We start from the raw sequence: 71,165 nt of genomic DNA, 5'->3' as shown, positions 1-71,165 counted from the left end.
ATCCGGGGGAGTGGGAAACAGTCCTTCGGGCATGCTTTGTTGAGGTCCGTGAAGTCGATGCAGGTCCTCCAGGTCCCGTTAGGTTTCGGCACCAAGACCGGGTTGGCCAGCCATACGGGGTATACGGCTTCGCGGATGAAGTTAATAGAAGACAGCTTCTCTACCTCCAGTTTGAGGGCCTCGGCCCTTTCCGGCCCCAAAGGTCTGCGCTTCTGGCGGACCGAAGTCGCGTTTGGGTCAATACTTAACGCGTGACATATGATATTGCGGTCGATCCCGGTCATATCTGTAATGCCCCGGATTCCCTATTATGGTTTATGGCCGGATTAGTAGGCTGGGAGGGCAATAACTGTTTAATTATGCCATTAAATGTGTTTATGCATGTTTATGAGAATTATATTATCATATGATGTTAAATGCATGCATGTGAGTCCACATTTGTTTACAGGGGTATTATGGTAATTTGGCCCGTTGAGGGTATAATGGAATACTTGTTTGTCTGATAATGATATATTGTGAGACCACATTATAATGTGGATTGGTTCGAGAATTTCGACATGAGACGATCCTTAAACATGATTTATCGGTTTGGTCATAACAGGTTTAAGCCCGGGGCTCGGGGTGAGTCTCGGGGAGATATTAAAGGTTATAGCGTTACCAGGGGTTTCAGGGTAACAGGTTATGAAATATTGGTGTTTGAGGATATTGAGATTAGCGGGAATTGGGAAGCGGTAATTATGATTAACGGGTTAAGCTAGAAGTACCAATTTTGCCCTTGGGGTGGCTTTAGAGGCTTAAGATGACATAAGGGGTATTTTGGTCTTTTTTGGAAGGATATATGTGACTAAGTGACTTAGAAGGCTGTAGAACAAAACAGAACAAAACAGAGACTTGTATCTTTTCTCTTCCCGTACAAATTCCTCCATTTCCTTCTTTGGTGTTTTGAGCTCTAGTTGTGGATTCAACCAAGGGAAAAACTTAGGGCTGGATTGGAGACTTGTGTTAGCTTGTGTGGAAGGCTCAAGACAAGTTTCAAGGTGAGTTTTGGCCATTAAATTCAGCTGGTGCTCTGTTTTGCTTATAGTTTTAGTTCATGGATTTTGATGTGGGGAGTGAGGATTAAATGGAGTTTTTGGTGTTAGTTGATTGGGGTTTAATGTGAGTGAGCTAAGGTAGTTATTTGGGGGTTCAATTACATGTTTGGAGGAGGTTTTATGGTGGTTTGAGAGGCTGGTTTGAGAGAAAAACGCACAGAGGGAAAATCTGGTTTGTGCGTGGGCTTGTTGCTGAACTGGGCTGGGTGCCGCGGCACAGCTTTTGTGTGCCGCGGCCCATGCGCGTCTGGCAGATGGGGCTTGGGGGCGTGCCGCGGCACGGCTTTTTGGGGTCGCGGCCCATAAGGCCAAATTTTGCTAAAAGTGGTTTTTAGCTTAGGGATTCAAACCATGGGCCTCGGGGTTGGACCTAGTACCCGGTTGGGTAGTATTTGAGGTCTCGGGGGCTGGCTTTTGGTTTGGGAACCCTCAGTTATCATTTTTATTGATGAATCCCATATCTTGGTTATGACCAGGTGACCGTCGAGGAATTTAAAGGTTGATCGTTCTCAGGGGTCGTTCATATAATTATTCTCACTCGAACCAGAGGTAAGAAAACAGTGTTTGAATACAGTTGCACCCTGTATAGGTATATGACATGCGTGGTTTGATACTTGAGACATGTTGGTTGATATATGTGGACATGGATTGCATAATAAATGTTGTTGAACGTTGTTTACCTGTTTGAGACACTGACTAGTCAGGAACCGACTCTAAAGTCGAGAATCATGCACTGAATAGCTCTATAGCATTAATGCCAGACCGACCCTAGGGTCGAGGAACTTATAAGCGCTTGCCTGACTTACAACCAGATGAATATAGCCAAGGTATATGACCCCGGTGACTATTTGTCACATGGCTAAGGGACGTTGTCCATAGTTTCGACTCCAGAGTCGTGGGGAAGGTTATGTTGGTGACTAATCACCATGCACCTGTCCTAAACGAACTTATAAATGACTCACTATTCGGTTAAGCCCTGGTGGCCCTATCGTCACACGGCTAGAAGGAGCGATGCTCATTATTGTGACTTTTGGCTATTGTCACCTATTTGTCGGACTGATAGTCCTGAATGGTTATTATGATCATTGTTGATATTATATCATGTTTTATTATGTTCTCTTGCTGGGCCTTGGCTCATGGGTGCTATGTGGTGCAGGTAAAGGGAAGGAAAAGCTTGGCCAACCCTGAGTGGAGAGCTTGGGCGATGTGATGTACATACAGGGCCGCTTGACTGCCACGGTCAAGGAGTTCTCAGAGGGACTAGGGGTTTACCCTATTTTTGCCGCTTAGGCCGGCGGGGATTGTATATTTGGAACTGTAGCAACTCTTTTGTAATATGAACTACTTGTAAACATTTTAAAAAGGCTCATGAGCAGTTTATTTACTTAATGAAAAGTGCCCTTTCCTTTTTACTGGTTTTACACCTTAACCTGTTAATGACACTTAGATCACGTTTTTAACCAAAGGACTCGGGTAGCGAGTCAAATTTCCGGTTCACCATTCACCGTAACTGTTCTGGGGTAGCCAGGGCGTTACAATATCGGAGTGTGACCATGCCAGGAGATCCTGGTTTTCCTTGACTTGGGCGATAATGGCAGCCCGAATGTCTCCCGGCAGGCTCTTTCCCACTTGGATGACCCTGGCGTGGTCGGAGTCGCTGATGCATACCTCTTCTACTTCGTCCATTGGCTCAAGGGCGCGCTCATCTCCCAATCGTGGGTCCAGATCGTCCTCGTCCTGGACAGCTTGCTCGGCCGGGCGGAGTTCCGGCCCGACGGGCTCATCCCGGACCATACAAACGGGACGAGAAGAGATATGGTAACACTTCCGCACGCTTTTCTGGTCTCCGCGGACCGTTCCTATCCCCCCGTTGCTGCACGGGAACTTCATACATAGATGGCGGATGGAGGTGATGGCCCCGAACTCGACCAGGGCGGGCCGGCCAAAGATGACGTTGTAAGCAGTCGGGCAATCCACCACCACAAAGGTGCAGAACTTGAACGAGTGCTGCAACTCGCCCCCCAGAGTTACGGGCAGCTGGACCTTTCCCATGGGGAGGATTGCATCCCCATTGAAGCCGTAGATTTGGGTCGGGCAGGACGCCAGATCAGCCTCCGTCAGGCCAATGGCGGCAAAGGCGGGTTTGAACAATAAGTTGACGGAGCTTCCGTCATCCACCAACACTCGGGACACCATCTTGTTGGCAATTTGAGCATCTATGACCAGTGGGTCGTGGTGCGGGAAATGGACGTTGCGGGCGTCGTCTTCCGTGAACGTGATGGGGAGGTTCATCAGTTTGGGGCGCTGAGCAAGGGCCTGGACGAGGGCGCAAACTTCTTGGTCATGGTCCAGCTCTCTCATATAGCGCTTTTGATCATTCTTCGAAGGTCCTCCTAGGTGGGGTCCACCTGATATGGTCGACACGTGCCCGTCCACTCGAGGGGGCGCTGCCCCGGAAGGGTAGGGCATTCCAGGACCGGGGCCTTGCGTGGCGACGGCCCCCTGAGGGGCCTGTGCCAGGGGCCCCGGCGCATACCCTCCCTAGGGCGGGTATGCACGAGTCGTTGCCGGCGCCGTAGACTGCTCGAGGTTTGCTGACATGACCGGGACGCCTACGGGCATTCTTACCCACTGATGGAGGTGTCCCAGCTTGATGAGGTTTTCAATTTCATCTTTGAGCTGCCGACACTCGTCGGTGGTGTGGCCCACATCTTTGTGATAGGCGCACCGTTTGCTGGTGTCTCTGGGGTTCCTCCCCCCCTAAACATGGGGCTAGGTTTCCGGTAGTGGACCGCTCTTTCTGTTGCCAGGTAGATGTTTTCCCGGGTGTCCACCAAGTTAGTGTATTCTGAATATTGGGGCTCATAGCCCCTTTTCCCTGTTTTGGCCAACTCTGGCCGGTTCTGGCCTTTGCCGGCCCGCTTACCCCGGGAGGGATTCACGCTTGCCTCGGTTACTCCGGTCTGCGATTGCTGGGCCACGACGGGGGCCATACTGTGCCCTGCTGGCGCGATACCATACCCGGAGAATTGCGTTGATTGAGCCGGGGCGTATCCGGAAGCGGCAGGACCGTACACCGTAGGCGTGTAATTAACGCCGGGCGCGACAACCGCCCCCGGGACGATGGGGGGCGTAGCGTAGGACTGCGCGGGGAAATGTCCCGCACCTCCTGGAATCGTCTGAGGGACTGGATGAGGAGCCGAGGGCCATCCAAAGGCCTGGATCTGAGCCTCCTCCCAGTTGATGAATCCTTGGGCCCTCCTGATAAATTCTTCTAGGGTGGCAGCTTTATTGCGCTGCATGTCGTCCCAGAGCGGGGACCCGGCCCGGATTCCAGACTGTAGTGCCACCAGGCGCTGCCCGTCATCAACCTTCGTCTTGGAGGCTTCCTCAGTGAAGCGCTGGATGTAGGCCCTCAACGTTTCCGCGGGCATTTGCTTAATATTGGCGAGGGCGCTGATCTGCATGTCCATCCTCATGGCGGCCATGAACTGCTTTCGGAAAGCCGACTGTAGCCCGGACCATGTTTGGATGGACCCCGGTTTAAGCCTTTTCCACCACTCTTCGGTGGGACCGCCCAACGTGATGGAAAAGCAGAGGCATTTGCCGTCGTCGCTGACGTGAGCCATGGTCATGAGTCGGTTGTACCGGGACAGATGATCCCTAGGATCCGGGCTTCCAGTGTAGGCGGCGAGGCTTGGCATCTTGAACCCCTTGGGCAATACGGCGTCCAGGATATGTCTCGCGCACGGCTCTTTGTCCTCTTCGTCAGAGTCAGTGTCCGCGCCTTCCTGCTTGCGGACCAAGCGGTCGGTGACCTTCTGTAATGCTGCCATTTGCTCCATGAGCTGCTTGGCCGCGCTATCCCCCAGGGGGATTCTCTCGTTCCGCCTGTCGTTTATGTCGTTCCTGAGGTCACCGTTTCGAGGAAGGATTTTTTGCCTGCGGGCCCGCTCTTTCTGGGCATTCAGTCCGTCACGTAAATCTATCCGGGAAGTGTCGTCCCCGGAGCTGAGAGCGTTACGATCCTCGCGGCGGGATCGTTCCCGATGATTCTTGTTGACCGAGGCACTCGGGTGCAAAGACTTTTCCCTCCCGTTCGCCCTTGGGGCGGGCCTGGGCTGACCGTCCCGCGGCCGTACTCCCTGCGGATCGATTGGGTGGCCTCGTCCTGGGACAGGGCGCACCTTCTCTTTCCTAGGTAACGGCCGCGAACGTGCCCCGGCTTTATTGACGGGGGTAGTCTTTTTCCGAGTCGTCCGTCGCTCCTTGTCCGGGACTTTCGGAGCCGTATCGGGGAGATGCTCTGGGGGACGGATCGGGCTGGCACCCCTGGGGCCCCCGGCTTGCGCTTGGGGAGCGGGTTGTTGCGTTTCTGGCGGCGGGCCAGCTGTGGGGTTGGCTGCCGGGCCCTGCGCGGCCATCAGTGCTTGCAGGGCTCGCAGAGACTCCTGCACCCAGCGATGCGCCTCCGCCTGTTCAGCCATCCTGGCTTCCTGATCCAGGATCTGCTGCCTCAGCCTAGTCACCTCTGAGTCTTGCTGATCATCGCGAGGGACCCCGGGGTCCGCGGCTTCATCGTGATACTCCCCCTCGTTCTCCTCCTCATAGTACTCTTCTTCGTTTTCTACTTCGTACTCTGCCTCACCTTCGTAATCTTGCGACTCGCCTTGGTGGGAGGTCTGAGGAGGCACGTCTTCAGGCAGGTCTTGAGGGATGTGCTGAGAAGGCAGCGGGTCTCCGTTGCCCTGTTCTGGGTTGGTAAGGTCGAAGGTGGTGTGACGCGTGTTCACCATCGTAGTAAAGGTCTGTCGTCGGCGCTAGCTTTCCTTCAGCTCTCAATGAAAGCACCAAACTGTTTACCGAGATTTTCGGCAACTATCTTAATGAAGGGTATTTACTGATAATAATAATGAAAATGGAAGATCGACGCAAGGGTTTTACGTGGTTGGGGCGTTAACTAGCCTTAGTCCACGAGTCCATGTATAAATCTGTATTAGAGCTAGGATAAGCGTTTACAATGGAGTTTTCTACTTATATTTGAACAGGGGTTCTGCCTTCTCTTCCCCTTTTACGTTGTATTACAACTTGTATTTATAGGACGAGGGGGACATCTGGTTTGGGCCGGATCCGACCCGGACCCATCTGAGGAATGTACACAAGGGACCTCCCTAGTGGAGGCCCCAGCTAAAAAGATATACAGCACACCAAACCCAAACCAGCTCAGGCCCAATTAGCTGCCCTGAGACGCAAGCATTCCCCCGACAAAACGACGCTTTAGCTCTGACCACTTCGAGTCACGAGGCCGATTTGGGAGACAAGACCGGTCAGAGTACTTGGCTGCCCAGTCTTGACACGCCAGCAGATAATCCCAAGGTGACCCTTTCTGCAGGTGAAAAGTGGGGGGACAAGGCTCACGCGAAATGAGGCGGTTTCAGTGTCCTGGACGCCTGGGGAAGAAGCGGTCTAGGTTCGTTTACCCCTGGCCCGCTACGTTTACTCCGAGCCCGGACCATTCCAGGGCCGGGACGGGGATGCGATGGCCGCGACAGTCCGGGCACTCCGGACATTGCCGGGACCGTTCAAACTGGAGACGAACCCGGAGGAACGTCCTGGACCCATATATGCAGGCCCAGCCCGGAGTCCTCAGGCAAGGCCCAAATACCGAGTTGGTCCCCTGACCGTGGGCCGGGGCGAAGGCCCAAAACCCTGACAGGAAATGAGGATAACATTATCAAAGAAATTAATAATAATCATTAATAAATTTATAATTAAATATTTATATATACATAAAACTTTATAATACATTCATAAAATTTGATAATATATATTCATAAAATAATAAAGTGGAAATCAATGACGTTGACGAAATTAGTGAAGATGATTTAGAAAGTACACATGATGATGTAGGGATTGACATTAATGAGGAATAATATTTTTTTATGCATATTCATATTTGTATGTTTAATGTGTACACTACTACAAAAAATGCTTTTTAGGATTAGCATTGCGAGTCCTCTATTTGAGAGCCTTAAAAACTAAAGTTGCGAGTCCTAAAAAATCCCATTAAGTGCCTTTAAGTAAGTGCGAGTCCTAAAAGAATGTTTTTAGGACTTGCATTGCGAGTCATAAAAGAATGGTTTTAGGACTCGCAATGTGAGTCCTAAAAAGTCTTATTTTTAATTTTTAAAAAATTAATTGATAGCCAAAGCTCCTGCCGGAGCTCCGACATTAACGGAGGCGCCACCACCCCACGGTGGTGGTTCGGGAAAATGATCAATCATTTAGTTGGTTTTGATTCCCAAAGTACAAGGAATGCATTGGTGGTGTTCGTTTGGGTCGGGGTGGCCCGAGGCGGTCGAAAAATACTCAGAAGAGTTTGGGAAAAATAGCACCACCGTGACTTCGAACGACTTTAGGCGGCGGAGGGCGGCGTGTGAGGGGCTGGGATCGCAAGGGTCGAAGGTCGCCGACCTTCTGCGTCCATTACGCCGACGCGTGTAGGAGATGGGTGGCTGGAGCGCCGCTGTCCATGGCTTGGTTGTGGAGTTCTTGAGAGAGAGATAGAGAGAGAAATGGGGGAAGAGAGCAAGGAGAGAGAGAGAGAGAGAGAGAATGGGCTGTTGTGTTTTATTTTTCTTTTTGAAGTAATAAATAGTAAAATTTTAGTTAAAAAAAATAGGAAGGAATTTGAAATTTTTTAAAATTCAAACTTTTAGGACACACATAAGTTTTGCGAGTCCTAAAAACATTATTGTAATTTTAGTTAAAAAAATTGGGAGGAATTTAAAATTTTTTAAAATTCAAATTTTTAGAACACACATAAGTTTTTAGGACTCGCAATGCGAGTCCTAAAAACTGTGACACCCTCACTTAGTTTAGTTAAAACCATATTTGAGGTGTTACGTTTTAAAACTATATCATAATTTATTACTGCGGAAGTCTGGACATTTTTTTTTTTTAAACTTGAAAACTTATTTCACATTATTTACATCAAACATAAAGTGTGTCTCAAACATATTATACATAAGTATTAAATAACTCAATTTATTTTCAAAACATAACTTCACACTTTATTACAAACATTACACTGATAACTGAAATAACCCACAAAAGGTCGATATGTTCATATGTACAAATCAGGGTCAGGACCATGCTTCAGTTCTCCTCATGTCATTCACACATTTCTTTCTCTACCTGCAACACAAGACAACTGTGAGCCTAAAGCTCAGTAAGCAAAGTAAAGCATGCAATGCTAATGATTACCCAATATCAATGGACATACACAACTTCTTTTTAAATTTTGGGCCCCTTAATATTGTGCACGCTGTTTGAATTGGTCAATGCCTGCAGGGCTTGTTACACATATAATATAAAATCTCATGGGTTCTCCTCCGGCTAGCCAACACCACAGTAGGGCACATTAAAAACATTATTCCATCGTTGCCCCGTCGGGCTCAAGAGTTAAGGCGCCCACACACTGTGGTGTCAATACATATAACAATAACTCATATGGAGGAGAAATAAAAACGGAAATATGGCAAACAATATAATTGGTTCACTAAAACCTAGCCCAAATTATTGGACAGCCACTATAAGCCTACTATAGGCCTCTGTTTACACTTATTAACACTTTCATTTGCCTTTTCAAAATAGTGGCACTGAACTTAAACTTTTTATTACAAATTTCTTTTATGTTGCACAAAACTTGCAAAGGCATCATATGATTAATCATCATAATATCATGCATGGTCTTATATCATATAATAATTTACCATATCACTATAATGCCATGCATACAAATTTATGATGAAGTGTCAATGTATGTTAATACCACTTACTCACAAAATATTCATATAATGCATACTTTCACATAACATGTAATTCTTGTGTTGCAGTTGAGTACTTTACTTATCTTCTGTCCAAAATATAATTCACCGTGTAACAAGTGGTGTCTTAGGTGTTGATGTGCTTATCCTGACAATGGCATGGATTTCTCATCATAATGATGGCAGTAATACATTGAGCTCTCATTTAAAAATACCCATAAAACATAATTTCAAATTTCATATCCAATTCTTGCCTAAAATGCCTTAAACCACCCAGATCGAGTGTTAAATTTATCTTAGACATTTGGAGAAATTTTGACAGAGTTTCCCCTTAGAATTTCTTCAAACCAGCCAAGAAATAGTTTTTGGTTTTCTTTTCTCTCTGTTTTTCAGAGTAATGGTCGTGCAAAGTGATAAGGTTGATGAAAATTCTTTATTTTCAATGATTTAGCCTTATTGTATCAAAATTTGACATCTTTCATCTCATCATTTCACCTTTTGACTTATGAAAACCTTATCACTTTAATAATTTCGACTTAATCATCTACTAGGTCTATTATCCTTATGTGTAAAACACTCACACCAAACCTTAGGTCCATATGACTTCATACCAATAGTTATGCTTACCCGATCGAGCGTAGTGCACTTATGCTAAGCTCGTTTTGACTATGCATCAATACCACTGATTATGTATACCTCCCATCAAGAATTGATCTAATGGTTCTAAAACCATTTTTACATCATCAATGAGACCTTAATCATACCTCGATTATATTTGGTAAATCCATAAATACTCAATTTTACACTGAAATACTAGTAATCGACATTGTACTATTTTTCACTACTTAACCTATTTTGCCTTCTATATCTCACTTTCATCACTTAATTCCATGCCTTGTCCATATTTTTCATACTTTCTTATATCTTGAGCACATCAAACACCCATAAAAGACAACTCAAATGCCACAAGGTTAATAATATTGAGCATACATATAGACATCACATACACAACTTTTATACTTATACATGAAAACACTTATAAGAATATGCATATGCTCAAATTATACATATTGTATGATATGTAATGCAATGCAATGCAATCATGTGATTATTGGCTATATTATATCAAAATAATGTGGGTGCTACAAAAACACTCTCGTAATTTTAGTTAAAAAAATTGGAGGGAATTTGAAATTTTTTAAAATTCAAATTTTTAGAACACACATAAGTTTTTAGGACTCGCAATGTGAGTCCTAAAAACATTATCGTAATTTTAGTTAAAAAAATTAGAGGGAATTTGAAATTTTTTAAAATACAAATTTTAAAACACACATAAGTTTTTAGGACTCGCAATGCGAGTCCTAAAGCATTCTTTTAGGACTCGCAATGTGAGTCCTAAATACATTCTCGTAATTTTAGTTAAAAAAATTGGAGGGAATTTGAAATTTTTTAAAATTCAAACTTGTAGGACACACATAAGTTTTTAGGACTCGCAACGCAAGTCCTAAAAAGTCCAGGAGGTGTTTCTTTAAAAAAAAAACTCAAACTTTTAGGACACACAGTTTTTAGGACTCGCAACGCGAGTCCTAAAAAGTCCAGGAGTTTGTTTTTAGGACTCGCATCTAGGTGAGTGCCCTAAAAATGTGTCCTAAAAATGTGTTTTTGTAGTAGTGGTATGTTTTAATTTCAAGACTTTTAAATGAATATATGAATTTTCTCAACAATGTTAGTTTCAACTGAATTACTGAAATTATTTAAGTTATGTAATTAACCTCCAACTATAACTGAAATTAAGTTAATAATTATTTAAACTGCAAAGATATGTGTGCTACTATTACTCGTGCACATAGCGGTGATGGAGCGGATCCTCCTCCTCCTCCTCCAGATCCCATACGAGTTCCTACTTCCTGTGAGACATGTAATATACTATAATTACTCTATCTTTTATCAATAAATGTCAAATTGTTATTATTTTATTCAATTTAATTCTATTGTTTAATTAACATATGCAGCGGCTCCTGCAAAAGGAAGAAGTCGGTCTCGATCCAAAAATTTGCAGCAACTTGTCAACGACAATAAATGTCCGTTGGCTCTACAATTTGATCTGAAGGAGGGAACCTACAAAGCAGTTGATGATTTTGGGACGTTGTTCATGAAACTTATTGGCAACCTTATTGGTCACCATGTCCCGTTATATTATGACTCGTGGCAGAGTGTTCCGGATGAGCACAAGATTGGATTGATGCAAAATCTTGAGGTAAATTTATTTACTTATTCACATATAATGTTTTTATTATAATTTAAAAAACCTCACAAAAATTTTTTTTTGAAGGAATTTTTCATTCTTCTCCGAGATCTCAAAGGTACTTAGTCAACGTCGTTGCCACAACCGAGGTATTGGATGGAAGTTGAAGGGCACTAGTACATTTGCCTCAAGCACCACCGGATCCTCTTCGCAATCAGAGCAATCACCGTTTCCGTCCACCACAGTTGGCCCACCAACGATACCACCTAAGGCTTTCCAGTCCATGATTCAACACTTCAGTCAATCCTTTATGACCCAGAACAACAACTTCCAACAAATGCAACAATAATTGCAAACAACAAATCCAAACATCCAACCTCCACAATTTCAGCATGTCAACTTGGACATGAATATGATACAGTCCATGATGGCAAGCTTTCAACCACAGCAGCCACAACCAGCACAGCCACCACAACAACAACCATCACAACCACCACCACAATAGCCACCACAACAATCCGACAATAATGACTTTGGAATTGATTTTGATGACATTTAGATTTATTAAATTACTATTTTTAAATTATTAATATTTTGTGTTTTTATTTATTTTGGAGACAATACTACTTATGTTTTGTTATCTTACATTTTGGAGACTATGAATATTGTTGAATTGGTTTTATTATTTAATTAAATAAGTTGGTTTTATTTATTTAATATTTAATATTTTATTAAATAAATTTTAATCAATATAATTAATTAAATATATTGAAAAAAAATTGTATACCTACAGCGACGACATGTCGTCGCCGTAGGGTGCACGCTGAACACGAATAAATGGGTTTTCGTGACACTACAGCGACAACATGTCGTCGCTGTAGATGGAGCGGTCGACGGACCTACAGCAACCACATGTCATCGCTGTAGAAGTTTTTGAATTCAAATTTTCAAATTTTGCACCACTAACAGCGATGACATGTAGTCACAATATACCAGTCCAAACCGAAAAAAGGATTTCCTACTGCGACGACTTGTCGTCATGGTAGACCTACAGCAACGACTTATTGCTTTACAGCGACGACTCGTCGCTGTAGACTCTTTTTCTTGTAGTGATATTAGTTTTTATTTTAAAGTTATTTTGATTTTTTTCGTTTTGTGGGTTGTTGGTATATCATTTTTCAACTAGTGTATAATTTTTTTGTGGGATAATATATCAAAGTTGTATGGTTAATATTATACAAAGATGACATGTTTTTTGTAACTATTGTTAATACGGTATATGTATTGTTGATGCTATAATATATCAAATTTCGTTATTGTTATTTCATATCAATTGATTTTGTTTGTTTTAAAAAAAAACGTTTATGGTATATAAGTTTACTAACATGGTATATTAATTTGATATATTATAGTGCAACAAATAAATATATCATGCTATTAAATATATATACCATATGTACCATAGTGTTTTATATACCATAAGAAAAAAAAATCAATATACCATGATAATAAAATTATATACACTATAAAGTTTTTTAACAAAAATAAAATTGTTATATTATTACTCAAAAAATGTATATATCATGCTAACAAAACTATATACCACCATTAAAATGAATATGTTATACTAATAAAATTATTAAATATAACAAGATATAAACTAAATATCATCTAAAAAATAATATATCATAACACAAAAAAATATATATTGAGTTGGAAAATAATATACCAACACTTAAAAAATGTAAAAAAAATTACTCAAAAAATATATATAACATGCTAACAAAATTATATATCACCATTAAAATATATATATAATGCTAACAAAATTATATACCACTGTTAAATTGTATATACAATGCTAACAAAATTATATACCACCATTAAATTGTATATACAATGCTAACAAAATTATATACCACCATTATATATATATATATACACACAAAAAAATAAACATCATCTTCAAAAAAAATGATATATCATACCACAAAAATATATATACTAAGTTGGAAAATAATAGACCAACAATACTTAAGAAATTATTACTAAAAAAATGTATATACCGTACTAACAAAATTATATACCACCATTAAAATGTATATGTCACGATAACAAAATTATATACCACCAGTACGTATAACAAGATAACACTTAAACATTATCTAAAAAATAATGATATATAATACCACAAAATATATATACTGAGTTGAAAAATAATACGCCAACAAAACTTACAAAATTATTACTAAAAAATGTATATACCATGCTAATAAAATTATACACTACCATTAAAATGTATATACCATGATACAAAATTATATACTACCATTATGTATAATAAGATATAAATTATATATCTTCGAAAAAAATGACATACCATACCACAAAAAACATATACACTAGTTGAAAAATAATATACCAACAACCCATACCAAAACGAAAAAAAAAATCTATATAACTTTAAAATAAAAACTAAGTGAACAAAACTAACATACATATACCACTATATTAAAGTCATACACTTCTAAATAAATAAATAAATGATTGAAAATAAAAAATTAGAATAATAAATATATAATAAAATTAAAATTTTGAAAAAAATACTATTTTTCTTCTACTTAAAAATAAAGGACATTTATTAATTATCATCCTAAAAAATGAGAGGTCATTTGTTACGGGTATTACTTTAATAAGATATAAATGAAAGATTTATATGACAAAAGCAATTTAGGTAATCAACAATGTAAAACTCTCATTTATCTACAATTTTTAAAATAAAAACATTAGTTTCTTAATGTCATTATTTTGGATCATTCATAATAATTTCTCATTGTATAAGCCCATAGGCCCCATACACTTGATCTACCAGCTAATCTGCAATGTTTGACAGTGCTTCTTCTCTTAAAACTTTTTTAAGATTATTAAACATACAAACATACCACTCTTGCAGCTTAATGGTTCCATCTGCAGCAAAATTTTATTTTAGTCAAACACACAATAAAATTGTATCATTTGCAACCATTTTTCAAGTAAATGCCATATTATATATGTATTTTATAATAAATTTAATCTGAATAATTGAATGCAGATATATAGTTGCTGTATTTGTCAGACTTATTCGACTGAGTTGCCTCAATGGATCACTCAAATATGTTGATGGTAGTTTTTACTTTATTTTTCATGATGGTTTGCCATTGATAATTTGACAGTCCTCGCCTATTAGTTAATTGCAAACAACCCACTTGATAAAACTTAAATCCCAGCAAAAAAATAAAAAAAGAAGAAGACAACTTTCAATATGTGAGATGCAATAAACCATTAAATGATTGCTTTATTTGTTCATGAATTATGATTCTTGCCCTTTTTCTTATACTTCTTAATTTATTATTGGGAAAATATTATTTTGGTCCCTATGTTTTTTCTGAATACGCGATCAGTTTTTGTGTTTTGTTAAATGATAATTCAGACAATGTGCTTTACAAAATAGATTAAAATAGTACCCTATACCCGATTTTAGACAAAATATTTTCAATTATTGTTAGAGATAATGTTATATTGCCTCAATGGATATAAGAAAGACTATTACAATTCTAAACAATAAGTACAAATGACAATATGATAATTAAATAAGTTTACAACTCTATTGTAAAAATACAAGTAAATATAGAAATATGTAGATGAAGAGAATGATGAAAAACTGCAACTCTATGCCAAAAGATACAGATAAATATATAAAGTGGAAATAATAAGATGAAACAAAAGAAATAAGATAAAAACAAGAACAAGAAAAGAAATCACTATATCACTCACACCACCAAAGTGAAGAGTATTGTAGATCACCAACTTAAACAAGGTTTACAACCTTACATTCGTCCAAAAACTTATTTCCCATTTCTCAAGCACTAAGAGAACTCTCACAAATAGAAATAACTTTCTGAAATAAACAAGCCTCTATGTGAATTTCTAGCAAAGTGCTCTAGAGGATAGAAATTGTGTGTCTTACACGTGAGCATTAGACTTCTATTTATAGAGTTTGAGATACCCTTTGAATTTCAAATTCCACAAATTGGATGTTTATGAAGTTAAAATGAAGGTTTGTGAGTTACTTAGAATGTTGGAACCGTTCAAATTGGAAAAAAAACTAAAGAAAAAAAAAAGAGATTGGTTGTCAACACCCCTCGCCACGCCCAAGAGTATCAGTGGCTACGGGCATGGATAATCAGTGGTCGTGGCCACAACACAAAATCCAGCCTTCAAATTTCAATTTTCCAAAAAGCATCTCAATCTATTCCGCATGATTTTGTAACCTCCATACACCTAATGTGAGTTAAAAACATGTCTCCAACAACCATATTTCGTAATGATTTTGTGAAATCCAAATTCAAATGTGTAACATACAATCTACACATTATTGGGTAATACTTGGGAGTTACAAAATTGTAACTAAAAAAATATGTCACATTTAGGCACACACATGTGTCTAATTTTGTGACTCTCGATAATATGTTACAAGATGTGAAAAATCACATTTGTGTGAGAAATCACATTTTGTCACATTATTTAATCTAACATTATATTATTTAAAACAATATAACAATTATAAGATAAATTTTCGGGTCGCTAGTGATGCGATGAGTTCAGAGAAGCAGATAAAGTGGTCGAGGAGTTGAGAATGAAATATTATATTTGATTTTTTTTATGGGTATAAGGTACTATTTTGATCCATTTTGTAAAATACGGAGTGTGAATTGCATTTAACAAAATATAAGGGCTAATCGCCTATTTAAAAAAAATACATGGGTCAAACTAATATTTTTCCTTTATCATTATTAGTATTAACCACTCATTATAAAAAAAACATATCAAGAATAACTAGCCAAAAACTTTCTCTATTTATAAATAAGTTGTATTCAAATTATTGATATAATTTATAGTATTAAGAACTTTTATAATTCTATATCCTTCAAAAAATTAAGTAAAGAGCAAATTTTCAAAACAATATTTTTCTCTTGGAAAAGTTTTCTTCTTTCTTGCCCCAAGTGAATGAAATAAAAAAGAGTTTAATATATTATAGATACATGATATATAAAAGAAAAGAAGAAGTGAATGAATGAATGAATAAAACAAGTAAGTAGATGCCTTCTAAAACAAACAAAGACAATCCTAACCATAAGTCCAGTAGACAGTGGTTAAATGAGTTAACATTGAAGTTAGGCATAACCCACCAATCACTATCACACAATTAAACTAATAAAAGTATATAAATATGTGACCAACTTCCCATGTGTTCGTGTTCTTCTAGTTTTAAATTAAACTATGATTTTCTGCAATTTATTTATTTAAAAAGAAAAACTACAATCATTACTAATTTCCATAAGTAGAAGTAAAATTAATGTTATTGGCTTTATTTTCTTTCATTCGTCTTTAAAAGTCAAACCTTGACTCCTTCCATTGCCGCAATTTTAAGATCATATGTATATACTAGTTACAACGGTTTTAAAAGGAAAATTTGCTATTATATGCTAAAAAATTAAACAAGTTAAAAAATTAAACCAAAAAATTAAATATAGGAAAGTTATCCTACTTTTTTAATTTCTTCTCCAAATTACCCCTTATTTTTCAACTTCCCCCCATTTTCTCTAACTTCCTTCTCTCTCCTCCTTCTCTAACTCCCTTCTCTCTCTCTCTTGCTCTCTCTCTCTCAGACCAAAAAAAATCACCACGGTTTGCAATCAGCCGGACCTCCACCCACCACGACCTCAGCCAGACCTCAGCCGGACCTCCCACACACTCAACCGACCTCCACATTCATTTTTCTCACCCAAAAACAATGGGTAAGTGTTTTTTATGCAAAATATTGTTGGCTTTTGTTATATTTAGTGTAAGTTGTATGGATCTGCACATTGTTGGTTGTATTTTGTCCATTTTGCGTTCTGAAATGAAAGTAGACTATGCTCCATTTTCTGCGTTTTTTTTCTTCTGGGTTTTTCGTTTTTTTGCGATTTTTGAACGATAAATTGCGATTTTGTGCGATTTCTACCAAAGTCAGAGGTTAGGGATGAAACTATGCGACATTTGAACGATGCCATTGCGATTTTGTGCGATGTTATGTGTGGAAAAAACTAAGTATTTTAGGGCGATTTTAGGGCGATTTGTGGGTGACTTTATCTGTGTGCGATACTTGTGCGATGCCTGTGCGATATCATTGCGATTTTGTTTGTATTAATTTTGTCCAAAATTTCTTGCGATAGTTGTGCGACTTTGTGCGATGTTTTTGCGATATTGAACGATATGTGTGCGATTTTAAATTTGTACGACTTTATTTGTACCTTTTTCTGATTTTAAATTTTTTTGTTTGTGACAGATTCAACTGTATTTGTGCCTATATTGTATGATGGTGTTTGGGCTGTCAAGGGTTTCAACTGGTATTCAATTCCCCAACAAGTAAGACGTTGATGTTTGACATTGACACTACTCTTGAAAAGTTGCGTGAAGTTTTGTATGAAGAGTTGGATGTAGATCCTTTGCTGTATGAACTGAAATTAGGAGTCAGTTACATGTACATGAAGTTTGTTACATTTGGGCGATATTGTGCGATTGTTTAGGAAAATAATGATAGTTTATGGCATTTGTGTTGTTTTGCGATATTGAGCAATATTGAGCGATATTGAGCTATTTGAGCGACAGTCAAGGTACTCATAGTTTTAGCGATCTTTGTGTAATGTTTGTGCGATTATATTGGATATGTTTTGCAATTTTAATTTAAAAACCTTATACATTTTTTCTGCGATTTATTGCGATGTTTGTGCGATTCATAATTGTAGTTTTGCGAGATTTTGCGAGTTCTTTTGCGACATTTGTGCGATTAATAATAATTCCTATTTTTAAAAATGCAGATGGCTCCAGAGCTCGTTCTCCCATTGTCCGAGCATTTTTCAGGGCGTATCACCTACAGAGAGAACGGGTACTTCACTGCTATAAAGGATAAGTTCGAAGCCTTTAAGTTGACTGATAAGGTGAAGGAAAGTCCCTTCGGATCTTTTTGGAATGCCAGTGTTCTTCAATTCTCCGGGGTGATTGTGCATCGACTGTTATTGAGGAAAAAGAAAGTCAGTGAAGTTAAAAACGATGAAGTGTGGTTTTACGTGGGTAAAACAGAAGCCAGATTTGGGAGGTCTGAGTTCAGTTTGATCACAGGCCTAAAGATGAGCGGTGGCCCCTCGACAGCAGAATTGAATACATGTAACAGACTTCTAATTTGTACGATATTGAACGATATGTGTGCGATTTTAAATTTGTACGACTTTATTTGTACTTTTTTCTCATTTGAAAGGCACTTGGTGCCTTTCATGTACATGCAACAAACTTCTAATTTCAGTTCATACACCAAAGGATCCACATCCAACTCTTCATACAAAACTTCACGCAACTTTTCCAGAGTAGTGTCAATGTCAAACATCAACGTCTTACTTGTTGGGGAATTGAATACCCAGTTGAAACCCTCGACAGCCCAAACACCATCATACAATACAGGCACAAATACAGTTGAATCTATCACAAACAAAAAAATTTAAAATCAGAAAAAAGTACAAATAAAGTCGTACAAATTTAAAATCGCACACATATCGTTCAATATCGCAAAAACATCGCACAAAGTCGCACAACTATCGCAAGAAATTTTGGACAAAATTAATACAAACAAAATCGCAATGATATCGCGCAGGCATCGCACACAGATAAAGTCGCCCACAAATCGCCCAAAAATACTTAGTTTTTGCCACACATAACATCGCACAAAATCGCAATGGCATCGTTCAAATGTCGCATAGTTTCATCCCTAACCTCTGACTTTGGTAGAAATCGCATAAAATCGCAATTTATCGTTCAAAAATCGCAAAAAAACGAAAAACCCAGAAAAAACGCAAAAAACGGAGCATAGTCTACTTTCATTTCAGAACACAAAATGGACAAAATACAACCAACAATGTGCAAATCCATACAACTTACACTAAATATAACAAAAGCCAACAATATTTTGCATAAAAAACACTTACCCATTGCTTTTGGGTGAGAAAAATGAATGTGGAGGTCGGTTGAGTGTGTGGGAGGTCCGGCTGAGGTCTGGCTGAGGTCGTGGTGGGTGGAGGTCCGGCTGACTGCAAGCCGTGGTGGTTTTTTTTTGTCTGAGAGAGAGAGAGCAAGAGAGAGAGAGAGAGAGAGAGAGAGAGAGAGAGAAGGGAGTTAGAGAAGGAGGAGAAAGAAGGGAGTTAGAGAAAATGGAGGGAAGTTGAAAAGTGAGGGGTAATTTGGGGAAGAAATTGAAAAAATAGGATAACTTTCTGTACGCCCTGGATTTCCCACGGGCTGTTTAGCAGGACGATCCTCGGACTAAACATGATTTAGCCCGAGGCTCCCACAGGCCAGAGGCTTTATCTTCAGGACGGGCCCTTTCTAGCTCGAGGGGATGGAGTTTCCTGCTCCCTCTTGTTGTTCCAGGAGCTGGGAACAACATCCGGCGACCACTGACGGATCAGCTCGGGTTATGGATTGCTCCGGTAGCGAGCTTCTCAGGAAGCTCTGACCCTATGGGAAGTCAACACGCAAGATAAACGTGCATAATCCTGCCATCACGTGTCCGATATCCCCCTGACTTCTCTGACACGCCGCAGGAACGTGCGTATTCAGACACCCACGGACGGGTTGGGCCGTGCGGCCCATTATCTCCTTCCATACTGATTAGACCACACTTATGTGTCAGGTTTAGGAAGTAATCATGAATATCACAGACTTGATATGACAAATGGTAAGGTCACGGGATGACCTCCCTACCAATTTCCAGGTGCCTTCTCCTATAAATATGGAGACCCTGGGAATTGATAGGGGTTGGAAAAAATAGTCTTGTAAGAACTATATATTTTGTAAACCAATTACCCAGAAAAGATCAATAATATTGACTAGTGGAGTAGAAGGATTTTAACCTTCGAACCACTTAAAAACGTGTTTAGGGTCACCTAGTTCTTCTCACAAAGATTTCATATCTGCGGCGGTTCTACTTTTAAGTACTAATCTCTTTCTCTTCTTCTCTTAATTACTTGTTGCCGAAGAACCGCGTCAACAGTTTGGTGCTTTCATTGAGAGCAAGTCCAATTAGTACTACCACAAACATACAACTATGGTGACCACTCGATCCAAACATGGCAACGAGACAGAACAGCATGATGGGCAGGAGGCCCGCCATGTTGCCCTCCCCGAGGAGCAAGTTCCTGAAGTCCAGCAAAGGCCAGGAAAGCAGCCGGCCGGCCAAGACGACACTGGTAGTTCGACGCCCCGGCCGCCTAATCCGAATCCAGGTTATTATACTGCGGTGGAGATGGAGAATGCTCAACTGAGGAGCCAGCTAGCAGCAGCTGGTCAGCAAATCCAGGATATTCTGAGTCGACTACCCCCTCTCACAACCAACGGTAACGTTGGAGAGAGGCAAGGCGAGGCTCCTAAGTCTCGCCGGAGTAATCGATCCAGGTATAGCCGTTCGGGTAGACTCCCTGCAGCCAACTCCACCCCTTCATCACGCCATCAAGAGGCGAACTTCAGGGAAATGCCTCAGACCGAACCACAGCGATACAGCCGTTCGGTTAGGACATCAACCCCTAGCTCTCAGCCTTCCTCGAGGACACCCGGAAGAGATAGGGGAAATTCCCAAAGGAGGGCCGAGGAGATCCGGAGACGTCAGCCCGTCCCCGAAGAGCGTCCAGTTCCTCGTCCAGATCGCCCAGCGCGAAACCATCAAGCTGGCAGGGCCGAGAGGCCCCCACCAAATTTAGTCCGTCCAGACGGCACTAGGATCGCCTCTCCGGTCAGGCATCCTCCTTCTCCCATCAGATACCCGTCTCCTCAGCCCGTCCGAGACATCCCGACCTACATAAATAGTAGGAGAGACCCGCCATCGGCCGGGCCTTCCCGGCGCAGCAGGGTGCCGGGGGAAGGATCAGGTCGGAGCCGCCAAAGACGCACGTCGAGCCTGTCCAGCAGGAGTCACTGGAACGGTAGTGCACGGAGTGATCTTTCGGGAGGAGACCTGCGACAGCGACTGAGTTCAGCACAAAGTCACCATAATACCCAGGGAGGCGACCTTCGAGATCGCCTCAACTCTCATAGAGAGGATCGAGTTAGGGATGGTAGCCAGGCCCGCCCAGTTGGGGTCCGATCCGAAGTACGTAATGGCGGGAATGCCCCAAATGACCTATCTCCAGATAGGAGGGGCAATAACCTGCCTAATATGTACAACGGGTCCGGAGCTGTTGAACAGCCCCGGAATAACCCAGGATCTCAGGACAAAACCTTAGAGCGCTTAACTCAAATGGAGGAGCTGATGAAGAAGCTCCTGTCAGAGAAAGAAAAAGACGAATATGATTCAGGGGATGAGATGGAGCTCTTCGCCCCCAACATAGCAGCAACGGCATACCCTTCTGGCTTTCGTATGCCTCACTTGTCAAAGTTCAACGGGGATGGAGACCCATCTGACCACTTAGGGATGTTCAACACCCTAATGATGGCTCATAACATCGGGCCAGAGCTTCGTTGCTTGATATTTCCTTCCACCCTAACTGGACCTGCCAGGCAGTGGTTCAAACAAAGTAAAAGGCAGTCAATCAGCTCCTGGAAGACCTTTTCGGCTGACTTCAAGAGGGCATTCCGCGCCTCTCAGGCCGCCAGGGTCCAGGCCGACTCCCTAGCTAACGTGAGACAGCAACCTGGAGAAACGCTAAAAGCCTACTTGAGCAGATTTGCAAATGTCGCTGCTCGAGCCAGAGACGCCGACGACAGCTCCAAACTCATGGCTATGAGGACCGGAATCCTAGTAGGCGGAGATCTGTGGAAGGATATTCAAAGGAGGGGGGTCAGCTCAGTTAGTGAATTCCTTAACAGAGCCCAAGAATGGATAAACTTGGAGGAAGCTGAAGCTTCAGCCGCGGGGACCAGCCAGGTCCTCGAGAAGCCCGCTGGGGCGGGAACAGAGATCGTAGTAGCGACTCCCGACGTCACGCAGAGCAACCAGCCCGGTGGCGGCAAAAGAAAAGGAAATGTTGAAAACGTCCAGCACGGTCAAAAGAAGAATAAGTCCGTGGATAAATTCAAGCCCGTGTTCACAGCGTATACCGAGCTCACCCAAACCAGAGAGAATATTTTCCTGGCCAACGCTACGCGAGTCCCCTGGAGAAGACCGGAGCCAATAAAGCACCCTAAGGGAAAGAGAGACGCTTCCAAATTCTGCCGTTTTCATAACGACGTCGGGCACAATACCGACGACTGCAGACACCTCAAAGATGAAATCGAGACTCTCATCCGAGCAGGTCCGTTGGCGCAATACTCGCGGAACAGGGTCCCCACAGGTCGACCCGCTCCGGAGATCCCAGCCAGTCAACCTGGACCTCGAGTAGATCAGGACGTCCCTCCCCCCGTGGTCGAGGGAGAGATTTCCACCATCTCTGGAGGGCCACACATGGCTGGCACGAGCAGAGGCGCCCAGAAGAGGTACATAAATGAGTTGAAGGCCCACAATGGAGGGGAGTTCGTCCCGGAACAGCGTCAATCAAAACAACAAAGATTAGAGAAACAACCAGTCACTTTCACGGAGGAGGACGCGGGCCATGTCCAATTCCCTCATAACGATCCCTTGGTCGTAGCAGTCCAGCTCGCCAACCGGAGAGTAAGGAGGGTGTTAGTGGACAATGGGAGCTCGGTGAATCTCCTATTCCGTTCAACCTTAGAAAAAATGGGTCTGACCGTCTCCGAGCTAAAGGCAACCTCGATGATGCTATATGGTTTTTCAGGCGAAGGGTCAGCAGCGATAGGAACGATCGAGCTGGTGATCACCCTAGGCGACGAGTCCCGAACAGTGTCCAAACTGCTCGAATTCGTAGTCATTGACTGCTCTGCTGCCTACAATGCAATTTTGGGCCGACCAACACTCGTTGCTTTCGAAGCTATCACATCCGTCCGGCACCTCGCCATGAAGTTCCCTACTTCGACAGGGGTCTGCACTATCAAGGGCGATCAGCTCGCTGCCAGGGAATGCTACAGCATTTCCATGAAGGGAAAATCTAAACCCGGGCAGGTGGCGATGGCCATTCAGGATGAAGAGGAATCGCAGGGACCCAAGGCGGCCCCTGAGATTGAAAAACCTCGGGTTTCCGAAGACGAAAAGCTCGCCTTAAGCGAGGACATTGACCCCTGAGTAGGCGAGGACAGGTCCGAGCTCCAAGCTATTGAAGATCTCGAGGAGGTAGGCATCGATGAACAAAATCCTTCACGGACGGTGAAGCTCGGAAAGAACCTCTGCGATAGAAGAAAGGCGGATCTGACCGCGTTTCTGAAAAAGAACCTAGACGTATTCGCATGGTCGCACGAGGACATGATAGGGATCAGTCCGAGCGTAATCATGCACACGCTCCACCTAGACAAAAGCGTCCCTGCAAAGTCTCAAAAGCAGAGGCGTTTAGGGACAACCCGAGCCGAGGCCCTTGAAGAAGAAGTGGCCCGGCTCAAAACATGTGGCTTTATCCGCGAAGCCAGATTTCCCATTTGGGTTGCCAATCCCGTGTTAGTTCCAAAGCCCAATGGCAAGTGGCGGACCTGTATTGATTTTTCCGACCTGAATAAAGCCTGCCCCAAGGATTGCTTTCCGTTGCCGAGGATCGATCAACTGGTGGATGCCACGGCGGGGCACGAGCTCATGTCCTTCATGGACGCGTACTCGGGCTACAATCAGATCGCGATGAATCCAGCAGACCAGGATCATACCAGCTTTATGACCCCGACTAATGTCTATTGTTATAAGGTCATGCCGTTCGGTCTTAAGAATGCCGGGGCAACCTACCAAAGGCTGGTAAATAGAATGTTCGCGGATCAGATCGGGAAGAACATGGAAGTGTACGTCGATGATATGCTTGTCAAGTCAAAGACTGCCACCAACCACGTTGCCGACCTGGAAGAATGTTTTAACATACTGCGAGAATATGGCATGAGGCTCAATCCTCAGAAATGCACTTTCGGTGTCGCATCGGGGAAGTTCTTGGGTTTCATAGTCAATACCCGAGGAATCGAGGCAAATCCCGACAAGATCAGGTCACTGCTCGAGCTTCCATCCCCCAGGTCGTGGAGAGATGTCCAAGGCCTCACAGGAAGGGTGGCGGCACTGAACCGGTTCATTTCCAAATCGACCGACAAGTGCCTGCCTTTCTACAACCTGCTCCGCGGAAACAAGAAGTTCAAATGGACAGTAGAGTGCGAGGGCGCATTCCTCGACCTAAAAACGCACCTAGCTGAGCCACCTGTGCTATCAAAGCCCAGGGTAGGAGAACCTCTTTTCCTCTACATGGCCGTGACTGAGGACGCAGCTAGTGCCGTTCTGGTGCGAGAAGAGGACCAGGCTCAGAAACCGGTTTATTACATCAGCAAGAGACTCCTCGGAGCTGAGTCAAGGTACCCGTTGATGGAAAAGCTGGCGTTCTGCCTAATCACGGCCTCGCGAAAACTCAGGCCATACTTCCAGTCCCACTCTGTACACGTCATGACCGATCAGCCTCTAAGGCAGGTTTTGCAAAAGCCTGAAGCCTCGGGACGCTTGCTAAAGTGGGCGGTCGAACTCAGTCAGTTCGAGATTTTCTATACTCCCCGAACTACCATAAAAAGTCAAGCCTTGGCCGACTTCGTGGCAGAATGCGCGGGATTCCGTGAGATCCCATCGGAAGATTCACAGCAGCTCACATCCTCAGGCTCATCGTGGAGGATCTTCGTTGATGGCTCATCTAACGAGAACGGCTCCGGGGCCGGAATCATTCTGATATCCCCAGAAGGACATAGATTCCATTCGGCGCTGAGGTTCGGGTTCAAGGCGTCCAACAACGAGGCAGAGTACGAGGCCTTGTTAGCCGGACTTAGGATAGCTAGCGAGCTAAAGGCAAGCTCTGTCCAGTGCTTCAGCGACTCCCAGCTCGTGGTGAATCAGGTCTTAGGCGAGTATCAGGCGCGGGGTCCCAAGATGGCCTCTTATTTGGCTAAGGTAAAATCCGAATTGTCTACGTTTGGGCAAGGGTCGATCGAGCAGATACCTCGGGAGCAGAACGCCAATGCGGATGCTCTCGCCAAGCTCGCCACCTCGGGGGAGGCAGAAACCCTGGGGTTGGTGCCAATTGAGTTCTTGGACAAACCAAGCATAGACGGAGATCGAGCGGATATTGAGATGATTGACATCAGGCCAACCTGGATGACCCCCATTGTTGAGTACCTCGTCGAGGGCAAGTTACCCGAAGGGCGCAACGACGTACGGCGAGTCCTTTATCAAGCTCCGAGATATACGCTAGTCGAGGGGGTGTTGTACCGACGTGGGCATTCGTTACCTCTCCTCCGGTGTGTTCTTCCAAGTGAGGCGAAGGCCATCCTGCAGGAAGTTCATGACGGATTCTGCGGAGATCACACTGGGGGGCAAAGCCTGGCCTTGAAGATCCTTCGGCAGGGTTTTTACTGGCCGACTCTGTCCAAAGACTCGATCTCATACGTAAAAAAGTGCGACAAATGTCAGCGGTTCGCCGCGGTTGCATGAGCCCCCCCGGCCTAGCTAAAAATGATATCGTCTCCCTGGCCCTTCGCCATTTGGGGCATAGATCTAATAGGCGCCCTGCCCACCGGAAAGGGCGGGGTCCGTTACGCCGTGGTAGCCATTGACTACTTCACAAAGTGGGCCGAAGCAGAGCCGTTGGCGACAATAACATCGAAAAAGGTGCTAGACTTCGTGGTTAAAAGCATCGTTTGTCGATTCGGCCTACCCAAAAAGATCGTTTCCGACAATGGCACTCAATTTGACTGCGACCTGTTCACCGAATTTTGCGAAAAGAACGGAATTGTGAAAAGTTTATCATCCGTGGCCTATCCCCAGGCGAACGGCCAGGTCGAAGCTGTCAATAAAACTCTGAAGGCAAGCCTCAAGAAGAGGCTAGATGAGGCAAAGGGGATCTGGCCAGAACAGCTCCCCCAAGTTCTGTGGGCCTATAGGACCTCACATCGGACTCCCACGGGTCACACTCCTTTCTCCCTAACCTTTGGAAGTGAAGCGGTCCTCCCCGTGGAGGTAAAGGTCCTATCGCACAGGGTCCGGTCCTACGAACAGAACAAGAACCACGAGCTCCTATGCCACTCCTTAGACTTGATGGATGAGAGGCGAGAGGATTCACAACTCCAGCTCGCCCATTATCAACAGAAAATCACTCGCTACTTCAACACTAAGGTCAAAAGACGTGCCTTTAGCGTCGGCGATTTGGTCTTGAGGAGAGTTTTCCTGGCCGGGAAAGATCCCAAAGATGGGGTTTTGGGACCAAGCTGGGAAGGACCATACCAGGTCATCGAAGTCATCAAAGAAGGGACGTATAAATTAGCTCGACTTGGTGGAGGGGCGGTCCTGCGGACTTGGAATGCAATCCACCTAAAGAAATATTATCAATAAACATGTGTAAGACCTAGAAGGTCACCTCCCATGTATAAATAAAAATCAAATGTTTCTCGTTATTTGCAAGGGTAATTTTAAAGTAACAACGAAAGACCCTTTCCCAGTTACTTGGGGGGCATATGGTACCCGGATATATCCAGGTCTCCTTAACGACTTAGGTGTTAATTTTTATCTATGGATAAGAGTTATCACAAACTAAGTCCTATCCTGGTCTTAACCAGGTCATAAAACTTAGAAGTTAGCTAAAATTTGTTGACCGAGGTTCTTCTTTAAAGAGCCCGGGATACGGATAAAAGTTGACGCGATCTGAGTTTTTTCAAAATAAGCTCCTGGTCTTAACCAGGTCATAAAACTTAGAAGTTAGCTAAAATTTGTTGACCGAGGTTCTTCTTTAAAGAGCCCGGGATACGGATAAAAGTTGACGCGAACTAAGTTTTTTCAAAATAAGTTCCTGGTCTTAACCAGGTCATAAAACTTAGAAGTTAGCTAAAATTTGTTGACCGAGGTTCTTCCTTAAAGAGCCCGGGATACGGATAAAAGTTGACGCGATCTGAGTTTTTTCAAAATAAGCTCCTGGTCTTAACCAGGTCATAAAACTTAGAAGTTAGCTAAAATTTGTTGACCGAGGTTCTTCTTTAAAGAGCCCGGGATACGGATAAAAGTTGACGCGAACTAAGTTTTTTTTTTCAAAATAAGTTCCTGGTCTTAACCAGGTCATAAAACTTAGAAGTTAGCTAAAATTTGTTGACCGAGGTTCTTCTTTAAAGAGCCCGGGATACGGATAAAAGTTGACGCGAACTAAGTTTTTTCAAAATAAGTTCCTGGTCTTAACCAGGTCAGAAAACTTAGGAGTGAACTAGAAATTTGTTGAACGCGGATCTTATTTAAAGAGCCCGGGATACGGATAAAGTTAACTCGAACTACGTTCATAAAAATAAAGAGATAAATTATGACCAAATGCATGAAAATATATATGTAAAACTGGTTGAGCAAATTGTCTCGAGGCGGAAACGCCTCACATAAAAAAGAGAACTACAATAAAAAAAAAGGGGAGTGTTCAAAATACGAAAACAAGAAGCATCCTAAGCCCCATCAGCTGGCCCTTTGGAGGTCGCGGTCTCACCCTGCTCCGCCGCGGCAGAGGCCTCTCCAGTCTCCGATGGAGGAGCCTCCTTATTCAGGCGGGCTTGAAGCCGCGGCAACAGGAATGCCCAGAGGTCCGGCGGCATGAAGGAGAAGTCCGCGTCCGGATTGTGGGACCAGCAGTGATAGAATAGGTCCTGTAAGGACTGCTCCGACACGACCCGCTCGTCTTTCAGGGCGGTCTGGGAGGTCTGGACTTCTTCCTTCGCCACTTCAAGGTCTGCCCGCGATGCGGCCAGGGAGTTTTTAAGCTCTAGGTTCTCGGAGCGAAGCTTCTCTAGCTCGGATGCGGCCAGGGAGCGTTTAAGCTCTTGGTTTTCCGAGCGGACCTTCTCTAACTCGGCTTTTGAGGCCGCCAGGGCGTCTCTCGCCTCCTGAGACTCCTGGAGGGCAGTCTGGCGATCTGCTTCCAAACCCTCGAGCTGGGCCTTGGTCCTAACGATGCCTCTATAGGCGGCAGCCATGCCCTGCAAGAAAAGAGTGATAAATTAGCAAACTGGAAGGAGAAAGGCGGCGTGTGAATGTCAAAGCCTTAGAAGAAGGGGGCACTTTACCGTTAAAGTCATGTCCATAGCGGACTCTATAACTCGGACCGGGCTTGTTGTTTCGATGGCCCGGAGCTCCTTCTCCCTGATATTGTAATAGTGGCTGACGGCGTAGCTGGCCGACTCGTACACCGTACCCCGGAATGCTTCGGGCATCTTCTCCAGAGCCCGGGGGTCGACCGGGATACGCACGTCCGGGGCTGCCGCGGCCAGATTCCCGACCTCTATTACCCCGTCCTGGGCGGCCAGTGGAGATCGTTGGGGTGGCGGATGCATGAGTCCTGTCCTGGCGACAGGGAGGTTCGCCCCCGCGACCTGGGATGACGGGTCTCTCTCCTTCTCCGTAACTGGGGATTTGGTGGAGACCCCGGTCGAGCTCTTGGACTCGCGAAGCCTCTTTAACCTCGGCCCCGCTGGGGGATTCCCACCAAACACAACGCCCCGCAGACTATTCCCGGGCTGAGACATCTCCTCTGCCAAAGAGCAAAAAACACAGTTATTAGCAATCATACAGAAATAAAGGCAATAAGAAAGAAAATACTAGGGGAGCCCTACCCCCCGAGCTGGAAGAGCCTAGGACGATTATCTCACGAACTGGCGAAGGTTCTAGGTCCGGTTCTGAATCGGGGCTGGACTCTTCTACGTACTGCCTAATCCCCGGAGCGTAGACGCCCCTCTGAAGCGCAGGCCACGTGCGTAAATTGGTCCCGTACTCCTCAAAAATGGCCGACCTAAAGGCTAGGGTATTATCTACTACTACGGTACCCTTGGGCCGACTCTCTTGGTTGTCCAGCACGAGCTGGTCAACGCAGTGGAGCAGAAGCGTGTCCAGGTCCGGATTCCTTGGGTGACGATGGACGAGCTGCCTAGGGTTGAACCTAACCAGCCGGGGGTCTGCAGTGGCCCTATCTACGTTCTTAAATAAGTAAAAGTTACCTTGACCGGAAGGACCCGCGGCTGCTCCGGATTGGGCCCTCTCCTCGATCATCCCCTGGGCGACCTCCAAGCTCCTCTTCCTGTTCCTCACCAGAGGAACTTCCTCACCTTCTTCCTCGCCTTCGTCATCTGCGACCTCCTCCGCGACGATCGGCCTGTTGTCGCGGGCTGGGGGAGGCCCCCGGGGCCTTTTCAAATTCAAAGTCTGATTTGGGAAAATCAGCTTGCAGAATACCAACGTCTCGTCCGTCACGAGCACGCGGTAGTCTTTCTCACTGGGAGGCAGGTTCGCCAGTGTGTCGTATTGACCCCCGAGGGTCACGGACTTCTCGGTCCTCGAGTAGATGGCTGCAAGGTTGGTTGAAATCAGAATTGGAATAAGGGACGAGCTAAAATAAGATAACCGTTAAAAGGCGAGCTAAATGGAGGATTACTTACGAGGGCGGTTGAAATAATGATGATCGCAGTTTCGGAACCCAGTAGACATAAAAAACTGGTCTTTGAAGTCGTTTGGATGGCTCGGCAGCTCGATCACTGCTGCTGTGTTAGGGAAGCGGGTTAAGTAATAGAACCCGTCGCCTCGCCCCCGCTGGTCCGGGCTGGCTTTGAGGCAGAAGAAATACAAGATATCAGCAGGAGTGGGGACCTCCCACTCATGCTTTTGGAACAAATACCTCAGTCCCGCCAGCAGACAGTAGGAATTGGGGGGGAGCTGAAATGGGGCCAACCCCACGTAGTTCAGAAAATCAGCAAAATACTGATCCAAGGGGAGGAAGGCCCCTGCCTTGAAGTGTTCCCCGCTCCAGGCCGCGAACGACTCGTCGAGCGGCGTGCAGCTCCTCTCCCCATCCGCAGCAGGTCGGGCGATCACGGAGGTCTTCCCCAGAGGAATGTTGTGATTAAGGAAGATTTTGGTGATCTTTGCCTGGCTGGTTATCTTCGAGACGATTCTCTCCGCCTCGAAAAACGCGTCAGGAGCCACCTCGGCCTGCTTCTCCACCGCCGGTCCAAAGTGAGGAATTGGCGAGTTGGTCACCACCGCCTTTCCTTTATCCTTCTGGGAGGCCGAACTTCCCACATTCTTCTGTGGCAGATTTCTCTTTGGAGCCATCTGGTCGCCTATCGAACAAAAGAAAACACTTTAGAAAAGGCGACCCAAGCAGGAGAGTGAGGCAAGTATTAAGTACACGAGCTGGGGTAAGCCCAGCCCGTGGAGAGTGGTGCCACGCGTTCCAAGGAACACGCGCCTCTGCCCTCAACAGATCCCAGATTACTCGGAATTCGTGTGTCAGATGGCTCAGAGTAAGAAAGAAAAAAAAATTTGCCTTGGGGGGAAAGTTTCAACAGGCAAGGCGTGGCAAAACCGCTTTTAAGGCGTATTCCCTAAGCTACCCGGTTTTTGCACCCAAAGTTCCTACGGATCCTACCCAGAAATTGTTCCTAAGAGAGAGTCAGGGAACCCATGTTCTAAGGCGATGTCCCATGGCAGGTATGCCCTAATCAAAGAAGGGCCATCACCCTCCATATCCGCGCAACCCAGAAAACCTCTGCATGTGGCTACAGTAAAATTTTTTACCTAGGCTACAGTGGCATGCTTTCAAAAATAAACAGGGATAGAAGACTTACAGTATAGGGTTGGATGGTGAGCGAGGTTGCTGCGCTGGTAGGAGCTTCGTTGGCACAGTAGTCTCCAAGGCCTTGAAGGAACTCGCACGCTTAAGCTTCGTGAACGGAGAAGATGAGAGCAATGGAAATGAGGGTTTTTCTCTTCGGAAGGTCAGAGAGAAAAGAAGGAAATTTGAGAGGTTCTGAATGGTAAGGTGGTCCGTGCGTGGGATGACCACCCCCTTTTATACAAGGGAGGATCACGTGTAAAAGGCTCCTGGGAGACCCTCCACTCGAAATGTGAAACGACGGCTGGACAGTAGGCTAGGCCATTTAATGCGGTTCTCGTAGAGTGTACCGTCGCCACCCACGGCGTTCCACGTATCAGACGCATGCGAAAAGCATGGAATGCGAAGGGTTGTGGGAGGAGTCTAAAAGCTCCTACTGTGGTCTCCCATGTCTGACGTCATGGACCACGAGCAGGAGCTTGGGGGGCAGATGTACGCCCTGGATTTCCCACGGGCTGTTTAGCAGGACGATCCTCGGACTAAACATGATTTAGCCCGAGGCTCCCACAGGCCAGAGGCTTTATCTTCAGGACGGGCCCTTTCTAGCTCGAGGGGATGGAGTTTCCTGCTCCCTCTTGTTGTTCCAGGAGCTGGGAACAACATCCGGCGACCACTGACGGATCAGCTCGGGTTATGGATTGCTCCGGTAGCGAGCTTCTCAGGAAGCTCTGACCCTATGGGAAGTCAACACGCAAGATAAACGTGCATAATCCTGCCATCACGTGTCCGATATCCCCCTGACTTCTCTGACACGCCGCAGGAACGTGCGTATTCAGACACCCACGGACGGGTTGGGCCGTGCGGCCCATTATCTCCTTCCATACTGATTAGACCACACTTATGTGTCAGGTTTAGGAAGTAATCATGAATATCACAGACTTGATATGACAAATGGTAAGGTCACGGGATGACCTCCCTACCAATTTCCAGGTGCCTTCTCCTATAAATATGGAGACCCTGGGAATTGATAGGGGTTGGAAAAAATAGTCTTGTAAGAACTATATATTTTGTAAACCAATTACCCAGAAAAGATCAATAATATTGACTAGTGGAGTAGAAGGATTTTAACCTTCGAACCACTTAAAAACGTGTTTAGGGTCACCTAGTTCTTCTCACAAAGATTTCATATCTGCGGCGGTTCTACTTTTAAGTACTAATCTCTTTCTCTTCTTCTCTTAATTACTTGTTGCCGAAGAACCGCGTCAACACTTTCCTATGTTTATTTTTTTGGTTTAATTTTTTAACTTGTTTAAATTTTTAGCATATAATAGCAAATTTCCCTTTTAAAATTGTATCTATAATTTTCAATAATTTTAATAAGAGCTTGATGAATATTTTTTTTAATATATATAACAAAATAAATTATAGTTCTCCAGAATATATATATTAATAATTTATATATATATTATTTAAACATTATGTTGACATAAATATATATTTATTTAATTACATGATATATATATATATATAAAATAAAATAATATTTTAAAATAAATTAAATAATAGAAATAAAATAACAATAGAAAAAATCATAGTGTAGATAATAGTATACATGCATCAACTATTTTTAGTTTTTAATATATCTCGCAATGTATTTTGGTGAATTTGATGAAGAAAAAAAAGCTTCAATCTCTTGATAAAAAACAAATTATCATACAAATTTATAATATAAAAAAATGATATGTATGCATTTATTATTTTTAAATAAATATGATTTAATTATTTAAATTATCATAAAATACCTTTAAAATATCATATTTTAATTACTTTATTTTTGTTTAAGTTTAAGTTTATATATTATATGTTTAATATAATATTATGTTTAAGTATAATTAAATTTTATATAAGTTATAAAATGTATGGTTTTATTATTTTTAAATAATTATCATTGTAAAATATCTAAAAAATATATTATTTTAATTTATTTAATTATTTATTTATTTAAGTTTAAGTAATGTTTACAATCTACTGTTAAGTATAAGAATATTTAATTAAAGTTAACGAAAAAAATAAAAAACCGTTAAAACCAATAATTTCCATAATCTCACACTTTTTATATAGAAAATATATATTTAGACTTTATTTGGATGGTAGGATTAGATGGATTTGTAATTTTGTCATAAATTGGAGTGGATGTTGAAAAAAATTAATCCAACAATCCAAATAATCTTCCTAGTTTGGGATAACTTAGTCCCACTAAAATTTTTTTGATAATTTTATCCCATTCAATCTCTATTTCCATGTATTTCCTTAATAAGGAAAAATAATTGTTATCCTATTTTCTTCTAATTTAATATTGACAAATCATCAACTCATTTTTTTAAAAAAAATATCAACTTATTAATTCTTATATAATTTTTAATCCAATCCAATCCTATAAACCAAGCATGACCTTAAGGATTAGCATTCTAAACATCCTTTAGTACTCTAGTAGCGGCTCATAATCACGTAGCTTACTATCTTATACTTTTGCTTAAGAATAATATCAGGAAAGAACTCCCTATTATATATTATAATAACATTATACATACAATTCCTATTTTTTTATACACTTATCTTCCACTTTATTAATAATTAAAATTATGAATAATTTACACCAAATATGGCAGTTTTTTTTCCTTAAGTTTTTAAATATATATTTTTTCTATATTTTTATGGGAGTTTTTTTCTTATATATTTGTATACCATATTTTATCTTTTATATATTTTTAGTAGTTAGTTTTTACATGTTTTGAGATTATTTTTATAATTTTAATCTATTTGTATTCTTTTTTTATCATTCATATTTTATAAAAAAATTTACATAATTCTTTGAAGAAAAAAATCTGAGGCATTCATCATCATACTTTTTATTCTCATTTCTTCTTATTTTATTCAATTTCTTATCTTCTTCAATCAACATTTTATCTGCAGTAACTGGTTAACACTATGAAAATAATTTTGATTTTTTTTTGTGATAGTATTCGTGTGCCACTGTCAATTTTTTTTAATGATGTGTGGTAACTGGTTATAACAATAAAAATCAGTTTTATATTTTAACTGGTGTTGTAGTAACTAGTTACAACTGTAAAAATAATTTTAATTCTTTTAGCAATGTACCATTATTGAAATATCAATTGAATTGTAACTGGTTACTTAGTGAGATTTGAAGAAAAAAAATTGATATGAAAAAAATAAACTAAATTGATCGTGAAGGTAACTGGTTATAGCTAGGTCTGAAAAACAAAATAGATATGAAAACAAAAATCAATTGCGATGGTAACCGGTTCCTTAGCTAGACCTGAAAACAAATAAGGTCACAAACAAAAAAACTAAATTGATCATAATCGTAACTGGTTACAGATTCAGATCTAAAAAAAACAACCAATTTCCATGGTACTTGGTTACTTAGAAATGTGAGAAAGCAAAATCAGATCTAAACAAACAAATCTAAATTAATCGTTATTGTCACTTGTTACAGCTAGATCTAAAAAAAAAAAATCAAATATGAATAAAAAAAACTAGACGCTATTGTACCCGACTACTTAAACAGATCTAAAAAAAAAACTCAAAAATCATAACAGATCATGACTGTAACTGGTTACAGTTGGGTTTAGAAGGAAAAAATTAAATATAAAGTGCAAAATCATATTTAAAATGGCAAAACCAAGTGTAAAAAAAAAATGAAGAGCAAAGCGAATAAAAATAAACTAGAAAAAGAACAAAGAAAATAAAAATAAAACTAGATCTGAAGAAGAAGAAGAACCAGAGGGGCGGAGGGACGTCACCGTCAGGGGCGAGGGCGGATGTAATGCCCCAAATTTTCTAATAAGGTTTAGGACCTTGATTAGGAGGCCGGGAGGGCCATAATTGGTTTATCATGTTATTAAATGATTATATGCATGTTTATGTGAATTATATTATGATATGATGATAAACGCATGCATATGGGTTTATTTTAATTATAAGGGCATTTTGGTAATTTGGCCCGTTAAGGGCGTAATTTCGTGCATGTGGGTGAGTTATGAATGGTATCACATTATACGTGGATTTGTTCGAGCCTTTCGGCATGAGACGATCATGAAATGCAAGTGTTCGGTCTGGTCATAACGGGTTTAAGTTCGGAGCTCGGGGTGATTTTAATGACTAGAGCGTTGTCGAGAATTATAGGGTAATGGGATATGATTTATTGGTATTTGAGAATATTGAGAATATCGGGAATTGGAGGGCGTTAATTATAATTAACGAAATAGGCGGGAAATGACGATTTTGCCCTTAGTGGCTGTTAAGGTTTAATTTTAGACTTGAGGACATTTAGGTCTTTTCACCCTTAAGGATTTATATCAGCCATTAAGGCTGTAGAAGCTTACCAAAAACAGAGTCTCTCTTCCCTTCTCTCCTGATGGTTTTTCTTCCCCATTTCTCTTTAGATTTTCAAGTTCTTTTTGAGGAACCAAGCCAAGGAACCAAGCTGTGATAAGCTAAGGTTATGCTCCACCATTGAAGAGGGTGTGTTGCTGATATTGAGGTGAGTTTTTAGCCATTAGAACTCTTGTTTTTGCTCTGTTTTCTTAGTTGAGTTTCAGCTTGTTTTTTAGTTGGAAAGTTGGGAATTGATTGGAGTTTTGGCTAGGGTTCTTGGGGTTGTGGTGCGTAGGACATGTGGGGATGGTTTTTGGGTTCATTTGGGACTTAATTTGATGTTTGGAAGCTTTTGTTTTGGGTTAGAAATGGTGGAATCGAAGGAAGAGGTTTCTGGGAAAATTCTGGCTGAAGGTAGCGCTACAGCGCCCAGTAGGGGGCGCTACAGCGCTACCTGAAGAGGAGTTGGGCGGTTTTGGTTCTGCCTTAAGTGTTTTTAAGAGTTTTTGGCTCAGGGTTTCAATCCTTAAGGCCCAGGATTGAATCTACTCACCGTGTAGGTACATTTTGGGGTCCCGAGAGTGGGGTTTAGGTCAAGACCCTATCTTTGTTGATTTTCATTAATCGAAGATTGTATTTGGTTATGACTAGGTGACAGCTAAGGGATTAAAGGATCGATCGTTCTCAAGGGACGTTCTTGTTCTAATTCTCGCTCGAACCAGAGGTAAGAAAACGACACCCTGTGTATATGTGACATGCATGGTTATTCTTGATGCATGTTGGATGTCTAAATGTGATGCATGTGGTGCACGAGAAACATGTGATTAGGGCATGCTGTGAATATTGGATATGAGATTGTTCAGAGCTTGAGCCTCTGTGTTTATGCATGATCCTAATTGTGCTATTAAGATATTTGACATATGATATATGTTTGGTAGCATTGTTGTGTATGGCACTGACTAGTCAGGGTCGGCATTGGTCGCTTATTACGGACCTAAGAGCCGAGAACGGCGTAAAGTGTCATGAACGCAGGGCTGATAAAAGATTAGATCTAATCGATATCAGCATTGAATGACTCTAGGAGCATTAATGTTGGACTGACCCTAAGGTCGATGAAGATTCTAAGCGCTTGACTAGTCTAGGACTAGTTACTCAGAGCCGGGGTCAAAGGCCTAGGTGGTGGTTTGTCACATGGCTAGGGAGCTGTGACAGTCAGAATCCCGTGATCTGTAAGGGGAAAGACCGGGTAAGCTGTGCAATCCCACACGACCTGGGGAAGGTCAAGTGTGATGATTCTAAGACTGTGTAGGTATGGGACTACACAGTTGAAGATGGCTTAAATGGATTGCTTTGTACTACCTATATCAACAAGATGCATCTTCTTTTCGGTAGTCCATCACTTGAGAACTCCAAAGTTAAGCGTGCTTGATCTGGGGTAATCTAGGGATGGGTGACCTCCTGGGAAGTTTTCCTAGGAAGCATGTGAGTGAGGACAAAGCATGCTGAAAAGACTCGTGTTGGTTTGTAGGGCCAATCGTCATTTCAGAAAGCAGCCATAGTGACGTGGGGCGTCACAGGAGCGAAATCCCACAATTGTGACTCTATGGTCATGCGATGGGTTATATTGGTGACTAGTTCATTGAGCACCTATCTTGTTCAAGCTAGTGAAATGATCACTTATCTATTAAGCCTTGGTGACCCTATCGTCACATGGCTAAAGGGAATGGAACCCACCTTAGTGACTTGTACAACTGTTTTATTTAGGGCTATTAGCCCGGTATGATTATCAGAACCACCAATGTTAAATCATCTATCTAATTTGGATTGACTTGATAGTCATCCACTCAGGAGGGTAGGATTCTTATCCTGGATACCCATCATTACGTGGATTTGTTTGCTTGCTTGAATAGGGCTATATTTGCTAGGCGTGTGCCTTATGTTTTGATAACATGTTATTACTGTTCATGAGCATATTAAGTTTTCTTGCTGGGCTTCAGCTCACGGGTGCTATGTGGTGCAGGTAAAGGCAAAAGAAAGTTGGACCATCCTTGAGCTGGAGCGCTTAGGTGACGATGTGTACATATGCGGTTGCTCGACCACCACGGTCGAGGGTTGAAAGAGGAACTAGGGTTAAATCCTGTTTTGCCGCTTAGATCGGCCTGTTGTAAATATTTTCTTGTAATAGACTTTTAAATTATATTTTTGGATCCCAATGTATACAGTAAACTTTCTAATGAAACGTTGTATCTTAACCAAAATTTTTAATCCTTAAACTGCTAATCATTTAGTTACACGATTTTCCCAAATGACTCGATTAGCGAGTTTAGCACTGTTTATAAGACACACCGTAACAGTCCCTGGAGTTAGGGCGTTACAGCAGAGGGCTGAGATGAGAGAACTAAATGGGGGAGGAGAGAGGAAGAAAATAGAAAAGAGAGATATCATGAGGAAGAGAAAAGACAGGGTGAGAAAGAGTTTTGTATATTTATGATTATGGTAATCTATTATTTATATTATATGGAATTACCATATTTTGTATAATTATTTTGTTTCCCATAAATATAGAAACTATATTAATTTTTTAGCATATTTAGGTAAATTTTTCTAAAATTAATAACACGTCATACAATTTTTAATTTAATGCTAAATAATATTTTATTATTAAAATATGAGTTTATATTTTTTTGGATTCTGTATTTTGTCCTATTACCTGTTTGGACCCTGTGTTTTGACAAATGACTTTATGGACCATGTGTTTTGTAAAGTGTTTCAAATAGAATCCTAAACTCAATTTTAATCAAATTTTTCTGAGCTAAAATTACAAATAATTCACCAAACTAACAATTTAAAACAAAAATAAAATCACTTTGCCTAACAACTGTGTTGTTATATTCAACTTTTTCTTAAACAAAATTGAGTTTAAAGATCTATTTATACCATTTTACACAACACAAGGTCCAAAAAAAAAATTTGTCAAAACACAGGGTTCAAACATGTAATGAGATAAAATACATAGTCCAAAAAAGTACAAACAAAAATTACATACAATGATCAATTGCTATTTTTATTTATATATTTTCAAAATATTTTCACCTTATTGATAGTTAAAATTAATAACACGTCAATAAGCATCTCAACAAAAATAAAAATAAAATAAATAAATAAGCATAAATTTAAAAATATTTTAGTTTTATATACAACTAAATAACTTCTTAATCTACTGCAAAAAATAATAATAAATAACTTCTTAATCGATTTTTACATTTGTATGATGTATTCTGACTTCAAATTATACTCATTGTATCACTTTTTGCAGTTGGTAAATAAAATTTTACGTTACTACAGCCATAAAAGTGTTTTGTTGACCCGTCTAATTAAATAAACATAAAATTGTACCATTTTGTTACGAGAGAGATATATTATATTTGTCATTGGAACATCTCCATGTCAAGTTTTATATTATAATTTTTATTGGTTTTAACGATGTTTTGGATAACTTTTGACGGAATACAAATATTTAATGAAAAATTCATTTAAAACCAATTAAAAATAAAGATTTATCAATTATATTAATATATTTTCAAATATTATAAATATTATTATTATATTTATTACAAAACCAAAATCAGATATTTAATAATTATATTAATATCAATTTAAATATTATAAAATATAATTATTAAAATAATATATAATATAAACTTACATATTTAATAATTATATTAATATAAATTCGAATATTATAAAATATAATTATTAAAATAATATATAATACAAATTTAAATGTTTAATAATTATATTAATATAAATTTCAATGTTATAAAATATTATTATAATAATATATAATATATAATTATAATTTTTATAAAATTTTGGTAAAATAACTATGTAGTAATTATATTAATATAAATTCAAATATTATATTAACAATATTTAATAATTATATTAATATAAATATAAATGTTATCATCATTGTAATAATATATAATACATAATCTTAACTTATATTAAAAAAATTATCATTTATATTTAAAAAAGAAAACATTTTATTTTTTTATTACTTAATCTTATTTATATATTTATATTAAATAACAATAAACATAATAAATACATTATTTATATATTTTGGGATCCAAAATATTATCACATTATTATTTATTTTTAAAAAACTATAAACAATATTTTGGTTTAAAGATAAGCATAAAAACTTAATAAAAATAATCAACTAATTTTCTAAATAAAATTAAGCAAACATGCACCTTGCTTACACCTAGTAGTTCTAAAAAATGTGTCAATTTTGATACAATAATATATGTATATAATTTTAATTATTATATTACTAATAACAAAATTTTTAATATCTAATTACTAATTAATATTAATGAGGTTTTTTTAACTTATACATTAAAAAACTAATAATTTACTAAATAATATTTGATTAAGCAATAATAATATTTTATATATATTTTTTTCAAATAGTATTTTAAATTTTAATAATATTATATATTTGAATAGAAATAGGTTTAAGATTTGGATAAAACTTTATGAAACCAATTTTTTTTTAGTTTGTAAGACTGATTAAAAATACTTAATTGGTTACCTATTTTACAAAATAATTATATTTTGCAATTCGAGCCCGATATCATCTTTGAATTAAGTTGGAAAGTAGTGTCACGTCACTAAATATAATATTTCAATGCATATTTTATGTCAACACATCATTACTCAATCATTTTAAACTAATATGTGAACATTATTATTTTCAAATTGAAAATCAACAAGAAATATAATATTTGACTAAATTTTTGTATTTAATATATTTGGTACGGAGATGGCCTTATTTTACTTTCATCATCTTAAAGCAAAGGAAGCTAGTTTACACATTATTTACTTCACTTAGCTAGCAAGTTATAATTAATGACAACTTACTTAGATTTATTCCTTTTTTTTTTTGGGTGTAAACTTTAGCTGGGTTTCGACGAAAGTAGATATCAGACTTGTAAGCATTAGAAATCAAGTCCAAAATCATAAAGCCTACACTAACTACGTACGTACGAACTGTTCCATTTTAATTTCTTGGGTTTTACACTGCGCCCACATAAAGTACAAGGCCCAAAAGTACATACTCTATCAATCTCAACTATACACGACTATACGGCCCAGTAAGTAAACCAAGCCCAATACGTTCCGTTGACCATTCGTTGACCATGTTCTTCCTATAAAATAAAGCCTCCAGAGCATTGTGGGAACGCCACGTTCCAGAGTGGTCGAGTCAGTCGGCAGACCAACCCAAAACACAACAAGTCACAGAGCAAGCACAGTAGTAAAAGCCACGTCTTCTTCTACTTCTTTCCATTTCTATTTATATTCTCCATCTTTCTGAACTTTTTAGCTTCTGTGTAAACAGATTTTGGAACAATCTTTTGGGGCTATTGGAGGATATTCGGAGATGGGTGATGCAGCGTTTGAATTCACGGAGAACGGTGACGGTGATGGTCAAATTAGCAGACGAGGGAGTCAAATTCAGAGTCTCGTGATAGATATACACCCTTTGAGTAGCTACTATTTTGGGTCCAAAGAGGCAATTCCCTCCAAGGATGCGACCATGGCCGATCGTGTTCAGAGAATGAAATCCAAGTAGTATTGTGATCTCTTTTCTTTCTTGATTGGATTGTTTTTATTTTCACTATTTTTTTTAATTAAATAAATTTTAAATGTTTGACGTTTCTTTGTCTGATTATTATATTGTAGCTATTCTGCTCATGGATTGAGGACTTGTGTGGAAGCAGTTATTCTGGTTGGTTTCATACTTTCATTTATTTATTTTTGTAAATGGAAAAAAAAAATATTTTTTTAGTGAAATATAATGTTGGGTGTTAAGTTATTTAAGGTATGCACAATCTTGTATAATTGTAATATTTTTTTATTGTTTTTTCAATGAACAATTTAAGTTGCAAGAATTTAGCCTAATAGTACTGTAGTGCTGTAGAGAGGAAATTAGATGTTCATAAGTGAGCTATTATGTTCAAGCATAGTTACTCTTCCCTCTTCACTTTTAAGTTTTACTTAGATTAATCCATTTTAGATATGATTTCCTAAATTTGGTACATATAATCTCACTTTGTCTTAGATTAACACCGTTAATGGATAAATAATCTGACACTATTAACAGAAGTTGTGCAAAGTAAGACTATGTTTGGTCAAATTTAGGAAATGTTTGAAAGACAGTTTGGGATAAATGATCCTTTGTTAAGAAAATGAGGTGAAGACTGAAGAGATAATTTAACATAATTGATTATCCTAACCACCATTTTATTTTGGTGCCCTTAATTTCACCTTGTGATACATACGTTTAGCTTTGAATGTTGTTAGTAGTTGGTCTATTATAACTCTCTTATGCAGAAAAAAGAAGGAAAGTTTTGTTGGTCAATACATGTAATTAGCTCAAACTAGAAATCTTGAAAATAAAGTAAAACAAAAAATGTTGGTGGCAAAAAACTCTACTTTTTGTTTTTCATTTGAAGAGATTTAATTGTTGATATGTCAGGTTGAGCTGTTTAAACATCCTCATATGCTGCTTTTGCAAATAAGAAATTCCATCTTTAAGCTTCCTGGGGGTCGGTTAAGACCTGGAGAATCAGGTTAATCACATGGAAATGGCTTTCGTTTGAATTAGAAATCATAGAATCAAGGTATATTGATAATCACTAGTAAGGTTTACTAAACTAAGAATGTTGGACTCTTCAGAGATTGATGGATTGAAACGCAAGTTGTCAAGGAAGCTTTCGGGGAATGGAAATGGCGATGGTACAGAGTGGGAGGTAAAAAGACATTTTTCTCAACAATACATTTCATATTAATGTTTCTCATTATCTTTAAAAATGAATATAATTGTCATGTTTAGGTTGGAGAATTCCTTGGCAAGTGGTGGAGGCCGGACTTTGAAACATTGCTCTATCCTTATTTGTCACATAATGTTAAAAAGCCTAAGGTACTTGTTCTTCCTTGACATATTGTTTGCTTCAAGTTCAGATCAGTGTTAGCAGAAGCTCTTATATATGTTTCTGTATTTGTAGGAATGCACAAAACTTTACCTTGTAAAGTTGCCAGAGAGTAGAAAATTCATTGTACCGAAAAATCTAAAATTGCTTGCAGTTCCTTTGTGTCAGATTCACGAAAATCACAAGGTAACCAAACTACTTTACAATGCCTCAAATCTCATAAGATTGAATTAATTTGTTCCTTTTATCCCAAATTTTCAAAGTGAAGTACTTATCTTTTGTGTGGGATTAACTCATATGTTTTTCTTTTCTTCTTTCTTTTGATGTTGTTGTTGTGTTATGTAGACATATGGACCGATAATATCAGGGGTCCCACAATTGCTATCCAAGTTCTGCTTCAACATTATGGAAACTTAATAACTAAGACACTTATATATAATACATACATCTATATATTCTGTATGATATTGAGTGAGTGAGTGAGTATATAAAGTCTGCTGTAGGATTACGTGTTGGGAAAAGTTTCAGGGATTCTTGATTATACTATATTTCTTTCTTTTCTATGGGAAAACGACAGACTGAGTTTTTGTATTTTGTACTATTGAACACCATTAATAATAATTACTTTTTTTTTCAAAATGTAGAAACGTAAATCAGTTTTATTACGAGGGATTAAATGATAGCCTTACGGGTTTGGCGGACCCAAAAGAAATGCATACTCAGTATTTGGGTCTTATAATCATAAATGAAAGCCTATCATGGCACTGTAACTGTACCTTCTCTAACACCAGTTGAGGTGATTTGACGAGTGTTGCAATTTAATGGTTCCAGTTGAGTTATTCGACTAGTGTTGAAATTTAATGGTTTTAATATTTTAAATTCTAATTTGTGGGGTGTGATTTTAAATGGGAAATTTTAGGTTTTGTTTAATATGCCAACTTAAACACTCTTTTCTCCAATCATGTTTTGCATAAAAATATCCCTTTTATAAATCTTCCATTAATGTGTAACCATGATGTTCTACCTAAAAATTTAAGGTTTTAAATATGTTAAATGTCTAGATTTTGAAAAAATATTAAGATTTAATAAAAAAAAATTAAAACTGATATTTAAGTACAAAATTATAGTTCACTAAAACTTTTGTCAAATTTCAGCGTAAAACATTAATGTACCATCGATTTTGTATCATTTTGGCCAAAAATGTTATCATGATTGTATTGAAAAAATATCTAAACAATATCGATTTTGTATCGAAAAAACATTGTTTTGGCAACAAAATTTTCAAGATTGTATTGAATTTGTACAATTTTGGTCAAAAAATCAAAATTTGTGGATGCATCGAAATAACACCGTTTTTGTAAAAAAAAAAATAATAAAAACGATGTTTATTTCGATGCATCCACAAAAATTGATTTTATTTTGCTAAAACGATGTTTTTTCGATGCAAAATCGATGCTGTTTTGATGCTCTTGCGATGCAATCATGAAAATTTATTTTTGGCCAAAATAATTCAAAATCAATGGTACATGTATGCTATATCGGTGCTCTGCACTGAAATTTGACGAGAATTTTGGTGAGCCATAACTTTTTACTTAAATATCCGTTTTAGTTGATTTTTTTGTAATCTTAGTATTTTTTTTCGAGATTTACACATTTAGCATATTTAAAGTATTAAATTTTGTATATAGAATACAAAAGTTAATCATGAAAACACATTAATGTGAGAGAATGAAAAATTTAATAAAATAATATTATAGTTAAAATTATACAAAATAATATATATTTAAAATGCCTAATAAATTTGTTATATAAATAAAATAGAATATATTATTACAACATCAAATTTCCTTTTTAAATTTAAACACGAGAACAACAGTGAATATATGGTATGATACACTCACGATTCACCACGATATCGTTTTGCTTCTATAAATAGCTCAGCTTGACCAATTTCTTCGGTTTTTTTTTAGGGGATCGTGAGGACTGGTTTGATGAACATAAACTTTTAGTGGTTCCCATCAGTAAATTTAGGCATAATGTATATTTTTTTTACAAATCCAAGCACGTAAACTGAAAGTTCAAATATATACAAAACGACCTATGATATTGCAAAACGGCATGGTCATATTCATGTAAAACGACATTCAAGGCCTTCAATATTTATTTATGTATATATTATTATGTCAAACGTGAAAAACGTTGGGCGTACATTATACATGTAAGATACGTATTAGAAATTAAGGAAGTGTCAAAGTTCTTTGTATTTATATTTCGGTCCCTATAAATGGAACAAGAGAAAAAGCGATTAAAGACACATTAATTAAATCAAAGTGAGGTTGGGTGGTCCATTATAGCGGCGACCGGGCGTCGGTCACTCTCGGCATTTTATGTAAATCCTGCTTTACGGCCTGGAACCAGCCACGAAGGGAGGGACAAATATTAATGATAAGCTTTTTTCTTCCCATACAATTTCCACTCACTTGCACTTTCGCTTTACTTTGGAAAATCATGTTGGATTATGTGGAAAGTCATTATCCTTATAATCTATAACTATTATTATTTTTGTTGTTAGTATTATTATTATATCAGCCATGACATAGACACGAAAATTATCTACTTAATTATATTTATATTAATATAACCATATTTTAGGAGAGATTATTATAACTACGTGAATATTACTTTCAAAGAAATAAATATTTATTTTGAGAAATAATGTGGTGCACCTTCTCTTTTTGAGTGTTTGATGTACTACGTTCTTGTTTTTGGTAATTAGATGATTTTTGGATCAATTTTTTTTTAGTAATTGTATATATTGTAGTTATTTAGAGTATAATACAAATTTTTGAAAAATATCAAATGATTGATTTATAATAGAATTCAAACGAGTTAACAAATTATTTGAATATTATTTTCGACGCCATATATTATTCAAATTTATTTTAAAAATTGCATGATACTCCAAATACTACAATGTACTCAATTATTCAAACAAATTCAGTAATGTATCACATACTAAAAAACACGAAGGGCTGCACTGCTCTGCAAAATTTTCCTATTTATTTATTAGTTAAAAATGGAGCACAATCTTACATTCAGAACAAAAAATAAAACTGGACAGATTTCATTAAACAAATGAATCAAAACTAACCAAACTAATTATACCCAATAATAAAAATTATTACCTAATAATGAAATCATTGACTTAAATGTACATAGGTAATGGGTGGACTTGTATTTAACTGTAGACTAGTTGAGGAGAAGACCACATGCGCTGACTAAAAATTACAAATAAAGAAATAAAAGAGAAGTAAAACTCCAAAATTTCGCACTTCTTCTTCTTCGTGGTTTTTTCTGAGCTGAGAACGGTGACTGGTCTATTCTTTTTATCTATATGTATATATATATACACGATGGTTTGATTGGTATTCAATATTCATTTATTGCTTCTCTGTTTTGACTATGATCTCACTCTCTCCACTCTCTCTCGTTTCGCTTCCAAAGACTCTCTTCCATTGACAGCCTCCTACACCTATCTGGTATAGACATGAAGAAGGGAGGCTTATCCCCTAATCTCAAACTCACTGTTCCTGCGGGTGACGCTTCTTTCGCCAAGTTCCTGTAATTCTCTTGTTCTCTCTCTCTCTCTCTCTACATATATACGTATATAAGAGTTTGAATGGCTGATTTAGGTTTTTAATTTTGATGACAGGACTCAAAGCGGAACGTTTATGGATGGAGATCTGCTCGTAAACAGGGACGGAGTTCGGGTTATTTCTCATAGCGAAGTTGAAGTCGTAAGATTTCTTTTCTAATTTTGAAAATTATTACTTTTTTTTTTGTAATTATATTTGTTTTTCTTTGTTCTTTGGGTTAATTTCACTTCAGTTTTAGAGGTATGGAGTTTCAATGGTGTATGGGACGAATTTTTCAGCTTAAGAACGGGCATTCCTCTCTCTCTCTCTCTCTCTTAAATCCTTTGTATATTTTTTACTCCAAATCAAGATTTTTTTTTTGGTCATTGTGTTCAGCCACCTCCGATTCAGCCAACGGACAATCAGCTGAGTTTAGCGGACGTAGATACCATTAAAGTCATTGGAAAAGGGAGTGGTGGAATTGTGCAATTGGTTCGCCACAAATGGACTGGCCAATTTTTTGCACTAAAGGTATCACCGCATATTCTAAACACTAATATTGCGTTTTGTTGCTTTATATTTTTTCCCCTCAAATATCATTTCGTCTCTGTTTTGTGTACTTTGAGAATATTATTTGGGGTTTGTAGTGCTCTACTTCTTGTCACGAGGAGTGCCTCTTTGAGGTTTTTTTCTCTTTTTTAATGGGTTTTTCCGTAGGCATCAAGTTCACCTTTGGAACCTTTTTAAACTGGATAAATTGAAAGTGAAGAAGAGAATTTCAATCTATTTTGCAGAGATACTCTAGATATGGTGTATTCTAATTCTTGTTCTCAGCAATATAGATCTGGGGTTGCCTTTTAATAGATTGTGTAAAAGAGGTTCTGGAGGAATAGTTTCATAGCATGTGAGCCCATTTGATAATATGAATTAACTTCAGTAAAGGTTCACTTGGTTGAAGTTGCCCCAGGGGTAACTATTTTAGCATTCTACTTATGCCATATCTTTAACCCTTAAGGGCTTCGTAGTTCCAGCTACCATATAATTCAAGGGTTTGTGCTTCAGCCATTTAATTAACCACTTTTGGAGGCTAATTGTGCTGGACTTGTTTATAATATTCGCAATCAGAGTATACCTGTTGCTGAATTTGCATACATTCTTCATTTATGTCCAGACTCCGATGTAATTATTGATGTAGTCAGCTAGCCTTTGTTTGATGATTTTTTTTTCTAATTCAGGTTATTCAAATGAATATTGAAGAGTCTTCTCGGAAGCTGATTGCACAGGAATTGAAAATTAATCAATCGTCACAATGTCCAAGTATTGTTGTTTGTTACCAGTCCTTTTATGATAATGGTACCATTTCTATCATCTTAGAATACATGGATGGTGGATCTCTAGCAGACTTTCTGAAGAAAGTAAAAACTATCCCAGAGCCGTATCTTGCTGCCATTTGCAAACAGGTAGGATGTCCATAAATCATGTGTGAATGAAATCTTAGTTGTTTCAAGAAAATCAATTTTAACAGGCTTCTTTCTTCAATTCATTGCTGTAGGTGCTCAAGGGTTTATTGTATCTTCATCATGAAAAACACATCATACACAGGGATTTAAAACCTTCCAACTTGTTGATAAATCATAGAGGGGAGGTGAAGATCACTGACTTTGGTGTGAGTGCAATAATGGAAAGCACCTCTGGTCAAGCAAATACTTTTCTTGGCACCTACAACTATATGTCTGTGAGTATCTGTTGATATGTTTTGTCAATTTCTTGTTTCTCTTTCCCATCTCTTTAACTTGGGAAGTTGCATATGTCCTTTCCCAATATATGAATCTCATAGCATGAGTTCATTATATTTGTAGCCAGAGAGAATTACTGGAGGCAAATATAGTTACAAAAGTGACATTTGGAGTTTGGGACTAGTGTTGCTTGAGTGTGCAACTGGTCGATTCCCATATATACCAGAAGAAGGTGACGTGTGGACAAACTTTTTTGAGCTCATGGACTGCATTGTCAGTCAACCACCACCTAGTGCATCTTCTGATCAATTTACCAACGAGTTCTGCTCGTTTATTTCTGCATGGTAAATGCTCATTTTTCATTTTTGAGTTTTATGACAGTGAATGTTTGAACAGTTTCCAAGCTAAATTATGGAACTAAAGAGGAAACTCCTTTAAAATGTGCGTTTTTGACAAAATTGGAATGTAGCTGTCTTCATTTTTTCTCAAGTGGTTTCATGTAGGTTTTGTGAATTTACTAATTTCCGTGTTGGGCCTTTCTATCTCAGTGTAAAGAAAGAAGCTAAGGATAGACAGTCAGCACATCAGCTAATGGTTTGTAAAAGCTCTAATTATATTTGCAGTGCATATAATATTTAGTTCAATGAGTTGGGTGTAAAAGTTAGCTAGGTTCATGCTATGTGGATACATGGATCTGACATTTCTTTTGCTCTTTTTAATTGCAAAATTCAGATGCATCCTTTCATCAGCATGTACGATGACTTGGATGTTGATCTTTCAACGTACTTCACCAATGTGGGATCTCCACTTGCAACATTTTCAATTCCATAAGTAAGTTCAAGGAATACTCCTAAAGTTTATTCTTTTCCACTCTCCCCTAGAAAATAGTGTAGTGCGTCCACTGTCCTCTTAAATGTTAAAGATATGTTGATTAAGAGCCACTTGCAGTGGCATCGTATTAATAGCAGGAATTCACTTGTTTTTTCTTGTGAATTATAGGGAATATTTGTTGAAGATTTGATTTTTGTTATTGTTTCTTAGCTTTGGCAAATAAGGATCAGGTTATTAGGCAAACTGTTTGTGGGATTAGGTTATTAGATTCCCAATGTTAGGATTTTGTTTCAAAGATTGATAGAATGATAATTCTGAGGTTGTTTCTGAATTTCTTCTATGAATTAGAATATTTTTAGACAATAATTGGCAGAAAAAAAAATTCTAATTAGTTTCCCATTTCTTCAGTATTATTGTGTCATACGTTATTTCTTTTCATCTTTGTTTCCATTTGAAATTATTTGTTTAAATGATTCTTATGCCTTCAGTGTCAGTCAATTGCTGGATTTATTATTCCACGGTAGATTTAAAAACTGCAATAATGCAAGTTGATCTTTATGTGTGTGCTCAACTGCTCATAAATGAAAATATATCACAACACAACACATCGACTCTTCAAAAATCCTCATGGTAACAATTGTTTCTTGAGAATAAGATTCGGCCAATTTATTTAGAAGAAACAATACATATTATTCCTGTTTTTGAACTTAACTTAGTCATAATGCATTTCTGTTTGTAGATTTCCACGAATTGAGTTTCAACTGTCAGTACAGAAATCTCAAGCAAACTTTCAAATGTCGTAGATTTTTTCCTGGAGGAGTAACTTAGCAGTGTAAATGGAGGTTTTTGTGATGACAAGGATGTTTCAATTTGTAGCGACCAAGGAATATGATTTATTGTATTAACTTCGAGAATTTTCGCTACTTTAACCTAAGGCACTTTATAATTTATCTAGTTGGTTGGAAGCAAATATATTGCTCTGTTCCTGAATTGAAGAAGAAAAAAAATCCTGATGCTGGACAAACTTCATTGCCTATCAGCATTTAAGCCTTGTGTTGGATTGTGGATTTTGTTAATGAAAAAATCTCAAGAGAAATTAAAATGAAAGGAGGGAGAATATTTTTTTAGCTTCTCATAAAATCTTATTTTGCTTTGCCTAGTGAAATTTGGTTCCAAACAAAGTGATAGTTTCTGATGGACATCATGATATAGCCGAAGGGTTCTTCAGAGACATAGGATTATCTTTTTCAGTCATGATTTGGACTTCTTGGTATTGTGTTAGCAAAGTACCCAGAATAAGTACTGAACTATTACCGATTATTATGTACGGCTTCTTGTATTATTCACTCTCATATGGCCAGTCAAATGATTTCTAATAAATTGTGCCTTGGCTTGTTGTATAACTTCATCTTCTACATTGTGTGTCAGACATGTTTAACATCTTTACACTCGTGTTGGCGTAGCTTAAAGATCAAGTTGTTTTTCATTAGAGAAAATAATCAAGAATGGAATGATTTTAACTATATTAAGATTTACTATTTCAATTTTTGATGATAGATATAGATTTAGATCAATCCTTGCATTTTCATTTCTTCCTCTCTTCTCTGAGGTGTAAAATTTTGGAACCAGAGAAATTTAGTCAATGTAGTACTAGTAGAGTCAGAGAAAGGGAGAAGGGAGATGAAAAATAAACAAACACGGTAGTATGGTATATTGTAAAATTGGGTAGGTATACATTAGTGTTGTGATCACAATTAGCCCGGTTTTAAAAAAATTGAAGGGCTGAATCACGTTAGTGATTGTTATTTATATTCATGATATTATAACACAAGTCAAAATCCTGCAAGAGAAGAAAAATGCTTCTGTTCTCTCAGGATTTTCTCTTGAACTTTCTTACAACTTTCAAGTCCACCACTACAACGCTAATGTTGTCCTTGCTCCCCTTTTGGAGAGCAAGCTTCGAAAGGTACTCTGCTGCAGCCTGAGCAGCAAGATCAACACCATTGCCTCTTTCGCCGGACAAGGTGTCCCCATGCTTTTTGTGCCATATAAGGATTCGTCTCCGGGCAACATCACATGCCTCCTCATTGGTCATAACGTCCCATAAGCCGTCGCTGGCGAGAATAAGGCATTCGTCTTCCCTTGCTCGAGAAACAAACATCACTTCTGGATCAGGAATAATCCATGGTTTCAAGTATTTGTCACCTAATCATATCCATATTGGATAGTACCTTGGTCAGCTATGGATTTAAATCTTTGAAATGCACTCTTAAGGCAAAGTAGATGCAAAAATCAGCAAGAATATCAATCAAGCACAGGTGGTTGACATACCAATGGATCTTGACATTGCAAGAACACCAAAAACACGTGAACCGTTCCACTGTATAACCTTGCCCCCGGCAGCCTCTATCCTTTCATATTCATCTTCTCTGTCTGGCTACACAAGAAACCAATCTCTATAAATATGGCAGCCACCAAAGTTTTAAGTTATTTGAAAAAAAAATTAATTGATAGAGCTCTAGAACACCACAACTAAAAGCCTTACTCTGTGGTCATTTGACATCACAACTGGTGCTTTTCCTCGACACAAAACTGCCCTTGAATCACCACAATTGGCCACCATAATATAGGTTGGACAAATAAGAGCAACCACTGCAGTAGAACCAACAGTTTCAGGGGCAACAGTGGCTGAACTAGAAACCTCAGCATCAACTTTGGCAAAGCAATTAGAAAAGGCTTTTTTCCACATCTCCTGACAACTTTCCCTCTTACTTCCATTATGCAAGCCTACTTTTGCAGTTTCTATCTCTTCAACCAAGGCTGAATGAAGCCGTTCTCGACAGTAATTAGCCACCTAATGAAAACAGTATCCACTTATGAGACCAAATTCAAATTGTAGTATCCTATCATACCTACCATGTAAAAATATATGGCATACATCTATATGGTGAAACCCTTAACAATATTCAAAGAAGATAGTAGGAAGTAGAGTATATAAGCATACCTGGTTACCCCCATGACCATCATATACCCCATAAAAATGGGCAGTCGATTGAGTCGAGCCATCCAAGTTTTGGTGGTCATCATCTAGCATTTCAACTGGGACTTGCATCAATCTGGGTACAACTGCAAGTGAATCCTCCATCTCTGGTCTCCTTCCACAGATAGATGTGAAACCCCAAAGGGGTAAACAGTCCAAATCCAAAACATTCTGGCTGCTGCCTGTTCTATATGGTCTTTTCTCCTTAGATGTCTCATCATCAACAGGCAAGGAAGACATACATGGATCAGACTCATCAGATCCATCACTGTCTTTTCCCTCCAAACCCACCTCAACTACTCCAACCATATCTTCTTGCCCATGTTCCAGATCAACATTGGGTTCTCTCAGATTGGCCTTGTCAGTATTTGCAAACTTAAAAACTTCCTTTCTAGTGTTTGAGTCCATTATGGAATCAGAAATCGAAGCAGAGTCTCTAGCCAGAGATGGAGAAAATGAGTTATTAACAAAGGTATTACCTTTACCTCTTGAGGTGAACTCACTGATGACCCTACTGACATCTGCTCCCCTGTTTTCACCCTCTGCACTCCTGTAACTTTCACTTCCAAAATAAAGGGATTCGCATGGTGTATTTGACTTGGCACTGGGACTTGAAAACAAGGCTGCTGTGTTTGATATTAGCTTCAGGCCATTAATTTCGACTTGGGTCGTAACTGTTGAGTCTTCATGGATAAAGTTACCAAGCCTATATGGAACAGCAACAGGTGAGGATATCTTCTCCATCAAGTCAATTCACTGTTACCACTAGCTGGCTTTAGCCTTCCAAAACTTCTCCAATATAATTGAAAAAGGAAAGCTGAAACCTTTAGCGCTATTTTTGCATCCTTTTCTCACCAAGAAGAACCTAAAGAGAAGAATGAAGATGGTTCAGAAACAAATGAATGGAAAGACCAGCTTTGAACAGTTGAGAAAAAACATTCTTTTTCTACCACCACCACTTCAAACAGAAAATGTTATGAGAAGAGGAGGTATATATAAGATCCAAAGGAGATAAACTAGATTCGAGATTCAATCTTTCTGAGAACTATGAACATAAAGACGAGAAAATGGGGTGCTGAAAAGAAAAATAAGCTGAACAACAGTGAAAGGAAAAATCTAGGTGTAATTGTTTTCCCAATGTCATAGGCAACCCATTTTAGCCTCATAAAATCGGCTCTCTTTCTCTCTTTTCAATTACTTTCATGTGTCAACAATACCACCTTCAATCAATATTCAATATTCAATATTCAAAAAAATGAAAAAATAAAGTTAAAAAGAAAGGTGAGTCACACCTACTTTTATCTAAAATATCTCTCCGCCCTTAAAATAAAATAAATAAATAGTATTATATTCATTGTAGGGTAGCAAAGCAAACAGTCTCTGGGACCAAAAATAGAACACGTGGTGAGGCAGGTTTTGCTTACCGATTTTAAACTCTGATGCCGGTTGGTATTAGTTGAAGTGACCAAGAAGAAGAAGAAAATTAAAATGTTAGATAACATCTACACGTGTCGATCTAGGATTGGCAACTTAGATTTGTTACAAAATGTGGGAATTGACCAAAGCCAAAGCATCTACACGTATCCAGCATTTACAGGAAGAGAATTTTAAAAGAAGAATCATATCTTTTAACATGAAAACGGAGACAATTTTATTTTATTTTTTATAATTTTATTAAAATAAAATAGAAATAGAAATGGGATAAGACACGTACAGATACATAGGTACGTAGTTAAATATTACATACCCATGTGGTGTAAAGTATTTTTTTAGGGACAGAAAGAGACAATTCCATTGTCAATGACTCAGCAGCTTTAGTTTTTAGTACTAGAAAATACTTTTGTTTCAGTTCATGTATAAAATACTAAAAGTACTACTGCCCTTATTTTCCTTGTTTTAATTTTTTTGCTGGACTAGTAGTAGAACACACTTGAAGCTAGATGATTTGGTAGCTTGATTATTTTGGCTCTGACTAATCAAAAGAATTATTTGAAATGTACAAAACCGATTGTCCAAGATAGTAAGTAGTTCACTTGGACAAGTTATACTTTTTTCGTTGATAAAAACAACCATGATCTTTCTCTTTTCCGTCAAGATCACGATTCTAATATAAATATATGGTAAACTAATTAGCCATTAATCGCTGATAATTATTATAATATAATCTAATAACCTGTTTCAACATATGATCATATTAATAATTTTTCTTCAATTAATCATAGAGCTATAATCTAGTCAAATCATATGGCCAGAATTAGTCGTCGGTTGTTAATAATACTTCTTTTTTTTTCCGTCAAGAACAAGATTTAAATCCACATGGATGATTAGTAATCAGTTAATTATATTTTAATATAATCTTAAGTCTAAATAAGTCCCATTGTAATACATCATTTAACTTACATATATATTACCATAAAAAATGACTCGGGTCTTCCACCAAACACTAAATTAAGAATTCAAAGAGCCTTATTAAAAAAAATAGATTCTGGCGATAAGAAATCCCTAGAAATAATATTATTTTGTCTTCCAAGAAAGTTCTGATTTCCCCATTTCAAAAAAAAAAAGGTTCAAAGGAGAAGACCAGACTGCAAAGGTGCCACGTAATGGGTCTGAAAATTGGCTGGTGATCTAAAGGTGAGGTGGCAAAAGAAGAGAGGAGTTCATGAGAGAATGTACAAGAGCACTTATATTGGATGAGCTAAAATGTGTTATTCTTTATAATATAGAGAAAAAATAGTTAATTAGCATTCTATTGGATGATGTAAAGTTATATTTTTTTACATAAATGAATAATATTTCTTTATATGTAGTGAAATACTATTCATCAAGCTATAAATATTAAATTATTTTTTTATAAATTTTTGTATATATATATAAGAGTGTGATATTATTATGTTTAATTATTTTATTTCTTAAAATGAATAAAATATTTTTAAAAATATAATATATAAATAATGTAAAGAAGCAGATGTATGGTATAATGTAAAAGTTTTGAGGTAAATTATAAAAATGTATGTTTTTGTGATATATTTTATAATACACTTTTTTTATAATATTTAGCTAAAACTCATAAAAACATCTTCTATCAGCTCTTTTATACATATATTTATAATAGCTATGCACAAACTCTAATTAATCCATTTCTACATTTACATATTCTTTATATAATATTTTAATATTATTATTTTTCTTTATAAGCTTTCTTTTTTTATTTAGTATATATTTATTATTATTTTTTTATTTTTTAATTATTTTATTTTATTTTAAGTAATAAAATATGTTTAAAGATATAATATTTAAATGATGTAGAGAAATATATAGAGAAACTGATGTATAATATAATATAAAATTATACATCATATAAAATTTAAAAGTAAAATAGAAAAAAAATATGTTTTGATAAAATATTTTAAAGAATGGAGTATAACCCTCGTTAATATAAGTTCTGTAACAATTAACATCCACTTCTCTTCTAGTCTGACAATGAAAAAGGCAGATAGAATAGAAGATAGATAGATACATTTCATACATATGCACTGAACTGACAAATTTAAAAATTGCATATTTCGATTTTTTTTTTCTTCTCATTAATTTTGATCCAAAAAGTCTGACACCAGCAAGCAATCCAAGCCTCTGATTTTCAAATACGTGGCTGCCCCTCCAATCTTACGGGTTGGGACCGACCATATTTGCATAACACGACGTTTCAAACGTTTTTTTTTTCTTTTATCGTTTTTCTTGGTCTTGCCGAGAAGTTGTTGATGAGATAATATTTTTGTACTTGTGGAAAGAAAAAGGTGTGAATTTATGATGTGATTGCTATCATTATTTTTCTTTTCTTTTTTTGGTAGGGTGCTGGTACTTGCAGTGCCAGAGTTTCGATTGATATTAAAGATTCTCACTTCACTTCTGCTGGAGACGAGTCTTTGAAATATTGCAATAAAAGGAATTGAATAAACAGATGCTAGTGTGCCAAACAAAGTATAATTCTCTAACAGTGCTAAAAGATAAGGTTTCGTATAACCTGTTGGGCTTTTTTAGCCCAAGGAGGGAGAAAAAAAAAACAAAAAAGCAAACATATCCATTGACATGGAATCAAACACAAGTGAATGAAATGGATTCTGGAATTGGTAAAAATTGTATATTGACAGCTCATAAAAATAGCTATTGCCTGTTCAGGTCGAATCGTGGAAAAGCCATGGTCTGGTCTAGTCTACTTTTCTTAGCACTATCCTGTTAAAAGGCATTGCATAAAAAAATGGGTCCCTAGGGTGTGAACAAAAGTTAGTGATTCCCATTCCTGTCCGACACAAACACTCATCAATGTGTCAACATACTTATATATGGCAAAAACACTTTGATAGTAACTGGTCCTATGTTTAAAATGAACAGTAGCTTTCTGAAAGAACGAATCGTTCACAATTTAATTGAAGCAGGAAAATGCCAAGATGAACCGTGCAAATCATAACATATCCAAATGATGTTGATCGTTACTATACCCTTTAATCTTTCACTTCAATATTTTTTAATATACAGGGAGAATATTTACAAATAAGCAGTACAACTAAAGCTTAATGAAGACAACACTCTAGATCAGGAGCTCCATTGCACTTGCAGGTTGCAACTCGAAATACAAGAGAGCTCACAGCAGTCCTACTGCATATTTGGAAGAACAAAATTTAAGCTGGACAGTACATTATAGACTATCCTTTATGAAAAACAAACTATTACACTGTTACAGAAGAAACCAGTATTTGGTCTGACCAAAAAAAAGACCTACGTGAATGTGTGTATCAGTGTGATGAAGATGCTACCTGCAAACAAATCCAAAGCTTAAGATGCAAATTCTTGAGTGACTAACTTTGAAATTTCTAAACCGTTGACAAGGACCTGATGGTGAGCAACACACCAGAGTAAGAAATGAGCCTGCCACAAGATTATTTGGCACTGATGGGTAACCTGAGCTGAGCGTCAAAATATAATATGATGTTCTGAGTTGCAGTGATAAACCTCAATTCATTTGAGTTGCAGCGTAGCCAAACTACCAAAATGCAAAGAAACTCAAATGATCAATTTCAGTGAGTCTGTACAAGCTGAAAGCAGGATGGCTAAAAATGATACAGTGAACATATTAAAAGGCTTACCATAGTAATTTGAGATTAAGTACAATGTATGAATACAGGAAAGACGGACGCTCGATTTCTTCCAGGTTCTAATATAGTCCTTGTGAGCAAATCCAAAACTGTCTGGCCAGTTGAAATCTGCCTCAAATTTATAGTGAAGCTGACAAAGACTAGATAAGAAGAATTCTTACCATTGGCAAGCTCAATCTGCAGTAATCAAATCATGAATATATCTTTATGGTAACAAAGAGGACATGATTTAATGAAGAGGATAAAACTTCAAATGTCATAGATACTTGTAAGCCTACATATATATTTCGCACAGATGTTAAAAATGAATGGAACAGAAGTTTATTCAACAGTCTAAGAGAAATTTGGGTCGAAAGCAAACCTTTTATTCCAAGCTGCGCCATGAGAGATTTTCTTGTTGACCAAAAAGCTGATTTTATTAGGATTATGAAATGTATTTACAAGAGGCATTGTTCTCTGATTTGTAAAAGCTACAGCGGAATACATGTTTGCTAAGATATAATCACTAAGACATACTAACTTGTACCTTGAACAAAAAGATCTTTACAGTCAAAGTCACCGACTTAATACAGCAGAATAAAAGAAAAAACATCCGAAAGGTTCACTCAAAAATCAACTTGTGCTGGAGCCTAAAAAAGAATCTATATAACCTAACTGTAGACAGGAGAGCCAAATGACTAACATATAACTGGTCATTTCTTGACAACAGCAGTTTTGTTTCGTTTGTCAATCGTATAATGAACAAGTCTATACAGAGAAGCTTCAAACCATCATATTTAAGTCTGAGAGGTCATCCATTGGAATTTCAAGGCCGCCCATAAAGTCATGATCTTGTAATCCATCATCATCAATGTTCAACCATGAACCCAAATCCTGCCCTTGACCATCAAGATCATCAGGGACACCCAGTACATCCATTCCAGGTATTTGCAGGTGAGACAAGTCAATAGACTCAGGGTCATCCAATACACCTAAGCCAAAGTCATTCTTTTCCTTGGCATTATTGCTTCTAGTCATTTCGTTTGACCTTGACATAGAAGGCACTGCTGATTTAGCTTGCTCAGATGCCTTGCCAAGAAGGCCATTTACTGAAACAGATAGCTGGGTCATTTTCTGCTTAGGCTTTGTTTTAGATTTTCTTTCTCCCTTAACATTGGATAAAGGGCGCCCTATTTTGGCATTTCCATTTCTAGATAACACCTCTCTATTCTGCCCTTTTCCATCTCTGTCCCTCTCACTCCTTTTTCCTTTAGCACTGCTTGACAGAGATGTTCCCATGCCTGGAGCTATTGAAGTGCCAATTGTATTGCCAAGATCATCAAGTGACAATTCCCTCTTTTTCACTCTGTTTGACCACATATCTTCTTTCCCTATAGATTGTTCAGATAAGTGATTCCCAGGCACAAGCACATCTGAAGAAATATCGTGGTTATCAACAATCTGACCGAACTGGGACGGGCTCTGCTGTGAACCCATGGAAGCTGCAGAAGAGAAACACACACCCCAAAAACAATTCAAGAACAAAGAGAAAACCCTCCATAATTGACTGGAAATTTCTCACAAAGGACAAAAAATGCACACATTTGTGATAAATGAGCGCATCACATGTACCACAAAGGAGAAAAAATGCACACATTTTTTTAATAATAAAAATACCTGAAATTCTGCCTTCCAAATACCGGATGGAAGCATATCCTTTGCTTGATTCGCCCTCTGTTGCAGAATCAGCTTGTCGCGCATAATTAATGTTAGATCCCGCAAGAAAGATATCCCTAAATAAGGGTTCGTTAAAGCAGCTCTTTCCCGTCTCTTCATACTTATGACATTGTTCCAATGTCTTCTTAATGAATGCTAAAGCAGCTTGCTTGGCCATTTTATTACTCGAACTCTTCCCGCTAGTATTCGGACCACAGCAAGCCTAACACACAAAAATTCTTAAGAATCCAATACCAAATAAGGAATCAAGGATATAGGGAAAAGTATAAAGCCAACCACACTTGAAACAAAACCAATACCTTAAATCATTATAACTTTAACGCATTTACAAAATTCTAGTAGTAACTTAAAATGATTTTACACGTGTCACACTAAATGTTTTATAACTATGTAAATTAGGAATTAAAAATTTATCTTATCAATATCTGTGTTATTAAATTTAATCTCTCCTTTATATAATCTATTAGTCTACTTTATTTCCTAGCTAATTTGTCATTCTACAAATAAGCGTGACATGTTAAGCAGTGAGCACTCTTATGTTGATTTATAAATTCAATTATTTATCAGAACATCTCTCTTGTTTTTTTACTTTCTTTCCTCTATTTGTCTGGCATCATTTACATAAGCTCCTTAGTTTTCCCTCTCATAGTAATTTTCACCTGATTAAGAAAACCATCAATTTTCCTTTGTTGTTTCTTTATAAAAAAATATAAAATTTAAAAAAAAAAAACAAGATCTTTTTAGATTAAAAATTAATAAATCCTTTCAGCAGAACATTACTTAGAAATGGAGCAATTAGAGCTCTTAACTGAAGTTAGTACTTTGGTATAAAGGACTTGAACCAATTCAATGTTTCAAACTAAATTTTCCTACACAGACTCTCTTTCTTTTATGTCCATGGTTTTCCCTTGCATCAAATTTGCTATCATCCTATAGATACATAACTTTCCCTTTCCTAATTCAAATCCTGCATCCAGACCCCTTATTCCCAGATTATGAACAACTTAAGTATTATTTAAATACTACAAGCCTTAAATTGTCAACAGTAAAGTCAGTAAAAATATTTGACACCAAGACCCAAGAGAATACAGTATTGAGACCCTAGTAAGACAAAACAAAGTAGCATTTCGAGAAATACCGTATACTTTTCATAGGCCATTGTGACGAGTTTATCAAGAGCACACTGTTCAAACTCCCTACAAAATAGAAAATAAATAAATTATATAATATAATATAAAATACAACTATTAGTTGATACAATGATATAAGAAATACTTAAATAAGAAAATAAAGGAGAGGTTTATTACTTCTCATGATGATCTTTTGTTACTGAGGCAGACTTCAACAACCTATCCAGCAAGCCTTTCCTTTTGAGGACCTATTGAATCAGCAAACGAAGATAAGATTACAATGTTAAAACTAAAATACATAATCACTTGGCTAAACAAGGAACATAATCATTCTGTAGAATGTTCCATTGCAGCCATAAAAGAACAGAGAATGCATTCAAAATAATGGAATAACATCGGAAAATACCTGTTCATGATACTTCTCCTCAAATTTACTTATCTCCTGACTGATTTCTTCATCCCTTATTTGTGCTATGTGAGGCTAGCAAAAAATCAAACAAAATATATTATAGCAATGGATGATACACAAAAAGAAAAAAAGAAAAAAGGGGGGACATTGAAGCATATAATAAAAACCATCCTCAATAGTCAATCAAAACACATCTGAACACCATTTAAGAAAAAATAAGTAAAAAAGCAACTGAAAAAAGTCTCCCAAGGGTTACAAATGATGCATTATGAAAAAGCTGAACATGAACTACTTCACCAAGGCACCAATCAAATACGTGCAGATGGAAAAATTGACCTACCCCTGATTCTGGGAAAATTCCAATGCTTTGAATCTCCAAGAGAAGTTTCTCATTCATGGGCATAATTCCGTATTGAATTTCTGAGCAGGGCCTGTTAGGCATCAGTTCTTGGTCTGGTAGTAAGCCATTTAATGGATGACTCAAGTTCGAGTTCATTGTCTTGTGTGCTATGTCAGCCATATCAGTTTCCAGCTCATTGTGTTCTGATTGCGCATTTATCCTATAACCATTAAAGGCAGTCTTCCCAGCAAACTGAAAGTTAAGTAATGATTGGTGATCAAAACTATTTGATCCTAACTCTCCATCCAGATCAAGTTCAGGTTGATATGCATCATCTTTCAGATCTTCATTTCCACTGCTATAATCCTCCTCTGAAATCAGCGCTGCTATGAGTCTTTGACAAAGGGGAATTTCATTATGATCTCCTGTTCCTGATTCTAATTGTTCTAAAAGGAATTCATCATTCCTTGATTCAGATTCGATTAACCCAAATCCATTAGGCAAATTATTGCAAGCATCTACACTTGAAGGAGCTTGGGCAGCTGTCTGTGCAGTTGATTCAATGTTTCCCTGATAGTTATAAAATAAAAAATTTAACAAAGAACAGGGGCTTTCCTATCCTTAAAATTTATACATAATTTTAACAATATTTTAATATATTCAACAAAAGATATTAATAGACAAACATTCAAATTGAATTGGCTAAGCATGCCTTTTGACTAGACAATGAGTTTTGTTGATTGGAGGAAATTCCTCCTCTAATTTGTACTCTTTTCCACTACAATCTGAATAGTAATAAAGTCTATTCCCAACAAAGAAAAAGAAAAAATGGTAGTAATAAGATAAAATAAAAAACTCGGAGATTTGAATTACTAATGCTAATGACTTGTAAATAATTAGTTTAGTATGAATCCAGTTCATTCTATGCTGTCATCACCTGTTGCTTCAAGTAAGTAATGTCTGCATCAGAAATAAAACCAAAAAAAGGCTCCATCTGCTTCCAAAATGGGCTGGAACAGGCACGGCCTGCATCAATAATTCAATTCACAGTTTAATTAATGCAATTATAAAGGTAACTGAATATACAGATTTGTGAGAGAAGTACCAGGATTAACAGCAGCATTTGCAGCAGCCAAAAGTTCTTCATGCCCATCGTCTGACCCAACTAATAAACAGAAGAAAAAAAAAAGTGAATGTAAGAAAGAAGGAAACATAAAACCAAAATAATATTATAACAATAAATAAAATAAAAAATAAAAGTGCATATGTCTTCAAAGATTTAAGTGTAACTACCAAGAAAATCTGCAGCTACATTAAGTGTATTTTTTTGGCGTGTATAGGTTTTGCGTTCAGAAGGTTTTCTAGTTGGTGGACGACCCGCCTTACTGAGATAAAAAAAATGACAAGAATATGAGATTCCACTCCAAGTAAAAGAAAAAAAAAACATAACAACAGAAAACTAGGGAGAAGAATCATTCATTAGATAGCCAAACAATATGCAAGTACAGAAAGCTGAACCTTTCAGTTTTATCAAAACCAAGTCTGGCACTTCTAAGCTGTTTTGCCGTTCCCACATTGCCTATCTTCTCTACTGTCATTGGCATAAGAGACCTCGTCGAAGCGAATCCTCGCCCAGTCCTCCCCTGCCTCCGAACACCATCCCCAAGGTCTTCCCCAGTTACTAGTCTATTCTTTCTTGATGACAAGACCAGCGGGGACACTTTTTGAATATTCTGTGCAGCTTTCTCATCTACATCATCAGACTTTTTTCCTTTGTCCCTAGACTTCATTTCAGCAGGTCCTGACTCCTCACTTTCAGATAAGGCAGCTGAAGACAATGGATCACCTTTTAACTTAACTTGCTGAGGCGAATTGCCTGGCATGCGTTTTGCATATCCCAAACTAATGTCATTACTAACATCAGATGGGCTATCCATGGTAGGAGTTTCATCATTACTTGAAACAATAGGAACAAAATTTGATCGTCTTGCAGTACGGGAGATCTTTTGTGGTCTTTGGCCTGCCCAATGGACAGGTGGGGAGGAAGATCTTGTGGATGCCATCCGTTTTCGATTAGCTCCAACACCAGAAGGGGGCTTGTTTGTACAATGAGAAATCTCCCAGTCATTGGAAGCAGTTGCTCTATGAACAACTGGAGATAACTTAGGCACAACTCCCGTACTTGATCGTGGAGCTCGGACAGATGCATTTACTTTTGCATTTGAAATAGGACTAGCTGAATTTAATTCATCACGAGTATTTGCCCTGAGTATTTTCAACAAAAAGGAGAAAGTAAACTAATAGAACATTAAAAAAAATTATCTAGATCGACAAAGCCAGATAGGGCTCTACATAAATAAAATTAAGAAGTTCAAATAGAAATATAGATTACAAAAAAATATAAATATCAAAGAACGATGGTCTCAAGTAATATAATTGAGAAAATTTCATTCTGGAAAAAAAGTGCAGTGTTCTTGAACTTACTTATTAACAGCTCTAACGTTCACCCTTTCCTTATCTGAACCAATAGGACGATCTCTCTTATCATTGATAAGGGAACTGTTATCCGGATCTGTCCTAGGGAGGGATGAACGGCTTCCCAAGCCAGTCTGTTGTGACATTACATCTGATTTTCCAACTCCAACAACACCACCGGTTAATCCTGGCCTATAGAAAAGTAAGCATTAAAACTACCCTTTAGATGATATGCAACAAGAAAAAAAAAGTTCATGTATTTGATGGGAAACCCAGTGCCTTCATTACCATGACATACTATAGAGATCTTCTCATTCTTTCCAAATCCAATCATGAGCTATCAAATATGGCAATAAAATAACCAATGGCCACCATAGATACCTTAGCTTTATGAGTATCTCTAGGACAAGCACTTTTCATAAGATAGAAAATAGATCATTTGTATATTTGCTACATAAACTCATCATTTATATTAAAAACTAGCAAATATGCCTAATTACTTACTGACAAGTATCAACACCGCATCTAAAGTAGAGAGGACCTTACAAAATAAGACACTCATAAATGTATGGAGTATTTAGGCATAAAGTAGGCATTTCAATGTCATGCAGCTAGATATTTTCTTTGCTTGACCTCAAAACATTTGTATAGGGATAGGATAATACAGACTACATCCATAGATACATAAAAAAAAACATTCATATGCAAAGATTTCATTGTCGACTATAATCACTTAAAGACTCCTTTTTCCAATCATTTAAGATTGGACCAACCACATCAAGTATCATACTTTTATTGATTTCCCAAAAAAAAAAGAGCAAAAATAGAAAGAGGAGAAGCAATTAGGCAAACACATTAGAGCACCCCTACTCAATGGAGGGAGATCCAATTATGCTTTGGATCCATTTCATTGGATACATAATGGTAATACAAAAAAGGTCGTACCTAAATCCATGCGAGTCATTATTTAACCTTGATCGTGCATCAGTAATTGGTCTTTGCTGCATTCCTTGTTTGGTCTCCCGATAGCCATCAATTGATTTAGTTGATACAATACTTGGAGAAACATCTGGTTTTATCCCAGAACGCTTCTTCTTCATTTTTGATTTTTCCCAGCCATCAACTCCAATAGATAAAGTTCTATCCTCACCCTGTACTGCACCACTATTTGCAAGCCTCAGCATTTCTCTATCCCTATCTACAACCCCAGATGGCCTGAGTAGTGTGTTACTCCGCCCATCCATCTACAATTGTCACAATCCATGTCAGTCTTCTTATAGAGGAGAGATAATAAGTGATATACATGACGACCACCTAACAGACACTACTGACTTGTGAGAAAACATTATCTCAAATCCCGAATCAACAATAACAAGAGTTCATTAGCAAAATAACACCATCTTCTACACTCAACTGGAATAACTAGGGATAGGGACAATTAAAAGTAATAATTAAATTACAAGGCTTCTATGGGGAAAGTGTATGTGTAACAAATTAAACCAATTACCAATAGTTGAAATGGATTTATGTAATTATCAAGCGGCTTTGACAAACCCAAGCCACAATAATATCCAAAAAAAGTAATGATAATAAAGTAGAAAGGTTTTCCATCAAGTAAAAAAAGGATGTGAAAAATTAGTGCCTTAAAAACATTAGGGGAAAACGAGGTTCATCATATTAAAGGAAAAAAATTGCAAAGGAAGCACAAGTTAAGAAGTTAAAAGGTGCATACCTTAGCATCCGCAAAAGAAGTCCGAGTGCGTTTGTTTGGGAGAGCAGTTTTTGTCCTTTCTTCTGACTTCTGCTGCTCTAATTCAAAACTACCTGGAATGGAGTGACTTTGAATTCCTATCTTACCCATGCTTGGCCCTAAACCTGACCGGTCATTCGACAACACTGCACCAGACCGATCACTAGGAAAACCTTCTGATCGGGATCTCTTTTTAGATGGTACATTTGGGAAAAATTTATTGAATACTGATAAAGCTTCGTTGAAAATTTTCACTCGTTCCCTGTTATTGCATAATGTCATGAACTATTTACAACTCCAAACTAAATGAAAAACATACAGAAAACTACCTGGCCTTGACACTGCTTTCGCGCAGACCAGACTTGACTCGTTTGATTTCCTCTGGTGATGGAGATGGAAGCATCTTTCCTTTTGTAGAGACAGAAGGAGATTCATCTGGTGAAATTCCAAGAGCAACATTTACATGTCGTTTAAAGTCTGCTTGAATGAGAGATTTATGCTCTGCAGCCACGACCTTTGGATTAAATCTTATGCAATGAAAGAAATTCAGCAAATCTCCATGTCCTACTGAGGAGGTGCTTCTTGACATGTTCGGAAGAGAAGACAAAATTGGATTATCTACGCTGTCACGAAAGCTACCCGATCTGTCCAATGGAGGAGCTATGTGGGATCCGCGCTGCCCGCTGATATATAAAGGTCTGTCTGGGCTACCAGAGATGTCAAACTTACCAGATGTTGCCATTGCACTAGTTCCCGCACATACTTTGCATCACTAACCCGGAAAATACAGGGGTGCATGACAAAGTTGGGAAACTAAAGCACATATAGCCAAAAGTTTTTAAGAACGCTGACTGGGTAGTGTATCTGAAATGTAAATAGAAAGGTTATTGAAAAAAGAAAACCTATGATCTACTTGAATGAGATGGGTAAGAACTTCAGATGTGGAGATTTCTGATTATCAAGTCCAGAAATTATTGGAAACAAAATAAATTATCCTTCGCCTCCCCCTCCCCCCCTCCGGCAAAAAATACATATATGTAATAATTATAAGAAACAGAAAAAAAGAAGAATAAAAATTACTTCCTAATATGCTTGTCCAAAACAATTTTCACCACAGTAAATTCAACAAAAAACCAAAGCCTTGAAACACTTAAGCCAACTGCAGGAACACTTTATTGCCTTTCAAGCCTAGTCAGTGTTAAATCTCCGTCTAGTAGCACCTAACTGAGAAGTATTATTATCTGGCCCTTTACTTTCACTTGATTATTCAACTAGTACACCTCCAGCATATAAACATTTGTACAAATGAAACTTGTCAACTTAAAACTGATCCATATTAAACAGTCTCATTAATCAAAATAACATCTAAAAAGTAGTTGATAGGTTCGATGGAAACTGTAGAATACAACAATCACATAACAAGTGCCAAAATGAAATTCACATACAAAAAAAAATGCAATGTGCATAATAAGAGAAAATGAGCGGAATGCAATATATAACGTCAAAGCACAACTCTTGTATTCCAATTCCAGCTTTCCCTTAATATTATTTCTACTATGTATTCAATTAAACGCAAAATTAAGTATAAATAAGGGACTTACATAGCACATTCCCAGAAAGCTATTTACATAGCAAAAGAGACTGTTTAAATACGAGAGCGCATATCACGTACACTACACCCTCCAAATCCAAATGGATAATCTTAATTTGATTAAAAAAATAATAATTAGAAAAAAACCTGCACAAATTGAACAAAAAAGTCAGTATCAAACAGTTTAAAATATTAATCAGTTCCTCCCCAAAGGTTAAACTCAGCTCATTAATTAAAAATTTAAATAAAGTAACTAAGTTCAATTAATGTATTTAAAAAAAACAATTGTAAGAAATTATTGAATATTACTTAAATAAGATAATGATTGGAACTAAAGAGTAATCAGAGCTTTCGGAGACAATGTCTAAATTCCAGTAGCTAGTAATGAGATCACATTCGCATACAATCTAAATCGTTTTCTATTGAATACACAAATATGTAAGCTCAAACACTTTGAACTAATCTCAATGTCAAAACAAAATCACAAACGAAAAAAACAAAAATCTTACACTAGGACAACCGCGTTGAAGCTCTATATAAAAACAAGGAATTAGATTTTTGTTCTTTAGCAATAATAAGCTGACTTCGGGTTGTTTGGTTGCCGAGAAAATAATCAGAATAATAGGTCAGGTCAGCAATTGAATCTCACGTGATTTTTTTTTTTTTTTGAATTAAAAAAAAAAAGAGAAAATGAAAGAACGCACCTTTGAAATTAAGGAAAGGGGAAATAACAAGGGGGGTTTGTAATTTTCTTGGATCCCAAACAAAGAGGAAGAAAGAGAGAGCGATCGGGGGAAGTGGGTCGTGGAAGATTGGTGTGTTTGGACGTTTTTAGGGTCGCCGAAGAGATCAGAGTCCCTGTTAGAGTTGGGGCAGTTTCCGGGCTTTGCTTGGGACAATATTGGAATTTGGAAAGTGCGATTTTGTCTCATGCGACACCGTTTTGCTTATGAAAACTCTCTTAATGTCCCAACCCAGACTTCGTGTTTTCAAAGAACCGACACCGTTTAGCGCGAAACATAAGATAGGGGGTTATGTGGGCGCTCCTTTTCTTTTTTCTTCTTTTGTTTTGGGGGCGTAGGAGGACACTTATTCGCGATACACTATGAAAATCATAATTGGAAATAGTGATGAAGGATATAAATAAGGAAATTATCCACTTTTTTTTTTAGCAAATTAATTCTTTCTTTTTTTTATTTCATAATCAGTTTATAAGTTAATCCTAAAATACTACAAAAAATAGTATTTTATATTCAACAAAATGTATAAAAATATTCTTTTGAGAATTTACTTTCAACATTACCAAAACATTCCATATTTTAATTATATAATATATCTAATATTTAAAAAATATATATTAATTTTTTTAAATTTAAATTCAAATTTGAAAATAAAAAACATATGCAAATAATTTTAATTAATTAAAAACTTAACATTTAAAAAAATATATTTATTTTTCTTCTTTAGATTTTAATTAATTGAAATGATAATAAATTTTTTAATTTTATAAACAATTTTTTAGAAATTTAACTATATTTTAGTATTTCATCATTTGACTATTTTTTATAAATCATATAAAATTTAATTGTTTTAATATATTAAATGTATTATATAATTAAAATAGGGATATTATAATAATATTGAAAATAAATTGTGTGTTTTTAGCACGTCCAAAACTAGTTCTTTAAGCCGGAAGGTTCAATTAAATGAAGTACTCGAGTTACTCTCATCGAGCAGCATCTTAAATCAAAAATGAAGAAAGTGAATTAATTTAGAGATTTTTTTGTTGGGAATAAATCAGTTATTCAAAGTTGATTAATCAACTCAACATATTAATAAATTAAAACAAGGTTGTCACATCGAGACAGCTCCCTAATCTAATAGGAACATTAATCAAATTGTTCCTGGACCATTTAGCAATAGAGTTGATTGAGCATTATTGTAAGCTATGGGCGTAGAAACAACCTTACACAAATTAAAAGACTTGACACTTCTTAAAGCTTCAAAAGGTAAATGGTTCATAGACCCGTTAGGGAAAGCAACTTCTTCTTTTAAAAAATCTACCAGAGTCTTGTAGTCACTCGCTATTTGCATCTGCTTCTAACCTCTATCTTTAGCCACCTGAGTTGTATGAAAGATCGCCTGAGTTTTCATTGCTAAGAAACTTGTTGCTTGAAAGGAAAATCCATAAATGATAGGTTTAGCAAAAGAGGGAGTTTCGAGCAAAATGATACATGAACCAACATTGGAGTTGCTAAAAGACGTAGGCATCAATTAATGTTTATGTCCACTCTTGATAGCAACGGTTTTTGCTTCACAACATGGGAATTACTCGAAATATTCCCAACTTAGGAGCCAAAATAGCCAAAATATTCCCAACTTATTTAAATTTGAAAATTGATTATAACGATAACAAAATAGAAAATATTCGAATTCAAATGTAGCAAAGAGGTTCTTACAATTTATAAATAGGAGAGCTTGTATGTAAATCGTAGAACACTTTCATATGCAAAAATACTCCTAAACTTTGTATTAAAGAGATAAATCGATAAAAACACTCTAGTAAGCATTGGTCAATTTTTCACACATTGATTTCCCATAAATTAAACAATGTGATGATCTAAATCTTGTCTTTAACTTTTATATATTCTTAAAATTATTGTAAATAAAAATTACTTCCCAGAAAATGTTCCTTATTTAGTAGTAGGGGAAGTGCACTGATTAGATAAGATTTTATAACATGATGTTCTCAAACTAATTTTTTTAAGGAGTGTTTGGAAAATAATTTATGTTAATAAATTCTTTGCAATATAACTTAGTTGATATATATATATATTTTTTTGTAAAATAGTCTCGTGGAAGCTTTTTATATAAAATTTTTTTTTTATAAAATACTCAATTTTGCTAAAAAATTACATTTTTACGATCAATTTTTTTTTCTTTTCAATTTTACGATTTAAATTTTTTTTTTTATAATTTTACAGTTTTATATTTTTTTTTCAAGTTGTTTTTAGGTTTTTTTTTTATGTTTTGTTGTTCTAATATTATATTGTTTTTTTTAAGTTTATTTTGAGTTGGTGATGTGAATTGTTTTTGCTAAGATTGTATTTTTGTAATTATAAAATTTTGAAAATCATATTTTTTTAAATTTGAGTACATATTTTAAAAAAAAAAAATTGGAAAAGTAAAGAAGTAAAAAAAAAAAAAAGTAGGTATTTAAGAAAAGACCCGTTTTATATATTGAGTGTATCGAGATTTGTATTTTACAAAGAATTTTAAAGCATGTTATATTTTGTCAAATTCATACTCTGAAATGTCTATTTTCACATTTTATTATTTTATAACTAAATGATCACTTAAAAATTTGACACAAAACTCCCATTTAAAATTATTCTGTAAGTAGTTATGATATCACGTAAAATTATTCATTTATATCACCTTTACTTAAGGTGGATGTGAAAATTTGATGGGATGAGGTGAAAAAGAATAGGAATGTTTCACTCCAATTATCTAAATAATGTCATTGAGGGTAATGGTTTTAATTTTTTTATAGAAAATTTTGCCTTTTGAAAATATATTTCACAAAATAATTACTTTATATTTTTGTTTAATCAAAATGGCTAATTTAGTTAATTTAAGCATTCTGATTACATTTTTCCGATGATGTAAATAACATAAAATAATTTTGACTTCCTTTTCAAATAATTTTAGTAAACAATATTCGCGGCAAAAGTACTTAAATTACTATATTTATAGTAGTTAAGTACTCAAATTATTTTTTTGCTGACGAAAGTACCTTCCGTCCATATTTTGTTGCATTTATTTATTTTGTCGTTAAGTTCACCAAGTGATGTCAAATTTGCTTATAACCTAAGTACTTTTGCCGCAAATATCTCATAACTTGAGTACTTTTGTCGCATATATCTATTAAATTATATATTTTCACCACAAATATTCATTTAATTTGATACTTTCAACAACATGTCACAAACATACTTAACGGTTGGATCTGACGGCTACGACAAAACATAAACGGAAGATACTTTTGCCGATAAAAAAATAAATTTGGTACTTAAGTACTACAAACATAATAATTTAGATACTTTTGACGCAAATATCCCTAATACAAATAATAATTATGATTCTTTCATATTTTATTCACATTCATATCTCTATTGTTTTATTCTGAATTCGCTAATACTTTAGTGAAGGTGACATTAAAATAAAATTATATTATAGTTATGTAAACACATTTTTAAAACTATAGTACTATAATCTATAAATATATTACTTGTTTTTAAATTTAAATTTCACCATAGTTAAAAATTACGGTACAAACTCACAATAAAATTAATTAAATAATAATTTAGTCATCTTATTAAGTATCAATTTTATACATTATGTCACAAATTAAAAAATGTATACTTCAATATTAATAGTAAATGGTAGTTGTAGTTTATTTACATATGAATCTTTTTATAGTTTAACCATTAGTTTAGTATATCTTGTCATATTATTAGCTATAAAATATAACTTAGGATAGTACTTGTAACGCCCCACGTCACTATGGCTGCTTCCTGGAAGGACGACTGACCCTAAAAACCAACACGAGTCTTTCCAGCGTACTTTGTCACTCGCACGCTTCCTTTGAAAACTTCCTAGGAGGTCACCCATCATTAGATTACTCCAGGTCAAACATGCTTAACTTTGGAGTTATCAAGTGATGGGCTACTGAAAAAAAGATGCATCTTGTTGATATAGGTAGTACCTATCAATCCATTTAAGCCATCTTCACTGTGTAGTCCCATACCTACACAGTCTTAGAATCATCACACTTTACCTTCCCCAGATGGTGTGGGATTGCACAACTTTTTACCTGGTCTTTCCCTCTGCAGATCACGGGATTCTGACTGTCACAATCACCCACCCTTAAGGGTCCAACGTCCCCGTCTTCCGGCTGGGTCAAGGCTCTGATACCATTTGTAACGCCCACGTCACTATAGCTGCTTCCTGGAACGACGACTGGCCCTACAAACCAACACGAGTC

The 71,165-nt window shown here is 37.6% G+C and overlaps 5 protein-coding genes across 13 annotated transcripts; 2 read left to right on the top strand and 3 right to left on the bottom strand.

Moving 5' to 3' along the window:
- Positions 1-18,097: 18,097 nt before the first annotated feature.
- Positions 18,098-19,417, bottom strand: LOC133793794 (uncharacterized). Its single transcript, XM_062231067.1, has 2 exons — positions 19,226-19,417; positions 18,098-18,722 (listed from the first exon to the last, which is right to left on the bottom strand). The coding sequence occupies exons 1-2, from the start codon at positions 19,227-19,229 to the stop codon at positions 18,313-18,315; spliced, it is 414 nt and encodes a 137-aa protein (XP_062087051.1). The 5' UTR covers positions 19,230-19,417; the 3' UTR covers positions 18,098-18,312.
- Positions 19,418-40,561: 21,144 nt separating this feature from the next.
- On the top strand, positions 40,562-42,951 carry LOC133797257 (pre-mRNA cleavage factor Im 25 kDa subunit 1). Of its 2 annotated transcripts, none has more exons than XM_062235105.1 (8): positions 40,562-40,634; positions 40,719-40,948; positions 41,063-41,108; positions 41,859-41,952; positions 42,059-42,132; positions 42,216-42,302; positions 42,388-42,498; positions 42,658-42,951. In XM_062235105.1, the coding sequence occupies exons 2-8, from the start codon at positions 40,761-40,763 to the stop codon at positions 42,727-42,729; spliced, it is 672 nt and encodes a 223-aa protein (XP_062091089.1). In that variant the 5' UTR covers positions 40,562-40,634; positions 40,719-40,760; the 3' UTR covers positions 42,730-42,951. The 2 variants fall into 2 exon arrangements, with proteins under 2 accessions (XP_062091089.1, XP_062091090.1); XM_062235106.1 differs by having other exon boundaries at positions 40,568-40,631.
- A 2,608-nt stretch (positions 42,952-45,559) lies between these two features.
- On the top strand, positions 45,560-49,917 carry LOC133797256 (mitogen-activated protein kinase kinase SIPKK). 4 transcript variants are annotated; one of them, XM_062235103.1, is made up of 10 exons: positions 45,560-45,680; positions 45,817-45,933; positions 46,025-46,109; positions 46,344-46,478; positions 47,183-47,407; positions 47,500-47,682; positions 47,807-48,027; positions 48,232-48,277; positions 48,416-48,514; positions 49,254-49,917. In XM_062235103.1, the coding sequence occupies exons 2-9, from the start codon at positions 45,860-45,862 to the stop codon at positions 48,512-48,514; spliced, it is 1,068 nt and encodes a 355-aa protein (XP_062091087.1). In that variant the 5' UTR covers positions 45,560-45,680; positions 45,817-45,859; the 3' UTR covers positions 49,254-49,917. The 4 variants fall into 4 exon arrangements, 3 of the variants coding, with proteins under 3 accessions (XP_062091087.1, XP_062091088.1, XP_062091086.1); XR_009875624.1 differs by lacking the exon at positions 45,560-45,680 and adding an exon at positions 49,003-49,144 and having other exon boundaries at positions 45,725-45,933; XM_062235102.1 differs by lacking the exon at positions 45,560-45,680 and having other exon boundaries at positions 45,726-45,933.
- Positions 49,918-50,202: 285 nt separating this feature from the next.
- LOC133797255 (protein phosphatase 2C 77) lies at positions 50,203-52,774 on the bottom strand. Its single transcript, XM_062235101.1, has 4 exons — positions 51,519-52,774; positions 51,060-51,368; positions 50,846-50,951; positions 50,203-50,719 (listed from the first exon to the last, which is right to left on the bottom strand). The coding sequence occupies exons 1-4, from the start codon at positions 52,296-52,298 to the stop codon at positions 50,385-50,387; spliced, it is 1,530 nt and encodes a 509-aa protein (XP_062091085.1). The 5' UTR covers positions 52,299-52,774; the 3' UTR covers positions 50,203-50,384.
- A 3,250-nt stretch (positions 52,775-56,024) lies between these two features.
- On the bottom strand, positions 56,025-67,161 carry LOC133797254 (uncharacterized). 5 transcript variants are annotated; one of them, XM_062235099.1, is made up of 19 exons: positions 66,823-67,161; positions 66,129-66,265; positions 64,857-65,391; positions 64,510-64,789; positions 63,723-64,021; positions 62,787-62,969; positions 61,821-62,567; positions 61,596-61,687; positions 61,408-61,467; positions 61,240-61,328; positions 60,303-60,872; positions 59,960-60,034; positions 59,731-59,801; positions 59,562-59,619; positions 58,364-58,625; positions 57,069-58,188; positions 56,699-56,884; positions 56,369-56,595; positions 56,025-56,210 (listed from the first exon to the last, which is right to left on the bottom strand). In XM_062235099.1, the coding sequence occupies exons 3-16, from the start codon at positions 65,267-65,269 to the stop codon at positions 57,470-57,472; spliced, it is 3,918 nt and encodes a 1,305-aa protein (XP_062091083.1). In that variant the 5' UTR covers positions 65,270-65,391; positions 66,129-66,265; positions 66,823-67,161; the 3' UTR covers positions 56,025-56,210; positions 56,369-56,595; positions 56,699-56,884; positions 57,069-57,469. The 5 variants fall into 5 exon arrangements, with proteins under 5 accessions (XP_062091083.1, XP_062091084.1, XP_062091082.1 ...); XM_062235100.1 differs by having other exon boundaries at positions 56,025-56,368; positions 56,445-56,595; XM_062235098.1 differs by having other exon boundaries at positions 56,025-56,368; positions 56,464-56,595.
- Positions 67,162-71,165: the final 4,004 nt, after the last annotated feature.

The sequence above is a fragment of the Humulus lupulus genome, chromosome 8 (genome assembly GCF_963169125.1).
Source record: "Humulus lupulus chromosome 8, drHumLupu1.1, whole genome shotgun sequence".
Lineage (NCBI taxonomy): Eukaryota > Viridiplantae > Streptophyta > Magnoliopsida > Rosales > Cannabaceae > Humulus > Humulus lupulus.
Note: the sequence above shows the minus strand (reverse complement) of the source record. Positions and strands in the feature narration are given on the sequence as shown.

Coding starts and splice junctions, on each gene's coding strand:
- LOC133797257 (XM_062235105.1), top strand. CDS start 40,761: ATGGGTGATGCAGCGTTTGAATTCACGGAGAACGGTGACGGTGATGGT. Junction 40,949..41,062: donor GTTCAGAGAATGAAATCCAA/GTAGTATTGTGA, acceptor ATTATATTGTAG/CTATTCTGCTCATGGATTGA. Junction 41,953..42,058: donor GTTAAGACCTGGAGAATCAG/GTTAATCACATG, acceptor TGGACTCTTCAG/AGATTGATGGATTGAAACGC.
- LOC133797256 (XM_062235103.1), top strand. CDS start 45,860: ATGAAGAAGGGAGGCTTATCCCCTAATCTCAAACTCACTGTTCCTGCG. Junction 47,408..47,499: donor TTGCTGCCATTTGCAAACAG/GTAGGATGTCCA, acceptor TCATTGCTGTAG/GTGCTCAAGGGTTTATTGTA. Junction 47,683..47,806: donor GCACCTACAACTATATGTCT/GTGAGTATCTGT, acceptor TTATATTTGTAG/CCAGAGAGAATTACTGGAGG.
- LOC133797255 (XM_062235101.1), bottom strand. CDS start 52,298: ATGGAGAAGATATCCTCACCTGTTGCTGTTCCATATAGGCTTGGTAAC. Junction 51,369..51,518: donor ATGGTCATGGGGGTAACCAG/GTATGCTTATAT, acceptor TGTTTTCATTAG/GTGGCTAATTACTGTCGAGA. Junction 50,720..50,845: donor TGCAATGTCAAGATCCATTG/GTATGTCAACCA, acceptor GGATATGATTAG/GTGACAAATACTTGAAACCA.
- LOC133797254 (XM_062235096.1), bottom strand. CDS start 65,269: ATGGCAACATCTGGTAAGTTTGACATCTCTGGTAGCCCAGACAGACCT. Junction 62,970..63,722: donor AATGACTCGCATGGATTTAG/GTACGACCTTTT, acceptor ACTTTTCTATAG/GCCAGGATTAACCGGTGGTG. Junction 60,035..60,302: donor GAATTTTCCCAGAATCAGGG/GTAGGTCAATTT, acceptor ATTTTTTGCTAG/CCTCACATAGCACAAATAAG.